The following is a 57,942-nucleotide window of genomic DNA, read 5'->3' as shown; positions in this document are numbered from 1 at the left end:
GGAGACAAATGCAAATTTCATTGGAAAATGTAAACTGCAGCCATTCTTACACTGTTAATGGCAGGGTTTTTAAACTTTGCACAGTTGGTTACTGGGTGACTGAGATTATTATGTAGAAAAGTGGGTGGAGCCTACAAAAGTGAATCAAACTTCACCTATTGCTTTTCAAGGGGAATATTTAATTGCTACCATTCTTGCACTTTTAATGGCACAGGTCTCAAATCTGGTACAGTTGGTCACTGGATAACTGGGCTTCAAATTCAGAAAAGGGGGTGGAGCCACAAACAGCCAATCAGATTTTTTTCATTTCAATGCAAATTCTTGATGCCAAAGACCGCAAAGCTCACAAACTTGGTCATTGAGTAATTGTGTGTTAGGGTTAGAAAAAGTATGCGGAGCCAACACCAGCCAAATACATACCCGGGCAACGCCGGGCAATCAGCTAGTTCCTTATAAAAGTGGCAATCACTTTAAGGGCTCTTTCACAGTGCGACGTTAAAGTCGCACGTTACAACAACATGTAACGCACAGTAACTTACAGGAATGAAAAATCAATGGGCTGTTCACAGTGCAGACGTCGCGTTGGTGTCTAACGCTGCACGTTAAATGAAAGTGCTGCATGCTATGCGTTATGCACGTTTTTAGCTGCGTTAGACTGTTTGCACATGCTCAGTAATGTTTTTGTTTTTTTTTACGCATGCGCCGTTTTCGTTCTATCACTGTGTGACGAAAACGGCGCACCAAAACGCAGGGCTACATAACGTCCAAGTTATAGTCTATCAATGCCTTGCGTTAGGGGCACGTTCTGCGACCTTAACGTTGCATCAAACACACTGTCCCACTGTCAGGGTCTTCCCCAATAACAAGCCCTGGTTCAACGACAAGCTCCGCCGGCTTCGGAAACGCAAGGAGGAAGCGCACAGGTCTGGCTCACCCGAGGAGTACAGGGAGGCCAGGTACACCCTGAAAAGAGAGCTGCGATCGGCAAAGAGGGCTTACTCCGAGAAGGTGGGGCTCTGCCTCCAGTCTAACAACACACGGGAGGTTTGGAAGGGCCTGAGGGCGGCCACGAACTTCAAACCCGTTCCTCAACCGGTGACCCCAAGTCTTCGTCTGGCAGAGGAGCTCAATGAGTTCTACTGCAGGTTCGAGCGCCAACCCACCCAGCTCGCGGACCGCACAGCCGCGGCCATGGTGACCCCCCCCTTGGGTGAATCCGGCACCCTGGCTCCTGCTGCCATCCACGAAACTGAGGTACTCCGGCTCCTCCGTAAGCTGAATCCCAGGAAGTCTTCTGGCCCCGATGGAGTGTCGTCGATCTGCCTGAGAACCTGTGCCGAGCAGTTAGCCCCTGTGCTCGCCTCCCTATTCAAGCGGTCTCTATCGGATGGCACAGTCCCCTCCTGTTTTAAGCGGTCTACAATTGTACCAGTTCCCAAAAAACCAGGCAGCACTGAGCAAAATAACTTCCGACCGGTGGCCCTAACCTCTAACATCATGAAGCTGCTGGAGCGACTGGTTCTTGCCCACCTGAAAAAATTCACGGACGCCCACCTTGACCCACTCCAATTTGCATATAGGGCAAACAGATCTGTGGAGGACGCCATCAATGCCAGCTTGGCATACGTCACGGAGCACCTAGACAACCCTGCCTCCTATGCTAGGCTACTGTTCCTGGATTTTAGCTCAGCGTTCAACACGATCTGCCCAGACATCCTGCTCACAAACCTGACACAGCTTGGGGTGGATCCCACCATCCGGGCATGGATCAAGCACTTCCTGACGAACAGAACTCAACAGGTGAGGCTGGGAAACTGCTACTCCAGCGTAAGAATCACCAACACTGGGGCTCCACAAGGCTGTGTACTTTCACCGCTATTGTTCTCCCTCTATACCAACCATTGCATATCATCCACGGACTCTGTGAAGGTTATCAAATTTGCAGACGATACCACTATCATTGGCCTTATTGGCAGCAATGGGGAGCACAAATACCGCAGTGAAGTCGAGAGAATCTGTAACTGGTGTGAAGACAACAACCTTGTACTCAACACAGCAAAGACGGTTGAACTAGTTGTAGATTTCAGAAGGAACCCTCCCCCCCTCCCACTTGTCCTCATTGGGGGAACTGAAGTCTCAAGGGTGTCATCGGTACGGTTCCTCGGCACAACTCTCACGAATGACCTGAAATGGGGGCAGAACACCACCAAAGTTCAGAAGAAGTCGCAGCAGAGGCTATTCTTCCTGCGCCAGCTAAAGCGCTTCGGCATGCCCCGGAAACTGCTAACAAGCTTCTACACTGCCACCATAGAATCCATCCTCTGCTCCTCAGTCATTGTCTGGTACAGGGGCACAACGGCCAGCGACAAGCACAAACTGCAGAGAGTCATAACTGATGCAGAGAAGATCATCGGGTCTCCTCTTCCACCCCTTGATCTCCTCCACTCTGCTAGGATGATGAAGAGAGCCACCCTGATCTCCCGAGACCCCTCCCACCCAGGCAGTCGCTACTTCGAACTCCTCCCGTTGGGCCGCCGCTACAGGTCCTTAACATCCAAAACCACCAGGCGGGACAACTCCTTCTTCCCCCAAGCGGTTCGTTTGCTTAACTCCAACCCTCCCCCGACAAGGCCCGCCCACTAGCTTGCCCTGGCGGGGTCGGTCAGCCTGCTCTCGCCCGTGCCTGCCTGGTCCCCACTGCCCGGGTCTCTGTCGCTGTTCTTATCACCACTGTAGCATCACTACCCATCCACTATCAGTAGCAGCTCTATTGGACTAACTGATGCCTCAGGACTGTTTTCACCTGAAACCCATATCTATATCACTAGTGCATTTCTGTACTTGTATCATTGTTAACTGTATGTGTTGCGAAATTGTCCTCTGTCCTCCTACACTATGTCTATGCCATGTGAACCACAATCAATTCCGAGTATAGCCCTGCTGTACTTGGCGAAATAAAGTGATTCTGATTCTGATTCTGAAAAAGGCCTAAAGGGAACCCAAGGTAAGAGGGATATGTAGGCTGCCATATTTATTTCCTTGTAAACAATTCCAGCTGCCTGGCAGCCCTGTCGATATTCTGGAATAAGCAGTGTCTGGGTCTAAACCCTTGAAATAGCATATACTGTAGCTAGTCCAGTTAAACCTGAGTCAGAGCACCTGATCTGCATATGCTTTTTCAGGGTCTGTGGCTAAAGGTGGCCATACACTGGTCGATTTGCCATCAGATTCGACCAACAGATAGAATCTGATCAGAGAGGGATCGTATGGCCACCTTACTGCAAACAGATTGTGAATCGATTTCAGCCTGAAACCGATCACAATCTGTGGAGCTGTCGCTGCTGTCGCCCCCTCCCCCGCATACATTACCTGTTCCAGCCGGCGCGAGTCCCCTGGTCCCAGCTGTCTTCTCCGCTCCGGGCTCCAGACTGTTCCTGCAGCTACTGAACTTCCTGTCCAGGGGAAGTTTAAACAGTAGAGGGTGCTCGACTGATTAAACTTCCTGCCGGGACAGGAAGTTCTGTGCAGCAGCAGCCGGTCCGGAACCCAGCGCGGAAAGAAGACAGCGGTGACCGCGGGGACTCGAGCCGGCCAGAATAGGTAATGTATACCCGCTGTATTGCGTCGGTCGTCGGGCATTCGAACACCGCTATCGACGCACTCGCCACCCGCCGGCGATCGAGATAAATCTTCCACACGGGAATCGACGGGAATGATTGATTTCAGACGGAAATCGATCGTTCTCTCAGCGGTGATCACTGTGATCGAATTGGCCGTATATCGATGGGAAAATCGTTAAGTGTATGGGCCCCTTAAAGGTGGCCATACACTTGTAGACTTGCAGCAGATTCCACCATCACATAGATTCCTGTTCAGGGGCATAACAATAGACCCTGCAAGGGATGCCTCCGCAGGGGGGCCCGGAAACCACAGAGGGCCCGTGGGGGGAAAAGTTTGAGAGACTGGCAGCTAAGGGAATGGAGATAAAAAACGTATACTGCTCTCGCACCATTGTTATATTGACTGCATGTGTCCACCACACAGATAAGGCCTCATACACACTCTGGAATTTGTACACTGTCCCTGCTCCCTAGGGTTTGTAAAAAAACATCTGTCTCTCATTGCTGCAAATCGTAGATGACTTCATGTACAACCTTACAAACAAAGGAGTCACATTTTGAAAAAAACGTTGCAGATGTTCCCTTTTTCACTCTGAAAGGACTCCTACATTCTTATCAGTGATCACGCAGGCTAATGACCTTATGCCCTCCGATTACTTTTACAACACAATGGAGTGGAGATTGATGTCTTTACTGTTGCTGCTTTATTGAGAGCTTGTTAATGAAGTCCAAGATCTTGTAATAACAGTATCAATCAGTGACGATCTGAATGTTTTGCCAAATGCTGGGTTTACACCATACAATTTTAGATTCTTCTGTTAGATTTTCTGTTAGAATGCATAATTAGATTATTTTCTGTAGAGAATGGTCATTATCTCTGGTGCATTGTCTTCTGGTTATCTCCTGCTGAGAAGAACACTGCCTAATTGCTCAGCAGATTTTCGTAAGATAGATACATTTCCAACATGTTGAACTTTATCTATCTGGCAGGTAAATCTAACAGAAAATTGTATGGTGTAAACCTAGCATTACAGTAAATTCTATATCTTATGTTCAGCATGCCATTGTTGTTCCTCCATATAGCATGTGCTCTCATGTAGTAAAATAATACGGCTGTGTGTGTATGTACTGTATGTACTGGGAGCAGAGCTGCAACGAGGGACTTGGCAGCTACAAGGGGCTGGAGGAAGCCCCGGGTAAGTATATCTGGGGGTAGCATAGATTGCCTGACGTTTCCTTTAAGTCTAAGTGTTTTATCTGCATGGGGAAAACACATTGTTCCTCAGTTTTCCTGTGCAGAAAGCGAGGGGGTGGGGGGGACATATCCAAAGTTTCGCAGGGGGGGCCCAGTGATGTCTAGTTATGCCCCTGTTATGCCTGTTAGGTCGAATCTGACAGGAATCTATCTGATGTGGGCCACACAGTAGGAACATATTTCCAATAGATTTCAGAATTAAATCTAATGAAAATCTATTGAAATGCATTATTGCACCATTCGATCCAATGCAACTCTATGGGCCATTTTCAGAAAATTACAATAATATATGCAACAACTTGGGATCATTTGCATCTCAATGATCTCAGCATTCAGCAGCTGAGGAGTGAGAGGGAGCTTCTTGATCCAGGGAAGGAGGAGAGGTTCAGGGTAAGTCATTCATGTGCCCACCCCCCCCCCCCCACCCCCCTTAGGTGGCCTTCATTTCCCCTCATTGGTGAACACTGGCCTTCCTCTCTGCCCCATCACCCAAGATGGCAGTACCAGGTGGCTGCTTCTCCCCCCACCCCATAGCAATATTAGGTGTCCTTTATTTCCCCTCACCTCCAAATTGCAGCATTTGATAACTATTGCCCCCCCCCCCCCCATATAGCAGCGTAGGGTGGCATTCAATCCCTATATAGCATTTGGTTGTGTTGTCTCATAGCATAACACCCCCCCCCCTCCCCACTTTTCCACAGACCCTGATCTTCTGCAGAATGCATGCAACAGATTACTCAAAAATTAAATAGACCCTGCAAGGGATGCAGCCGCAGGGGGCCCCAGAGGTCACAGGGGGGCCCGTACTTAGAGAGTGACAACTAAGGGTAAGGAGAAAAAAAGCTTTCTGCTCTCTGCACAATTGTTCTAATGACTGCATCTGCTGAGCCACTGATAATGAATCATACTAAGTTTTGTAGACAAAGATTTGTAGACAGTCCCTATTCGGTGTGCAGGGGGAGGGGGCCCCATCCAAACTTTTGCAGGGGGGCCCATTGATTTCCTGCTACTTAACCTTAATTTTGAAAACATACATAACAATTAATATTATTCTTGTTATTATTATTAGCTCATAATCTTCTGTGGTGCTGTACAAATTATGAAACAAACAAAGGGTAGTAAATTAGGTCAGCACCCCCATGTTATCACATAGCTGTTTTGCAGTAAAATTTAGCCCTTTATTTCATCACGTTAAAAAATAGGTATAGAAGACAAAGGACTGTGGTTCAGTGATTTCAGACAGTCAAGCCTTTCCTTAAGCTAACAACCCCTTTAATTAAGGCGTTTAAGGGGTTGTTAGCTTGAGTAACGGCTTGGCTGCCTAAAACAGTGTGCCGTCACTGAACCTCAGCCTCTTGTCTTTTATACCTAGGTGCCAACTAAATGTTCTACCTTTTGATGCTTGTGTCTGAGGGAAAATCAAGTGCAAAATCCAAATAGAAGAAAGACTTAGGGCCATATCCTATTCAAGGTGATAAGTAGCTTGCAGATGCGAGCAACTTATCACCTTGCCATCGCACGAGGATTACCGGCAAATACTATTGCCCATATCCTTCGCGCGATGGCCGATCGTTAGGGAGCATTACTCAGGCGAAAGCCTGAGCGATGCTCCCTTTTACTGAGCGATGGGGAGTGAGGTTTACGCTGTGGTGCTGTCCATCAGCACCACGGCCTCACTTCCCACACATGCGCACTCGCCCGCCGAACATCGGCGACATCTTCCGCCGCAGCATCTGGGGGTCTCCTTTAATAAGGAGACCCCCAGAGCTCCCCGTCAGGCCGCTGCACACTTTAGAAGCCCCCACGCAGCTCTGCTAAGGCTCCCCTGTCATTATAAATACCTCCACCGATCACCCGACGCCTCTCGCCACAAAATCCGTCACGTAATTACAGTGTATCTAACACTATAATTACTGTCCGCATAGGAGCCCGGGCAAAGCATCTTTGAATCTGCAGCCGGGGCTCCCCATCGGTCCGCTGCTGGAACCAATAAAATGGCTCAGACAGCGGACCAATGGGGAACCCGTCTGCAAAAGGAGACCCCCAGATGCTGCGGCGGCGACGTGCGTTTGTCAGAATTCTAGCGGTTTTATTTATGCAGGAAAATATGTCATATGGATAAGTGTTAAGTTTTAATGTTCTATGCAAAATTTCATTGTAAAGTGAAAAGTTGGAGTACTTTATATTGCTCTGTGACATAGCATATTCCAGGCTGTGAGGCCTAAGATTATTCTAGTTACAAAAAGTCAGAGCATTCTTGTTTATGCTAGTGCGTGGCCTTGATATTTAAAGAGGCTTCTGTGTGAAGACAGAAAAGCAAGTTAAACTTACATTACTGCAGTAATTATAAATGCACATAGTTATTACACACAGATATTATTAATCTAAATATTAATGATCAATACAGACCCTTTAAAGAAAGAAATAGTTATTGTTAAACCCTATATAATATAATCTATTACTTTAAAATATATTTAAAAGCTAGTGATGATTTGGGTCTGTGAAACCTTCTTGTGAGATTGTTTTAGTTTTAGAAGATGTTGACATGTTTCTTAGCTTGAAGGCCAAGGCCAGCAAGAAAATAAAAACATTTCCCAGACAGAGAAAGTCAAAACATGGAAGATATAAAATATAAAACAAGGGGTTTTCCCAATTAGTTAAAGATGACTCCATGATGCCACCTGGCGTCAACATTATTAATACTGTTTGTTATTTGTTATGAAAGGCTGACCTCTGCCGGTTGAAATTAGATATTTATTTCTTCATCAGAAAGACAAATATATGGAAAAGGATTTTATATTATCAAGATTTAATATGCAATTATATCTTATATGATTAATTGTTTTAAGAAGAATTATATAATAAGCTTTATATTTAAATGAGTATATTTGAAGCCTTGTATGTTTTAATAAGCCTTAAATTGCTGAAGGCTCTCACAGGTCTGGTTACAGTGTCAACCTGACCAATCTCATGTCTGGGGAAGTACCAAGACATTCCAACCTAATTAGCAGTGAACACTTTATGAGTAATGCGTCATGAATGAGATTGTTTAATGTTTTTGGAAGTCCATGTCTGGGTCAAACAAGTCATATCAGCAGACAAGATGGCTGGTGACGTCCATTTTTAATGAACCGCGTCAGAAATTACCTGATTAGAATGTATAAACATTGCAAATGACGTAAATTCCCACAAGATAAGGTAATTAAGAATTTATAAATAATAATATTATGACTTAGGTAATCAAAACATGATAAAGCATTGACGCACGCAGTTTTAGCCAATCAGAGTCTGGGATTCAGGGAAAGTCCAGATTAGGCAGCCATATTGCTTCCTACCCCTATAAAGGTAGGGGCTGAGAGCTCATAGTTTGCAGAAGCCCAACAATCTCCTGAGAAGACACATGAGGCAGAAGCTACCTTCCCACAAGTGGTTCTAGATGCTGAAGAGATGACAGAGAAGGGGTAATATGCTTAATATTCTGGTGATTTACTTTATTAATTTTTCAGCATTAAGTTTTATTAAGATGTTAGCAAGAAGTTTTTTAGAAGCTATTTTTTATGTTATTTCTTTAAGAAGATTACTACAAGTTTTACACAGCTACTAGATACACAGCTATTGATACAGATGAGACTATTTTTGATCTTATTCTACATAACACAACTGTTATATTTTTTTTTGAATGTACTTAGAAGATTGATGATCGCTTGACTATAAAGCCTTGATGAGATGGAATACTGTTAGAAGGAAACACTACTTGGAACTGTTCATATTTTGTATATATGCTGTATGATAAGCAAATACAATTTTTTATATAAAATTATACACTGAGTGCTCTGATTCATTTCAAGGTATACCGTCAATCTATAATTACTGTTATAGAGGGTTCAGACCCCACTATGCCGGATTTATATGATAGCAACGCTTTAAGGGCTGGTCCTTACTGAGTTAGCAATCATGAAAAAGGCAAAAACCGCTCAGGTGTTTGACACGTTAGCTGGTTTAGACCTGCTTTTTGCAGGTCTAAGCTAATGCTCATGTCTGCCGGGAAGCATCGCTTCCCGGAGACATGATAAGGGTAATTGGATTCCGTGTTAAGAACTCGCTGGGGGATTATATCGCCCAAGCGAGTTCTTTTCCACCTGGGGGGGGGGGGGTCTAAAGTTTAGTAAGATTAGGCGATGCCCCCATCGCCTAAGTTAAGAACTCGCCAGTGCTTAGCGCTGGCGAGTTCAGCAATAGAAAATGGCCCTTAGTCTCTACCTGCAATTATGCAAATTTTTTGAATTTATTAAAGTACCATAACCACTAAAAAACATAACATTTCGGGCAGAGGCCATTCTCAACACTTGAGAAAGGTCTCTGGCCCAAACATTGTGGTTTTTTTTGTGGTTATGGTACTTAAATAAATTTGCAAACTTTGCATAAATCCAGGTAGAGATCCAGTTTTTCTTCTGTTTGGACTTTGCTCTCACATACCCTTGGAGGATGCAGGTGTGGTCTGGTTGACTCCCTGGTGGACTGACTTTGCAGTTTGAGCAGCAAGACCACACTGTTTGTTTGGGTAATCAAAGGCAGTTAGGTCTGGGCACTCCGCAAATATTTTTCCTCAGTTTTTGCATGAGTGCTGATCTCCCACTACCAGAGGCGTAAATAGAATTCACTGGGCCCCCTGCAAAACTTTGGATGGCGGGCGTGAGGTGAGGGAGGGGGGAGTAGGACCCCTCCTCCCTGTGCTGCTGTGTGCCAACTGCCCCCCTCCAGAGCTCCAGGTCCTCCTCCTGCCCCTAAAAATGGCCCTAGGTGTGCCCCCAACCCCCACGAGCCCCCCTGCATCTGCATCCCTTGCAGGGGCGATTAATACACCCCTGCCCACTACCTATATTTAGAAACAAAGGTGCATTTTCAGTCTTGGTAGATAATATAAATGTCAGTGACTAATAAAATGTGTCTAACAAAGCAAACTGCAAATTAAGGTAAAAAAAAAAAAAAAAAGGCTCTGCTGCAATAAAGAGCCACCAGCCGTTCATGATTGGTCTTTGGACTAAACTCATATGTTGTTTTGAATGATTTCCAGAACGAGTTCCTCCACTAGTGTAGCACAATAATCAGCAGCTTTAAACCAGGGTGGAGAATGAGAAGGGCTGGAACCTTGCCAAGTTCAAAAAAATTCATTTGCGCAATATATTATCTGACAGGGAAATCCAGCAAGCCACATGGAGAACACAGAAGAGAAGGCCAGATCAGCTTGCAGCACATTCTCTGCTGTGCAGAACTGTAAGTAGGCTCAGAGTTTCTCGCAAAGCAATTGTTAGATTTACTCTGTGTGCTAGTTCGTTGTTTAATGTAATGCTGGGTATAATTTTGCCTTCTTAACACAGGAGGTATTTGCGATAATTCAGCTTTATCACGATGCATCATTCTTGAATATTCAAATCATTTTTATGCTCCTTAGAGGAAATCTAAAGGCCAAAATAAATAAGTTAATAAGTTTAACGTAGCTGGGGCTTCTTGCACCCCCCGGAGTCATCCAGTACCCGCGTCATCCTTCCGAGACCCTCTGGTTTGCAAGGGCAACGCCCGCAAAGCTAGCTGGCCTACTCGCTGCATCTATATTGCCTGGAGCATTCTGCGCATGCACAGTATGCGAAAATCGGTACTGCACATGAGCAGAGTGTTCCAGGCAATGGGAGCCTCGACACAAACAAGAAAATACTTAAAATAAGTTTTCTATTACTTCTTTACCTACCGTTTTGTACTCTTCCAATTGCAAGACATTAAAAAAGTGAGATGAAAATGTATCTCCTGAGTAGAAACTCTGGAGAAAAGTTAAATGAATGAGGCCCTTGGTTGTTACCTCTTTTGAAAAGGGTTTAGTCTACTAAAGAGTGATTCAATAAATCTTATAGGGACCCTGAGCAGAGGCGAAAACTGTAAAACTGGACTTACCTGGGGCTTCCTCCAGCCCCCGTAGCCCGCAAGATCCCCTGGCATCTTCTTGGCCCCTTCCATGCTCCCGCTGACAGCTCCGGTAATCCGATGACTTCGGCAGAAGTCACGCATGCACGCCCCCGGCACGCGCCCTTTGCATTATCATGCCGGTCGCCAAAGTCACCAGATTACCAGAGCCGTCAGTGGGACCATGGAAGGAACCAAGAGGATGCCAGGGGACCTTGCGGGCTATGGGGAGCTGCAGGAAGCCTCAGGTAAGTCCAGTTTTCAATTTTCGCCTCTGCTTAAGGTCCCTTTAAAAGGATTTGTTGTTTGTGACAGTCAACCGATAAAAAAATCCCATTTTATTTATATTTCAGTTTTTTACACTTTTCACTGTTTAAACATCAGTTTAACGAGTACAGGAACATTACCCAAACCGCAATGTTGTGTCACACAGTATTGAAGGACATGCGTTGACATAGTTTTAAAGTGTTTTTGTCTTTTTTTTTATTCCTTAATTTAGGCTTTATTGACGTCATGTTTACCTTTGACCCGGTGACGATCCTTGTGTCTATTGTCATCATTCTGTTACTGGCCATGCTTTACAGCAAGCAGAAGCACAAGAATTTCCCTCCTGGCCCCAGACCTCTACCCATCATTGGGAATTTGCATATCTTGGACTCAGCTGGTCCTCACAAGACAATTGTGGAGGTAACACAGCCATTATACTACAAAAACCCTTGTAGCTTGCTCCAGTGTAAAGCCTTCTGCGCACAAGTGTTGAGCAGACGTTCCAGTCTGTGGTTTTGTTGTTGATATGGATGTTTGCACATTCCACTGCCAAACTGTAACTAGGTCATTTTTTTCACTACAGAGGTGAGCAGTACAGGTGGGGTCCCAAGTACTTGCACCACCTGGGGCCACATGCTATGCCTTTATGTTTGCTCATAGGCTTTCCCTGCAGATCATTTCAACAGCCAGGTGCTGCCTGGGATTGGGACCGAGGGCTTCCCATTCTGTGGGTTTTGTATTTTTGTTGTTGGTCTCCCAGGTGGTGTTGATGGTTTCCCTGGTAATGAGGGCACTTGAGAGGCTGCCTGCACCCCCTTGGGGTGTAGCTAGAGGGTGGTGTTCTGAGGCGGCATGACTGCTCACCCCCATTTGACAGAAGAAGTAGATGAGTACCAGAATGAACTGGAATAAGCTCCTGCTCCGTTGGCATCTCAAGTACTGGACTTGTCTGTTCACTTGTCCTCCTTGCCGAATCAACACCATCTCCCCAGTATGCCTGACATTGGATGGTTAGAGACTGCTAGAGAAGAGGATTAGTGAAAAGCTTGTGGTGTTAAGTGGTTAGCCAGCATTGTTATTTATATTGCAGTCTTGATGTGAGATTGTTGTTTTAAATGCTTTGATGCCTCCAAATTACATCTCCTGCAGAGTTGGGATGACTCGGAGGGGGAATAGTATTTTACGCCACCGGGGATTTGATTGGCAATGGGTGAGCCGTCATTCGGCGCACCCTGCGTCCAGCTCACCTGCAGCGTACATATACGTACACCTGATGTGGGGTGTGGGTTGGGAGGGAGCTTTTGTGCAGTTCAGTAAAGATTTTTTTTAAATTTAGCCAAAGTTGAGTAACTTGTTTAAAGCTACCCCAACATTATTTAGTTGCAGTACGATTATCTTACCTTTGAGAACGCAGGTCGATCACAGAAAAAAAAATGGCAATGCAAATCGTGGATGTCATCCACAGGTCAATTGTGACACAACCGCAGGGCAGTGATTAACCACAATTTCTGCCCAATTAGATGTTTTTGTCTTATCTGACATCTAATTGGGCAAAAATATTGTTTAGCATATTGGTACACCTATACTATGGTGATGCACAGTTGGTCGCCATCATTTGGTTAAAGGGGCCAGGTGTAATTTATTTTTAATATTTCAAACATTTGCTGAGTTGACTATCTTCTGTAGCCATGTAGAATATGGGAAAATAGTTTCCCCAATTTTTGGGTTTGACATTTGGAACAAATATGTGAATATTTGTGAAAGCATATGGGCACAAGGAACACATTTTTACGCAATGCATTTAGCCATTTGCGTACCGGTAGTCTCTGACCCCTTAAGGACCAGAGACTGCTGGTACCCCTTAAAGAGAGTCTGAAGCGAGAATAGATCTCGCTTCAGACCTCATATATAGCAGGGGCACGTGTTCCACTGCTAAAACGCCGCTATCCTGTGGCTTAACGGGGTCCCTGTCCCCCCAAATCCCCTCCGTAATGCGGGGGAGCGCTTCCGCATTGGGGCAGGGCTAACTGCCGCAGCCCTGCCCCACGCGCATCTGTCAGCGCGTATCTCCGCCTCTCCCCCGCCCCTCTCAGTCTTCCTTCACTGAGAGGGGCAGGGGAGAGGCGGCGATGCGCGTCTGATAGACGCGCTGGGAGGCAGGGCTGCAGCCATTAGCCCTTGCTTCCAGGAAGCAAAATCAACGACCAAGTCTGCGACCAAGGTTTGCGGGGGGTGGGTTGGGGGGTCAGGGACCCTCGTTCAGCCGCGGGATAGCGGCGTTTTAGCAGGGGCACACATGCCCCTGCTATATATGAGAGCTGAAGCGAGATTTAGTCTCGCTTCAGTGTCTCTTTAAAGAGAAACTCCGACCAAGAATTGAACTTTATCCCAATCAGTAGCTGATACCCACTTTTACATGAAAAATATAATGATTTTCACAAACAGACCATCAGGGGGCACTGTATGACTGATTTTGTGCTGAAACCCCTCCCACAAGAGGCTCTGGTACCGTACGGTACTCTGGGCAAACTGCCACAATGTAACAATGACACACACAGGAAATGGCTGTTTATAGCTGTCTGTTAAAGCCAGAACAGCTACATAATCTGCCCACAGTAACAATGTCACCATGTAATACATGTCAGAATGTGAATCTGGGAGAGGAAAGATTTTACAATGAGCAAACTCTGACTAAATCATGTATACATAATTATTGTAAAAATTAAGCACCTTTTTATATTAAATTATTTTCACTGGAGTTCCTCTTTAAGGACCAGAGACTGCTGGTACCAAAAAAGAGGGCCTAACGACATTTCACTGCACAGACCTGCCGCTCTCACCATTCACACCGCACACTAGTCACTGCAGGCTTCTCGCTCTGCCATCGCTATGATGGCAGAGCTCTGTGAGCTAGTCAGGAGCTGATTTCATTGGCTCCTGACCCTGTGATCTCTGTGAGCCAATGAGATTGAGCAGCCATAAACAGGGCATAGGTTTCAGTTGCCACGATCTGGAAGTGGTTAAGTTAATGAGCAGGAGAAAATGTATTCACTCTAATTTAGAGAAAAGGTGTGTATCTCATAAAAATTCATTGCATTTTCTTGAGGTCAAACCATAGGAAGTTATCACTCACAGTCTACACTTTTCGATAAAAACAAACTCGGGGCTGGGGTATAACAATAACCCCTGCGACCCTCATCCTGTGGCAAGGTGAGCCAAGCAGTGGGAGCATCATATATTACCTTCATCCAGCAAAACAACATGTCCTCCTCAATTCTCTCCTCACTGTAGCCACTCTACAGTGTATCTCCTTGCGGCTCTTGATGCATGACACATAACATGCCCAAAGGGGAGCCACAAGGAGTTAGCCGCTGTACAGTCTACAGTGAATAGAGGAGTGAGGAGTACATGTTGCTCCACTGGATAAAAGTGATGTGTGATGCTGTTAGACTTATCGACAGTATTACTTACCTACCACAGGTTTTTTTCCCCTTCAAAACCAAAGTAATATTCATTCACCAATAACTTTATCGCTATTTATCACACTGAAATTATCCATATATTATTTTATGTAGGACAAACTAGGCTTTCTTTGTGCAGTACTTTTTGCTAAGAATTATTTTATTTTATATACATTTTGCAGGGAAGTAGAAGAAATAAAAAACGGAAAAAAATCACCAAATCTCAGCATTCAGCCATTGTAGTTTAAAAATAAAATGTGCTGTTGTTGATAGGACAGACAGATTTTATTTGCCCAATTGTCTTGGTTATTACAATGTTTAAATTGTGTCCCTAGTACGATGTCTGGTGATAATATTTTATTTGGATATAAAGGTGTATTTTTTTCCATTTAGTGTTTTTTTTATATATATACTATAACAATAATTTCAAACCTTTATTTACAAATGCAACAGTAATATACCCTCATGACATACATATTAAAAAAGTCCCGAAGGTAACTTTCTATCTATTTTTTTTTATGATGTATTTTTTTAAAACAAATAAAAAAAATCTATTTAATTTTTCTATGTGAAAATGTATTCTGTTGTATTTGGGTTTAGTTTTACTTTTTGGCCACAATATGGTGGTGCTATACTAACTTCTGTGTCCAAAAAATACAAGACAGAACTACGTGTTACAGTTGTTGTTTACAGTCGGGTGCTTTTTGAATCAGAGGCTGTGATTCATGTCAGGTACAGAGATGGGGTTTGAGAACAGCTGTTTCTCATTTCCCAATCACGGAGGGACAGGATTGCGGCGCATACGAATGGGAGACACACGACGATCGTGAGCGGTGTCGGTGGTAAGTAAACAGAGACTCTTATCTACGTCCCTGCAGGACGTAGATATGCATGGCAAGGACAGGGAAGTGGTTAAACAGCAGTATATTAAAGCAACCACAAGATGTCACTGTAATGTGCTGTGATGATTACTATGGTATTATGATTTCCTGTATTCATTCTGTTTTCCTCATTACCTGACGTTTGTGTATGATTTATCTCTGCACGGTTTTCTTGAGTAAAAAGTTCTAACTTGATATACAGGTTGCCTAGCACTCTTCTTCATCAGATGCTACTGCTGCTCTGCATGTCTCAGCCCCCGCCTTTATTCTGCAATGGAGAGGGGGAGAAGAAATGATGAACAAGCAAAATTGTAATGAATTTGGAGGGGGAAAACAGATATTTCCTCAGCAGTTCAAAGCATCTGGATGGTCCAGAGGCTTTCAGGTCCTCATAATTTCAGTGCAGGATCACTGTTCATCTTGTAGCCATTCCCCTGGCTGTTGATCGTGATCATTGCATCAGGAAGCCAGTTCTGTGCCCAGTGCATGTGTGAGAAAGGTCCATGCATGACCAGTAGAATGAAGTCATGTTTGCAGATATTTTTATTGCATAGATCTTCCTCACCTTTGCCCAGTCCAGGTCTGCTCATCCATGGCCAGGAGCACTGCCAGATGAGCACATTCAACAAGCTTTTCACATGTTCAAAATATATCAGTTGAAGATTTTGCAAAGAAAAGTTCTAATTTTTTTTTTTCGCACTGGCATCTGCACCTTTCATACTGATTGTAGGATTTTAATTGTATGTCTTCCTGTTCCTGTTCACAGCTGTCTAAGAAGTATGGCCCAGTGGTGACGATACACATGGGACTCACAAAGGTTGTCTTCCTGTGTGGATATGACACTATAAAAGATGCGCTTCTCAACCACGGGGATGAATTTGCCAACAGACCTAAGCTGCCAATATTTTCCAAAACAACCAAGGACAACGGTAACCACTTTATTTAAAGAGTAACTGTCGGGCATAAAATAAAAAATCAATTCTTTATTTTTGTCTAGTAAACAAGTAATAAGGATGCTAACCAGACAATCCAAAAGTTAATATCACAATTATTTTCCTTGTTGATAAATTATCATTCCCCAGTTTACATGACTCTTATTTGGTACACAGAAAATTTGGTACACAAGTGAGAAGTTTCAGGGCATGCTGGGTTGTCTTTTTTTGCTTCTCTACTTCCCCTCAGACTTAACTAATGCAGCCTGATTGGCTGAAACCTCTTTCCCTCCTGTTTTCCCCTTCCACACCTCTGTTCCTCTCTGATTGGTCAAAATGTCTCAGGCTGAAACAATGCACTTTGTATAGGAAAGGGCGGGCAAATCAGGCAGAGGAGACTAAGGGCGGATATTGCATCACGACTGGTTTCAAAATAGCCACAGTAAATATGGAAACTGTCTAGAATAGGATTCTCTACTTTTCCTTTATAAAATTCACAGGAATCATAACGTGGACAGTGCAATACATATGTTATGTAAGTAGAGCAAGTATTTATCTACTTATATATTTGTTTTGTTTTTTCCTGAGATAGTATGGCTGACAGCTCCTCTTTAACCAAATGCGGACTGACGCAATACAAATCTACATCCAGCAGGTGGTGCTGCCGCTCTTACTGGACGTACATTCAACGTCCTCATAAACAAATTTCCCGCCGCGATCGTGCACACCAGAGAGGGGAGATTAAACTGTCACATGAAAGCTGACATCTCCCCTTAATGATCAGGAGTGTGAGAGAACGCGGAAAAGCCGTCGCGTGTGCTACTGAGGAGGCGGCTGATTCCGTGTCCAATGCAGTGGTTTTCACGCGGAAGCATGTGTCTGGTAGCAGGGCAGAACGCGGAAAAGCCACCGCCTGCAACAACAGTAAGGCGGCTGGTTCTGCGTCCAGTGCGGTGGTTTGCGCGTGGCAGCGTGTGTCTGGTGTGGCTGAGTCTGTTAGTGCACACAGGCTTAGGAATACGCACGCGCGCACTGAGAGGCAGAATTCTTATACTGGGCAGAGAGAGTCAGCTGATCACGCCGATCAGCTGACTCCAGAGCAGGATACTATTGGTTGATCAATTAGGGGTGGTGCTGGAGAGCACTACTCCATATATAGTTACTGCTGGCCAGTCTCAAGTTGTCTGCCGTTGCGAACACTACGTGGAAGCACTCAGACCCTAGTCAGATCTAACAGTGTGTTTGAACCAGGTGGACCTGGGAATTCACACTGAGCCAGATTACTTGAACTGTTATTCTGTTTATGCTTAAGCTAGTTCCAGGGTGCTGAGACCACGGACCTCGCACCCAGACTAGGGAACTGTATTATCATTTGTGTTGTACATCAGACTAGTTCCAGGGTGGGGAGACCACGGACCTCACACCCAGACTAGGCATTGTTTGATATCTGTTATGACTTATTGCTTTCTTGACTACTCTTCTGTCCTCTGATTTGGTACCTCGCATATCTGATACTCCGTTGCCAGACCCTGCTTGCCTTGGATACCGAATCAGCCTTCTGTCTTTGTACTTTATCTGTCCCTGTGTTACCGACCAGGCGTGTCCGACCTCGAGAGCTATCTCTCATCTTAAGAGATAGTCTCCAGACCAGATAGTGACATCCACCTTCAGGTGTCACTCACTCTCTGGCCCTTCCCGTCTCCAGCCTGACCCCACCCCTTGGATAGTCTCAGGCTGCTGGAAGGTTCCTGTACTCTCAGAGCAGTGTTCCTTCACTGCCTAATATCACCTGCCCAGCAGGTGCATTACTCAAAGTACTACTGTTACACGAAACACTTACATACCTATAGGTGTCCAGAGGTTAGCAATATATCTGTATTATCAGTGATTCTGCAGATCATCAATAATCAGGTATATATCTGCATTCTTGGTGATACTGCACATCACCAATAATCAGATTCTCTCTGCGTGCCGACACCAATCGTTACAAGGAGCCATCACGATTGGCTCCTGATCACGTGATCAATACGATCACCGGTGGATCGTTGTGATCACTATTAGAGCAGCGGTGGTCTGAGGGAAAGAAGAGGTCCCACTCAGGGGCGTAACAATAGACCCTGCAAGGGATGCCTCTGAAGGGGGGCCCAGAAGCCACAGGGGGCCAGTGGGGGGAAAAGTTTGAGAGACTGACAGCTAAGGGCATGGAGAAAAAAAAAACGTATTCTGCTCTCACACCATTGTTATATTGACTGCATGTGTTCAGCACACAGATAAAGAATCACATACACTTTGGAATTTGTACACTGTCCCTGCTCCCTAGGGTTTGTAAACAACATCTGTCTCTCACTGCTGCAAAGTTCTGATGACTTGATGTACAACCTTAGAAACAAAGGAGTCACATTTTGAAAAAGAAGTTGTAGACTTTACCTTTTTAGCAAAAGGATTCCTAGATTTTTATCACACGGGCTAATGACTTTATGGCCTCTGAATACTTTTACAACACAATGGAGTGGAGATTGATGTCTTATGCTGGGCATACACGGGCTGATGGGCCGCTAATGGCTCAATGTCACGACTCCTGCTAGCATGGTATTTGCTGATCACATTTAGTAGCATATACAAAAGGTCAGGACACAGATATGCAATGAATTAGTGTTTAATATGAACAGTGCTATATACATATATACAAATATAACAATCGCAGTACATAATCATCAAGCAGAATCGACATCAAACACAGTCCAGGGTCAATACACGCTAGAATCAGAAACTCCAATGGTTTACACACACACATACACAGAGCTGCAAATAAGCTAGCCTATGTATGTTTAAACAGGAATACACCCTAGCTGATCTGGGACACAGAGGAGCAATAGAGCAGGGCAGAACAGGTTGCAAGCAGAAAGGCTCACACAGGCAGACAGACAGAATCACAGAGCAAGGCAAGATAGGTTGTAAGCCAAAGACTTACACAGGCAGTCAGACAAAGGGGAAATGCAGAGCAAGAGAGTGGACCAACAAGCAGTAGTCACACTGACAGGAGGATGTGCGAAGTGTGAAGGGAGTGGCCAGCTTAAATAGGAGCTGGCAGCCTGCCCGGACCCCTGTGGAATAGAGACATGTGTAACCCATGATACTCTATCTAGTGGTGAGCCTGTTAACTGCAGGCAACCATGAAAAGCAAACAGAGCCACCTGCTGGTGACTTATGATGGCACCAGCAGGTGAAACAGGAAGCAACAGTGTTTCTGACACTCAATTGATAATTTCTGACAGGTCCGATGACCCGCCGGATCGATACCCCGCTCAATACCCAACAATAGCGGAGAATCGAGTGGAAGATAAGGAGCGCCCACGGGGGGATAATCTATGCCGTGTATGCCCAGCATTACTGTTCCTGCTTCATTGAGAGCTTTTTGTCTCATACTGAGTCCAAGTTCTTGTAATAACAGTATCAATCAGTGACATTCTGAATGTTTTGCCAAAGTTACAGTAAATACTATATCTTATGTTCAGCATGTCATTGTTGTTCCTCCATATAGCATGTGCTCTCATGTAGTAAAATAATATGGCTGTGTGTGTATGTATGCACTGGGAACAGAGCTGCAATGAGGGACTTGTCGGCTGCAAGGGGCTGGAGGAAGCCCCGAGTAAGTAGATCTGGGTGTAGCATAGATTGCCTGATGTTTCCTTTAAGTCTAAGTGTTTTTATCTGCATGGGGAAAACACATTGGTCCTCAGTTTTCCTGTGCTGCCAGAAAGCGAGGGGGGTGGTGGGGCCCATCCAAAGTTTCATAGGGGGGCCCAGTGATGTCTAGTTATGCCCCTGGTTCTACTCATCTTCCTGACGCTCCCCCGATGATTGTCGCTCTCCTCCACTCTAGCCGACACCCCTGCTCGGTCTGACTCTAATGTCGGGTACCGGCTTGATGATGTCATCATCAAGCCGCGACCCGGAACTTAGAGTCAGTGCAAGCAGAGATGCCGGAACAAAGTGGAGGGGGCTAGAGCTGCTCATTGCTGGAGCCTGGGAGGTGAGTAAAACCTACTGGCTGTACTGGGGACACCTGGCTAAACTGGTGACACAAATGCCTGACTAACTATACTAGGGATCTGGCTGCCTGACCCCCCAAATGCGCCCCCCCCCTTTCAAAGGTATCATTATACCTTCAGGGGGACGCATTTGGGAGGTAAGGCCTGGTCCTAAAGGGGGGCTAGGCTGCCGGTCCCCAAAAGGTTACATAAAGTGCAGTCTTGAAGAAAATCTAGTTGTATCTTTGCATATTTAACCACTTAAGCCTAACTGGACGAAAATTTTCGTCCAGTTAGGCTGCGCGCACTCCCGTGGGCCGCTAGCCCACCGATCAGTGAAAGGGATTATAAATCCCTTTCGCTGAGCGGACCCCCCGGAGAAAAGCCGACAGCGTCTCTTCAGACGCTGCAGCTTTTCTGAGCTCTGGTCTCCTTTCTTCTGCCTGGGAGCGAGATCGATCGCTCCCGGGACTTTTTGATTGTGGCCATCTTGTGGCCAAATAGCTAAGTACACCAAAAACACTTAACACTGAATAAAAAACATTTAAAAACATTTACAATTCCCTGTTTACCTCCCACACCAAAAAATACCCACATACAAGTTTAAATAAAAAAAAAAAAAATTACAATAATAAAAAAAAAACACATACACAGTTACTTAAGGGTCTGAACTTTTTAAATATGCATGTCAAAGGAGTATATCAATATGATTTAATAAATTATGGGGTTCTAAATAGTGATGGACGCAAATTGAAAAAATGCACCTTTATTTCCAAATAAAATATTGTCGCCATACATTGTGATAGGGACATAATTTTAACGGTGTAATACCCGGGGTATATGGGCAAATACAATACGTGAGTTTTAATTATGGAGGCATGTATTATTTTAAAACTATAATGGCTGAAAACTGAGAAATAATTATTTTTTTCCGTTTTTTCTTATTCTTCCTGTTAAAATGCATTTACAGCAAAGTGGCTCTTAGCAAAATGTACTACCCACAGAAAGCCTAATTGGTGGCGGAAAAAACAAGATATAGATCAATTCATTGTGATGAGTAGTGATAAAGTTTTTGGCAAATGAATGGGAGGTAAAAGTTGCTTGGATGTAAAAAAAATGTCAACCCTTCGGGCTTAAGTGGTTAAAAAGGAACTTCAGCCTAAACAAACATACTGTCATTAAGTTACATTAGTTATGTTAATTAAAATATATAGGTAATATAATCTCTTACCCACCCTGTTTTAAAAGAACAGGCAAATGTTTGATTTCATGATGGCAGCCATCTTTTTGGTTGAAAGGAGGTGACAGGGAGCGTTAGACACAGTTCCAACTGTCCTGTGTCCTGAGCACATCTCCCAGTTGCTAGGCAACATGAATAACAACATAGGAAATCCCATCATGCTCTGCACAGCATCAGGGAAAAAAGCCTGGGCTTTTTTTCTTTGATGGGTGGAGCTTAGCTAAAAATGCAGCTAAAAATGATGCTTTGGTAAGAAATACAAAGTTCTGATGCTGTGAAACTGTTAAAGAAACACTAAGCCTTTTCAGTTCTGCTGAGTAGATTTTTAGTCCGGAGGTTCACTTTAAGTGTGATTTAACTCTATAGATGATGAACTAAGAAAGTAAAGATCCTTTCACACTGCATCTGTTCTGTTGCAATGGACAATATCATCATATATCTCAATGCAATGCAATTATATTTCTATAATACGTAGGGTGCGGTGCGGCGGGTCCCGCTGGAGTAACACATAGCACACTGTGCATCTACCAGACACCATTTGCATTTACAGTGGCAGTAAAGCAGACTTTCAATGATACTGTATGCTTCACTGTATGGTCACATGGCACTTCTTACGAGCAAAGCAATCTTATTGCAATACAACCTGCATAGAGTGTAAGAGCCCTAACTGGTGATTATAAAGATGTGATCCGTTTCATCAACTCTTTATAAATATGCAGATCATAACATTTGCGGCAATGTTAAAGTGCCAATTTCTTAAGAAGATATTTACATCAACTTGTAATAATTTTTATCTAATCTGCCATTGACTATCAACTGAACCACATCAGAATACAGAAAGGATCAGAGTCGGACTGGGAGCTAGAGATGGCCTGAACGGTTCGCCGGCAGGTAGTTTACATGGATATCAGCCTCCCACGCCCGTGGCATCATTGGGATAAACTTTGACCCTCTACATCACAGTCAGCAGACACATAAAAACACTGCAGCGTTGGCCATGTTCTCAGTCTGCTGATCTTGCTATAGTGAAAGGAAGGGAGAGACATTTAGAGATAGGGAAAGGGTTAGTTAGGCTGTCATTAGATTGCTCTTCGCTCAGTGTTGTTGCTGAAAGCACCCCACAAAAAGCTCTTTGGAGAGCGAATATTCTTCTGATCTGTTTTTAGTTTTTGTATGTGACCACAGGTATAGATACAGCCCTGTCGCAGCTGGGTCTAGTTGCTGAACTGTTCCAGGCCCACATTCTGTATTACCATTGCATATCTTTTCTCGGTATTTTTGATTTAACTTACTACAGCATAGCTGTCTTTGTGGGTGACACTGCATAGATAAAGCTCACAGACTGTTGCCAGTCAGGCCAGCTGGGATGTGTAGTCCCACCACTAGCAGCACACTGTATTACCATACCATTGCTTATCTTTTCACTGTATTTGTGATTTAACTTACTAAAGCATATGTAAGGATTCCTCCTGTGACGTGTTCTGTCCGTTGTGGTGGAGCTGCAAACGGACAGTTCTGGCTTGTCTGCTTGCATTCAGTTGTGCATTCCCAATGAGTCACATTGTCATTTGCAATTGCTCTGCAGTTCTGGGCAACTCAGGATGCTGTCATCATTCCACCAATTGCTTACTACAACTGAGTTGCGGCCAGATAGCCCTGGATTTCCTGCAGGCATGTTGTTACATAATACTGCATGTATTTCCTATGGGAGTCCTTTGCATTCACAACCAGCTAGCAAATGGTAATCAAGCCAGCTCAGGATTGAATGATTACCATTCAGCTGTGTGGAGATTTGCATGCTTGCATCCACTGGTCGATGCCGGCATAAAAGTCTGTCTCCCCTTTTAGACCTCGCCCACCATAGCGGTCACTATGCTCGTCTGCTGGGCACTGTGCTACTCTGTATAGTTCTGTTATTGTAGTTCAGTGTGACCTTATTACTTGTGCTTTAGTTAGTTCTTGATAAATATATATGCAGACTTGCTAATATATATTTAGCCATTAGTTGAGCCGGTTATTATTTTTCTGTATTATTGTTTATTGCCTAGTTTCCATGCCTGATGGACGCAGTGCCACAGGCTGATTGTCTTCATTGCATTCGTGGTGGGTCAGTGAAGTCCATTATCTTGATAGCTTGGATTCTGCCATCACCACGTTGGTGACTGGTAGTATTCCAATCCAGCTACTCTAGTTCTGGGAACATAACTATAGGCTGTGGTTGCTATTAGTCATGTTCTTTCCTGTAGTTTCGTCTGTGTGGATGCTTGCTGGTGACTGTTGTTAACCTGCTTGCTCTGCTTCTGTGGACGTGACTGTGAGCTGCAGTTGCTACTAGTTACGCTCCAAACTAGTCCTGTCTTGTCCGAATGCTTGCTATCGCTAAGGCAGCGCAACATCACACTGTGTTGCCATTGTGTCTTACTTGTCTAGTTACACTGCAATCTACAGTCCTGTCTTGTACCTGTCTGAATGCTTGCTATCGCAAGGGCAGCGCAACATCGCACTGTGCTGCCATTGCGTCTTATTTGTAGCTATATCAGAAGCCCAGAGCTGCAGTTGTTTTGGACAGCCTGTGTAGCCTGTGTAGCCTCTTTCATTAATCAGCTACCAGTCTTGCTCCTCTGGGTGTTCAAAGTTTAACCCCCAAGCATTACACCTGTGATTTGTAAACAGACAGTATTGCTTATGCACACAAGCATTACAGCATAGCTGTCTTTGTGGGTGACACTGCATAGATAGAGCCCACAGACAGTTGCCAGCCAGGCCATCTGGGATTTGTAGTACCACCACTGGCAGCACACTGTATTACCATACAATTGTATATCTTTTCACTGTATTTGTGATTTAACTTACTAAAGCATAGCTGTCTTTGTGGGTGACACTGCATACATAGAGCCCACAGACAGTTGCCAGCCAGGCCAGCTGGGATTTGTAGTCCCACCACTGGCAGCAAACTCTATTATACCAGTGCATGACTTTCCTCTGTACCTGTGTGACAGCACACTGTACAGGATCTTCTAAAAAGCATATTTCATCCGACCAATAAATGAAAAGTGTTTTAAAACAAAAAAAGTCAACCTTCAAATAATTATGCTCAGTTATGCACTCAATACTTGGTTGGGAATCCTTTTGCAGAAATGACTGCTTCAGTGCGGCGTGGCATGGAGACAATCAGCCTGTGGCACTGCTCAGGTGTTATGGAGACGCAGGATGTTTCGATAGCGGCCTTAAGCTCATCCAGAGTGTTGGGTCTTGCGTCTCTCAACTTTATCTTCACAATATCCCACAGATTCTCTATGGGGTTCAGGTCAGGAGAGTTGGCAGGCCAATTGAGCACAGTAATACCATGGTCAGTAAACCATTTACCAGTGGTTTTGGCACTGTGAGCAGGTGCCAGGTCGTGCTGAAAAATGAAATCTTCATCTCCATAAAGCTTTTCAGCAGATGGAAACATGAACCCACTTTTGAACCAGAAACAGTGGCAGAAGCGTCTGACCTGGGCTATATAGAAGCAGCACTGGACTGTTGCTCAGTGTTCCAAAGTACTTTTTGCGGATTAAAGCAACTTTTACATGTCATTCGGAAATCAAGGTGCCAGAGTCTGGAGGAAGTTGAGAGATGCAAGACCCAACACTCTGGATGAGCTTAAGGCCGCTATTGAAGCATCCTGGTCCTCCATAACACCTGAGCAGTGCCACAGGCTGATTGTCTCCATGCCACGCCGCATTGAAGCAGTCATTTCTGCAAAAGGATTCCCGACCAAGTATTGAGTGCATAACTGAACATAATCATTTGAAGGTTGACTTTTTTTGTTTTAAAAACACTTTTCATTTATTGGTCGGATGAAATATGCTAATTTTTTGAGATAGGAAATTTGAGTTTTCATGAGCTTTATGCCAAAATCATCAATATTAAAACAATAAAAGGCTTGAACTACTTCAGTTGTGTGTATTTGAATCTAAAATATATGAAAGTCTAATGTTTATCAGTACATTACAGAAAATAATGAACTTTATCACAATATGCTAATTTTTTTAGAAGATCCTGTATTATACTAGTGCATACCCTTCCACTGTATCTGTGATTGAACGTACTATACCATCGCTCTCTTAGTCGGTGACACTGCATACAGCCCAGAGAGACAGGGACAATTAGCTGGGCTGTTCTTTATTGCTGAAACCACCCCAAAACACAAACCCTTTTGAGGGCTCATATTTTTCTATTCTTTGTGTGTGTGTGTGTGTGGTGTGTGTGTGTGTGTGTGTGTATGGTGTGTGTGTGTGTGTGTGTGTGTGTGTGGTGTGTGTGTGTGTGTGTGTATGGTGTGTGTGTATGTGTGTGTGTGTGTGTGTGTGTGTGTGTGTGTGTGTGTGTGTGTGTGTGTGTGTGTGTGTGTGTGTGTGTGGTGTGTGTGTGGTGTGTGTGTGTAGTGTGTGTGTGTGTGTGTGTGTGTGTGCAGTGTGTGTGTGTGTGTGTGGTGTGTGTGTGTGTGTGTGTATGGTGTGTGTGTATGGTGTGTGTGTGTGTAGTGTGTGTGTGTAGTGTGTGTGTGTGTGTGTGTGTATGGTGTGTGTGTGTGTAGTGTGTGTGTGTGTGTGTGTGTGTGTGTGTGTGTGTGTGTGTGTGTGTGTGTGTGGTGTGTGTGTGGTGTGTGTGTGTAGTGTGTGTAGTGTGTGTAGTGTGTGTGTGTGTGTATGGTGTGTGTGTGTGTAGTGTGTGTGTGTGTAGTGTGTGTGTGTGTGTGTGTGTATGGTGTGTGTGTGTGTAGTGTGTGTGTGTGTGTGTGTGTGTGTGTGTAGTGTGTGTGTGTGTGTGGTGTGTGTGTGGTGTGTGTGTGTAGTGTGTGTAGTGTGTGTAGTGTGTGTGTGTGTGTGTGTGTGTGTGTGTGTGTGTGTGTGTGTGTGTGTGTGTTGTGTGTGTGTGTGTGTATGGTGTGTGTGTGTAGTGTGTGTAGTGTGTGTGTGTGTGTGTGTGGTGTGTAGTGTGTGTAGTGTGTGTAGTGTGTGTGTGTGTGTGTGTGTGTGTGTGTGTGTGTGTGTGTGTGTGTGTGTGTGTGTGTGTGTGTGTGTGTGTGTGTGTGTGTGTGTGTGTGTGTTGTGTGTGTGTGTACAGTGTGTCTCTGTGTGTGTGTGTGTGTGTGGTGTGTGTGTGTGTGTGTGTATGGTGTGCGTGTGTGTGTGTGTGAGACAGACACTGCATACAGGACAGGCCACAGTCATTGCTGGGCCTTGCAGTTCTATTATCCTCTTCTATCTATTACAAACCAACACACTGTCTATTATCATAAGCTGTGCTTAGCTTCCAACTATATATGTCATTGATATCTGTGTGGGTTACACACTGCATACAGGCCACAGTCAGTTGCTGAAGTTACAAGGACTGACTACACAGTCAGTCCTTGTAGTTCTACTATACTTAGGTACTGCAGGTATTTTCAAGGTCATGCTTGTGTGATTTTGTGCGGCCCTCAACCAAAGTAGAGTATTCAGAAGGCACGTACCCGCCTCAACCCCCACAATTCTGAGGACGTGGTTGACTGGCTTAAACAGCGCACCACATCTTCTACAGCTTCCGCTCAGAACCTTTGTGACGCACCGTCCTCCTCCTGCTCAGCTTCTGGTTTCAAACAAAAACTTAACATTACTACCACTAGCAACCCAGCTGCTCCACTTGATGTGTCAGAAGAGTTATTCACACTTGATGCATTTAGTGATACACTTGGGGTCATCCAGCCAACACACCCTTCACCGCCTGCTGTTGCCACCACCTGAATGCCGACATTCCAAAGCTCCCCAGTGTGGCATTTTTTTTGTTTGCGAGCCTCTGATACCAGCAATGCCATCTGCAACCTCTGCCAAAAGAAACTGAGTCGTAGGAAGCCCAACACCCAACTAGGGACAACTGCTTTACGAAGGCACCTGATCGCAAAACACAAACACCAATGGCATGCACACATTAACGAAAGCAGCACACAAATATAAAAAAACTATTCGTAGCAAAGTTATTTTGTGGGCGATAGGCAAAAAAACGATGCCTGTTGTTGCCAACACTTAAAGGAATACTATCGATGTATGCATTTATTTTTAAATGCTGTATGTTGTAGCACACATTAGGGCAAGTACTAGGAGCAATTTGATTCCTCACACAGCTGTTCCTCTCAGCTGTAAAATCCTCCGTCAGTTTTGGCGTCAGTGTTTGATACAAAATGTATCTAATACTGAGCTCCCAGAGGCCTAGACCATGTCTCTGCAAAGGGGAGATGCTATAAACTCCTCAGTTTATAGTTTAATTATCACCTTGCTGAAAGAATCTTGTTGATATGGTGGTAAGGGGTTAAAGATTCTAGCAATGTGTGTTTATTATCTGTGCTTCTCTTTACTGATAAAGATACTAATAATGCTAATTGTAGACAGTGGTCTGCCCCTCTCAGCAGCTTGTAAAGTGGATGCAGCCTGGAGTGAATCGCCTCAAGCAGGCAGCCAGTCTGAGTGTAAACACAGACTCCTGGTATAGCTAGTTATATTCCAGCAATATTACAGCTCATTTAGTTACCTGTTACCACCTCAGATCAGCCTATTTCTCCTCATGTCTGCTGCATGCTGTGAGTGACACAGTGAAATATATTTGTGAGCTGTGTGACAGAATAACCAAGCAGCTCAGGGTGACCCAAACTACTATGAGCTGTGTGAGAAATGAATTTTTAAGCAGAAATAGTGAGAGAGAGACCTGGGTGAATAAATAAAATGCCCCTAGCACTAGTGGTAATGTGTACACTAATATAGAGTATTAAAAAAAAAAGTCGTTTTAATCGATAGTACTCCTTTAAAGAAAGATGAGCTTATCACACAGCTGAATAGAAGGCTCAATGTGAAGGAATTACCCGGACAGAAAAGCCAGCTTGTGGTGGGCATATTTGCAGGGTGCTGGCACTCAGATGGCCCCAGGAATTATTTATTACCTTTATTTTTTTAATTTTTTTTAATAAATTTAACCACTTCAGGACCACAGTCTTTTCGCCCCTTAAGGACCAGAGCCTTTTTCTCCATTCAGACCACTGCAGCTTTCACGGTTTAATGCTCGGTCATACAACCTACCACCTAAATGAATTTTACCTCCTTTTCTTGTCACTAATACAGCTTTCTTTTGATGCTATTTGATTGCTGCTGCGAGTTTTACTTTTTATTATATTCATCAAAAAAGACATGAATTTTGTCAAAAAAATGACTTTTTTAACTTTCTGTGCTGACATTTTTCAAATAAAGTAAAATTTCCTATACATTTGAGCGCGAAAGTTATTCTGCTACATGTCTTTGATAAAAAAAAAACCATTCAGTGTATATTTATTGGATTGGGTAAAAGTTATAGCGTTTACAAACTATGGTGCCAAAAGTGAATTTTCCCATTTTCAAGCATCTCTGACTTTTCTGCGCACCTGTCAGGTTTCATGAGGGGCTAAAATTCCAGGATAGTCCAAATACCCCCCAAATGACCCCATTTTGGAAAGAAGACATCCCAAAGTATTCAGTGAGAGGCATGGTGAGTTCATAGAAGATTTTATTTTTTGTCACAAGTTAGAGGAAAATGACACTTTGTGACAACAACAACAAAAAAAAAAGTTTCCATTTCTTCTAACTTGCGACAAAAAAAAAAATGAAATCTGCCACGGACTCACTATGCTCCTCTCTGAATACCTTGAAGTGTCTACTTTCCAAAATGGGGTCATTTGTGGGGTGTGTTCACTGTCCTGGCATTTTGGGGGGTGCCTAATTGTAAGCACCCCTGTAAAGCCTAAAGATGCTCATTGGACTTTGGGCCCCTTAGCGCAGTTAGGCTGCAAAAAAGTGCCACACATGTGGTATTGCCGTACTCAGGAAAAGTAGTATAATGTGTTTTGGGGTGTATTTTTACACATACCCATGCTGGGTGGGAGAAATATCTCCGTAAATGACAATTTTTTTATTTTTTTTACACACAATTGTCTATTTATAGAGATATTTCTCCCACTCAGCATGGGTATGTGGAAAAATACACCCCAAAACACATTATACTACTTCTCCTGAGTAAGGCAATACCACATGTGTGGCACTTTTTGGCACCCTAACTGCGCTAAGGGGCCCAAAGTCCAATGAGTACCTTTAGGATTTCACAGGTCATTTTGAGAAATTTCGTTTCAAGACTACTCCTCACGGTTTAGGGCCCCTAAAATGCCAGGACAGTATAGGAACCCCACAAATTACCCCATTTTAGAAAGAAGACACCCCAAGGTATTCCATTAGGAGTATGGTGAGTTCATAGAAGATTTTTTTTTTTGTCACAAGTTAGCGGAAATTGATGTTAATTGTTTTTTTTTCACAAAGTGTCATTTTCCGCTAACTTGTGACAAAAAATAAAATCTTCTATGAACTCACCATACTCCTAACGGAATACCTTGGGGTGTCTTCTTTCTAAAATGGGGTCATTTGTGGGGTTCCTATACTGCCCTGGCATTTTAGGGGCCCTAAACCGTGAGGAGTAGTCTTGAAACCAAATGTCGCAAAATGACCTGTGAAATCCTAAAGGTACTCATTGGACTTTGGGCCCCTTAGCGCACTTAGGGTGCAAAAAAGTGCCACACATGTGGTACCGCCGTACTCAGGAGAAGTAGTATAATGTGTTTTGGGGTGTATTTTTACACATACAGATGCTGGGTGGGAGAAATATCTCTGTAAATGACAATTATTTGATTTTTTTTACACACAATTGTCCATTTACAGAGAGATTTCTCCCACCCAGCATGGGTATGTATAAAAATACACCGCAAAACACATTATACTACTTCTTCTGAGTACGGCGATACCACATGTGTGACACTTTTTTGCAACCTAGGTGCGCTAAGGGGCCTAACGTCCTATTCACAGGTCATTTTGAGGCATTTGGATTCTAGACTACTCCTCACGGTTTAGGGCCCCTAAAATGCCAGGGCAGTATAGGAACCCCACAAGTGACCCCATTTTAGAAAGAAGACACCCCAAGGTATTCCGTTAGGGGTATGGTGAGTTCATAGAAGATTTTATTTTTTGTCACAAGTTAGTGAAAAATGACACTTTGTGAAAAAAACAATACAAATCCAATTTCCTCTAACTTTTGACAAAAAATAAAATATTCTATGAACTCATCATACACCTAACAGAATACCTTGGGGTGTCTTCTTTCTAAAATGGGGTCACTTGTGGGGTTCCTATACTGCCCTGGCATTTTACGGGCCCAAAACTGTGAGTAGTCTGGAAACCAAATTTCTCAAAATGACTGTTCAGGGGTATAAGCATCTGCAAATTTTGATGACAGGTGGTCTATGAGGGGGCAAATTTTGTGGAAGCGGTCATAAGCAGGGTGGCCTCTTAGATGACAGGATGTATTGGGCCTGATCTGATGGATAGGAGTGCTAGGGGGGTGACAGGAGGTGATTGATGGGTGTCTCAGGGGGCGGTTAGAGGGGAAAATAGATGCAATAAATGCACTGGGGACGTGATCGGAAGGGGGTCTGAGGGGGATCTGAGGGTTTGGCCGAGTGATCAGGAGCCCACACGGGGCAAATTAGGGCCTGATCTGATGGGTAGGTGTGCTAGGGGGTGCCAGGAGGTGATTGATGGGTGTCTCAAGGTGTGATTAGAGGGGGGAAATAGATGCAAGCAATGCACTGGCGAGGTGATCAGGGCTGGGGTCTGAGGGCGTTCTGAGGTGTGGGCGGGTGATTGGGTGCCCACAAGGGGCAGATTAGGGTCTAATCTGATGGGTAACAGTGACAGGTGGTGATAGGGGGTGATTGATGGGTAATTAGTGGGTGTTTAGAGGAGAGAAGATCTGCGGGCGATCTATTGGTGTGGGTGGGTGATCAGATTGCCCGCAAGGGGCAGGTTAGGGGCTGTTTGATGGGTGGCAGTGACAGGGGGTGATTGATGGGTGGCAGTGACAGGGGGTGATTGATGGGTGATTGACAGGTGATCAGTGGGTTATTACAGGGAATAACAGATGTAAATATTGCACGGGCGAATTGATAAGGGGGGGTCTGAGGGCAATCTGAGCGTGTGGGCGGGTGATTGGGTGCCCGCAAGGGGCAGATTAGGGTCTAATCTGATGGGTAACAGTGACAGGTGGTGATAGGGGGTGATTGATGGGTAATTAGTGGGTGTTTAGAGGAGATAAGAGATGTAAACAATGGATTTGGGAGGTGATCTGATGTCGGATCTGCGGGCGATCTATTGGTGTGGGTGGGTGATCAGATTGCCCGCAAGGGGCAGGTTAGGGGCTGATTGATGGGTGGCAGTGACAGGGGGTGATTGATGGGTGGCAGTGACAGGGGGTGATTGATGGGTGATTGACAGGTGATCAGTGGGTTATTACAGGGAATAACAGATGTAAATATTGCACGGGCGAATTGATAAGGGGGGGTCTGAGGGCAATCTGAGCGTGTGGGCGGGTGATTGGGTGCCCGCAAGGGGCAGATTAGGGTCTAATCTGATGGGTAACAGTGACAGGTGGTGATAGGGGGTGATTGATGGGTAATTAGTGGGTGTTTAGAGGAGATAAGAGATGTAAACAATGGATTTGGGAGGTGATCTGATGTCGGATCTGCGGGCGATCTATTGGTGTGGGTGGGTGATCAGATTGCCCGCAAGGGGCAGGTTAGGGGCTGATTGATGGGTGGCAGTGACAGGGGGTGATTGACGGGTGATTGACGGGTGATTGACAGGTGATTGACAGGTGATTGACAGGTGATCAGGGGGGATAGATGCATACAGTACACGGGGGGGGGTCTGGGGGGGGGGTCTGGGGAGAATCTGAGGGGTGGGGGGGTGATCAGGAGGGAGTAGGGGGCAGATTAGGGACTTAAAAATAAAATAGCGTTGACAGATAGTGACAGGGAGTGATTGATGGGTGATTAGGGGGGTGACTGGGTGCAAACAGTGGTCTGGGGGGTGGGCAGGGGGGGGTCTGAGGGGTGCTGTGGGCGATCAGGGGGCAGGGGAGGGGGAAATCAGTGTGCTTGGGTGCAGACTAGGGTGGCTGCAGCCTGCCCTGGTGGTTCCTCGGACACTGGGACCACCAGGGCAGGAGGCAGCCAGTATAATAGGCTTTGTATACATTACAAAGCCTATTATACTTGTTACATGCGGCGATCCGGGTGCTAGTAACCCGCCGGCGCTTCCGAACGGCCGGCGGGTTACAACGAACGGTGGGCGGAGCCAGTCCCCGGCGGCTGATCGCGTCACGAATGACGCGATCGCCGCACAGACACTCCCGCAGCCGCCCCCGCCGATGGGCGTATTGCGGTCGTTTGGGCCCGGTCTTTGCCGCCGCCCATCGGCTGGGGGCGGTCCTCAAGTGGTTAATAAATACATTTATTTGTATTTCTTACTTTGTTATAAATAACACAAACATGTGGAACAATTTAACAGTCACCCTTTGTAGATGGTCAGGGCTGAGGTGATGTTTGTTGTGTTCTTTACACATATGTAGTAAATGGGAATGCCACTTCCTTGCCTGAGACGGTGGGAGAGCAGAAAAAATATCATTGAAACTATAATTATTTTATAACTTTTATTTATTTTAATTTTTTTTTATAAATTTGTATTTCTTACTTTGTTATAAATAACAAATCTATCCATAACCATAAATAACTTTCAAAATATTTTTTTCTTCCAATAACCTACCTTTCTCTGAAACGTATTAAAACAGATACTACACTTGATCTCAGCCAAAAGAAAGCCGAGAAACGTTCCATTGCTTGCAAGTCTCCCCTGCGTGGCTCTGCATTGGAGTTGGGTGACACCACCCCCACCACGAATGGCAAGCAGGCCTGCTGCTGCCCGTCTGACACCTGCTGACTTTGTTTAATTTTTTTTTGAAAATGATCAATTAGAATTATTTTATTACCTTGGCATTTTTTATTTTTTATAAATAAATTTTTTATTTATTACTTTGTTATAAATAACAAATCTATCTCAAATAACGTTCACATTTTTGTCTTCAATAACCTACCTTTCCCTGAAACTGATCAAAACAGATACTACAACCTGAGAAGGCATAGGTGTTTGTACACAGTTCTTTATGGCACCGTACAGGTCAGCTCTCGTCGGCAGGTATTAGCTCTGGAATTACCACAGTTATCAAAGTGACATATTAGGAAACAGAAAAACAGCATAGATTTCAATAAATAACTGTTCAATTTTCAATTAATGAAAAAAAAACAAAACGTATTTTTCAACTTTCATCTTCATGGCCTGCACTCTCGCCAACGTGCGCACAAGCACGGCCATCATTCACTACACAAACATTGCCCCTTAGAGCACTGACATTTTATGTCCTAGGAGTGTCAACTAATGACAACCCTTTGTGACTGTTTGCGATGGTGGGTTAAACCGTGAGGTTGGTCTGTCAGTGTGAAGAAGTACACACTTACACTACCTGCTGTATACACACGCAAGATGTTTTTAAGCACTTTATGCCTCCAATTTAGGAATGCAATGTGATTTCTGCCCTTTAAAGAGTAACTGTTAGCCCCAAAACTGAAAATTAAATCTCTCTTGCAATCTTTTATTTACTATTTAAATGAGCCAAAAAGGCATTGTAGAAGTTAAAAATCAATATAATTTTTTTACTATGTACCCTTTTAACCAAGCTCCGGACGCAAAGCCGCATATCAGATACTGCTGAGCATGCATAGCATGCCTAGCTCTGCCCGACCCCCCTCTCCCCCCCAGGACCAGGTGCCGATATATGCTCACTCCAAACAGCTGACCGCTCTGACACGGAGAGAGAGCGGGAGCACTTCCAGCGCCGCCACCGCAGAGCACGTGCATCTCTCACATGTGACTCGGTGGCGGCTGCTCTGCGGTGGCGGCGCTGGAAGTGCTCCCGCTCTCTCTCCGTGTCAGAGCGGTCAGCTGTTTGGAGTGAGCATATATCGGCACCTGGTCCTGGGGGGGAGAGGGGGGTCGGGCAGAGCTAGGCATGCTATGCATGCTCAGCAGTATCTGATATGCGGCTTTGCGTCCGGAGCTTGGTTAAAAGGATACATAGTAAAAAAATTATATTGATTTTTAACTTCTACAATGCCTTTTTGGCTCATTTAAATAGTAAATAAAAGATTGCAAGAGAGATTTAATTTTCAGTTTTGGGGCTAACAGTTACTCTTTAAGAATTATAACCCTACTCTGTGTCAAATACGTAATTTTCCCAGGGACTTCGGGCATCCCACTCCGCCATGCCCTCCTCCAGGTGTTAGACCCCTTGAAACTACTTTTCCATCACTTTTGTGGCCAGATAAAGACTTTGTAGGTTTTAAAGTTCACCTGCCCTTTGAAGTCTATGGCGGTCCACCCGGTTCGCGCGAACTCGGACTTTTGCTGAAGTTTGCCCAAAATCTGAGGTTTGAGCCTTCTCTACTGGAAGCTGGAAAAGCTAAGGAAATTGCCCTTGCTGGCCAAGCAGCAGTAATCAGGTGTTGCTGCTCACAGTGAAGACTTGCTGCAGGTTTTTATTGAGAGTGATAACACAGGGTTTCTGCTCCTTGGCCAGCAGGTTACTTTTCTTAGTTTTTCCACCTCCCAGTCCGACACTGAAAAGGATCACCAAATGTTAATAAAGTAGCATGCAGTAACCACAGGAAAAAATGTGTTGTCAGTACAATTAAAGGCATCCAAATTTACTAATAAAAACAACATCAACAAAATCTCCAATGGGTCTGTGCAGTAACACAACTATTTATTTACTGGCCATTCACCAACCCCATTATATTTTGGTATGGCCCAGGTGAGGGTGGCAAATGTTTTTCACCTAATTGCAAACAATATGTAACGAAAAGTCCAGTCCAAGTTTGTTGGATCACTTGTTCTCCATTGTTTCTCTAAATTTATTAGATCAACCACATAGCGAGAGTTGCCCAAACTATAACATTTCTTGTGTTCAGGTGTCATCTTTTCCAATGGCGAGAGCTGGAAGGCAATGAGAAGGTTCACTCTCTCAACTCTACGAGATTACGGGATGGGGAGAAAAGACATAGAAGACAAGATTAACGAGGAAGCCAAGTTCTTAGTCAAGGCAATAAGAGATTGTAAAGGTGAGTCTTTTTTTTGCAAACTTTTTTTTTTACTGTTTGTGTGACCTCATGTTTTGTCTTTTTTCCCTGAAAAATGATCAGATTTTTAACTCTTTCCAGTCCTGTGTAGAAGTCCTTGCATTCCATTCATCAATTGATGGTTGTTCTAAACCTAAATTTCTTACGTCCTTCCTGTAATTTTGTGTTAAGAGCTGAATACCAGAATACCATTCTTCAGATTTGGCCCCACAAAGAGGTTTATAGAGAAGCAGTAAAAGTACAAAAAGTAATAGTACATTAGTGTCTTATGCATTATTTCTAATTTGATGCATCCCAAAGTATTAGGCCCCTTTTACACTGGCAGGTTAAACCTATGGACGACACAGTGAGTGCGGTGCGTTGCGGCGAACTTTCTGCTCACCAGAGCATGTTTATTAACTCTTTGTAAAACTTTGTATGGCAACTTTGTGTCATAGAAAAGACTAGACACTTAGCTAATGAATACTTGCCCAATGCCCAATAACATCTCGATGAAGGGTTTATTTATAGCTTTTTTTAAAAAAAGTATCATCAATTGACTATAACAATGAAAAGTAAGGTGTATGCACATGGCTGAGGTTACACAACTGAGGTTGAGTGTGCAAATGTGAAATTTGTGAAATATTAAAAAAAAATGAAAATGTGAAAAATGCACAACCGTCATCTTTGTGTTTACTATTTACCTGCATCAGTATTTTACTGGAAAAATGCCTGAAGATTGGGACTAGACCCAGAAAGCTTGCACAATTTAACTCTATCAGTTAGCTATTAAAAGGTATTACTTTTTACAAAACGTTTTTTCTACCTATATCAAATGTGTTTGCACAGAATGCGGCAGTGGGAGTTAACTCACCTTAGTCCCCACCTCAGTATTCTATTGAGGCTTCCCTCTGTGCTCCGATGTACCCCTCCGCATCAGGGCAGTGCACTTCTCCTGTTACAAGCATGGCCACACAGTAGCATGCGCAGCAGCATGGAGCCGCTTGTACACTTGCTCACGCGTCTACTGTGCGGCCTCGCTGATAGAAGAGGAGGCGCGTAGCCCTGATATGATTGGCAACAATACTTTGTTGCCAATCTTCCGGGGGTGTGTGCTCAGCGAGGAAGGGGGGGGGGGGGAAATCAGAGCACCGAGGGAAACCTCAATAGGAACCTGAGGCTTTGCTCTCTTTAGGTAGATTTCCAATTTTGTACCTGAGCTTTAGTTCAGGTGCACTTTAAATTTATGTTGTCTAATGTCCTCTAATGTTCTACCAGCAGGAAAGAGCTCTGGATCAAATTCGGATAAAATCAGAATGAGTTTCATTCGGATTTCATCCTCCTAATTAGTGCAGCTGAGCGGGTGGGTGGGGTTAAACTTATCCAGTAGCCGTCTTCTTTAACCCGTCCCACGCTGCGTTCCAAGCCACATCATGTGACTACTACGCTTTCTCCTTCAACCCAGAAGGAGGAAGTGTTTGTAGTCACGTGACCGCAGCCTGAAACACAGCATGGGACACGCCGTGGGACGGGTTAAAGAAGAAGGCTGCTGGGTAAGTTTAACCCCCCCCCCCCCCGCACCCACCCGCTCAGCTGCACTAATTAGGAGGATGAAATCCAAATGAAACTCATTTGGATGTCTTCCGAATCTGATCTGGAGCTCATCCCTCTCTACCAGTGTTCTCTTCAGACCAGGAGAACATTAGTAAATCAGGTCCAATGTAACACTTTCTGTAATACGCTTTCTTTGTTACACATAGATACTTTCCTAATCTATTATTTCCTTCTCTTGTGTAAGTTTATATTTTCGTTATTTTCGTCCCAAAGGGCAACCGTTCGATAATCTGACGCTCATTAATGCTGCCGTGGCCAATATCATCATATCCATAGTTCTTGGTCATCGATTCAATTATGATGAACCCACCATTCTGAATCTGATGAATCTGATCAATGAGAACATAAGACTCATGGGTTCTCCTTTAGTTCAAGTAAGTTATTACCAAACGTGTCATCTATGCCACCTCGAGATGGAACACTTATCAGAGGTTTTAGCTGCTCCACAAACAGAATCATAACTCAAAATCATGAAGCCCCAATAACATCCTGCAAGAAGGGAGGAGTAAGATAGCCATTGTCATCTCTGATAATGGATTTTTAAAATGTGTATCTCCCTTATTCTATAGCCTTTTGCTAAGAAGATGAATAACAGGCTAGATCAGGGATGGTCGTAGTCAGCCAACCTTGCTACACGTAGTTTTATGCAATTACGCTTTGCCAAACTACGGCTTCAAAATCAAATATTCGCTTCATATGCATTTCGTAGAATACGCGTTAAAATACGCAATTAAGCATAGTGTGAAGCATCGTTTATGCGGATGCTTATGCCCGTATGCAGAAAATTTTACGCATTAATTCCTCTTTAATGCTTATACCGGGAACTCCTCTATGCGTACATTCCCCTTTCCAATGCGTACATTTGTAAGCATCCAATCGCATGCGGAAAATTAGACGCGAGTAACGCATTCGTAGTTCACTACGCAATACACATGTTAACTACGCATAGTGGGCGTAAGCTACGCGTAACAGTACTCCGCTACGCAGAAATTTGTAACCGTAGTTTTGAAACTTCACCTACAAACTACGATGCGTAGATGCGAACTACGATGCGTAAATTCGCACTGGCGTAGTTTCTGCTCATCCCTGGGCTAGATGTTCCTCCATCCACAGGCCTCTGCACATGAGGGATGGGTACAGGGGGATAACTACAGGGGAGTAGCCCCTGTGATCTCAGGGGTGCCCAGAGCTGTGGGAAGCCCCAACTACTAACCTTCCCTTTTTCTGATACTGGGGACTATACTTCAGGTGAATTTTTTGGGCTGCACTTGTTATGGGTGTGAAGATCATGATGACCACACTTGTTTTATGACCCTTGTGAGATGGGCCCCAAGTTTGTGAAGGGAATCAATGGGAGGCAAGAGAAGGGGTGTGAACATGAGGGGGGGGGGGGCATCAGAGTTTTGCTGGGAGGCCCCATGAATAGTAGTTTTGTCACTGGATGGGTATGTAGCTCCTCACACTCACTCACATGGGGCTCGATTCACAAAGCGGTGCTAACCCAGTTAGAGACTTTAGGCGTGATAACCATTGCACCACGCTGGTGAAAAGCCAGTTTAGGTGTGATAAGTTTAGGTGTGATAAGTTTAGGCGTGATAAGTTTAGATAAGTGTAGATAGCGTGCAAAGTCCCGCACGCAAAGCAGCACCATTAAACTCTATGCGAAGTGCACCAGACTTTGCTAGCACAAAACTTTTGATCAGCTGTGCACTGCGGTGCTAACGCAGTTGGTGCTTAAACTTATCATGCCTAAACTTATCACACCTAAACTTATCACACCTAAACTTATCATACCTAAACGTATCACACCTAAACTTATCACACCTAAACTTATCATGCCTAAACTGAGTTTAGGCGTGATAAAGGGCTTTTCACCAGGGTGCTAACTGTTAGCACCATTTTGTGAATCAGGCCCATGGTGCCCTTTTAGAGACATTGGAGCAAATTCATTAAGCAACATTAAAATTGCTTTTTAATGTATTTATTTATGCTTTTGGAGGAGAAGGGATTATGTTCAACTGATGTGGAGGGAAACTGGAATGGATGGCCAAAATAAGACCTCCTGATTGTACTTTTACTTTTGCCTTTTTCAGCTGTACAACATATTTCCGACCTTGATAGACCTTCTTCCTGGACCTCACCGCAAAGTTTTTGAAAACGCAAAAAAAATGCTGGATTTCATAACAAAAACTTTTATGAAGAAGAAGAAAGATCTGGATGTAAATGATATGAGGAATCTTATTGATGCCTACCTGGTGAAGCAGCAAGAGGTGAGGATCACTTTTGATACTATGGTATCTGAAATACTGAACTTCTTCAGTGCCTTTAATGCCTCTTTTATCTAAAAATGTTTAGGGTTAAAAAGGTTTATATGTGCAAAAATTGGTATTTACCCATTATTCATGACAGCTTTTCCATCTTCTTTCATGCCTGACTCGTAGAGTAAAGTCTGGTAGACACAATAATTAGCTCTCTTCTGAGACAACTCGTCGGAGCTTCTTCTGCCAAGAATCTAACATGAGAGAGAGAGATCCCCCATTTTGGTTGAATGCCTCTTTATCCCTATCATTCCATGCTGTTCAGTTGTGTACCACATCTTCACCCCTCCATAGCAACAGAACATATCAATAGCCTCTAGGCTAGCAAAGCTTCTGTACAGAGCTTAGCCCCAAACTGTTGCCCGAGGGACTGAGTTCATGAGGGGCGTGTTAGCATTTTGTGCTGGACAGATGCCCCCCATGGGGTCACATCTGATGTCCACACCATACTCAGATGGAACATGTTGGCAGTTGTCTGCCACCGAGTAATGATACTGACATGCATGGTGTTACAACCACTGCCATTCGGCTGCATTTAAATTGCACTCGAATGGCACTCATGGGCTTCAGACAGAATGCTAAACTGCTCTGCAAGAGCGCAGTTCAGCCATCCACCTGAAAGAAGCCTCCAATTTTCCAGTCAGTGTTAGTATATAAATGTTTGAAAAATTTAAAGTGATGTATATACTTTTATATACGCCGACCCATGTATAAGCCGAGGTACATACGTTTCCCTCAGAAACCAGGAAAAAGTGATTGACTCACATATAAGCCCCCTCTGCAAAACAGCCCTCTCCATAGTTCCAGCAGTACAATTCAGCCCCCCTCCCCATAGCCGGATGTGCCCCAAGGATGATACAGCTGTGTCTCAAAACCCCACTAGATGGTGTCATAGATATGAGACACAGCCATTGCCACACAGGAAGCATCCCCGATCATTGCACCTCTGACACGTTGCTTGCATGTTCCGCTCCACAAGCCAGGGGACACAGGTAGTCTTGAGCAGTTCACTCTGCACACCATGTTGCGGGGATGGGGGGCACAGCAGGGAGCCAGCTGGCAAGAGCAGGATCACTAGTGCACAATACTTATGCTCTTCTGCCAGTAACAAAACCTGCTCCACCATCTGTTTTATTCCACTGACTCGCATATGAGCCAAGGGGTTAACTTTTCAGAAAATTTTTTATGCTGAAAAATTAGGCTTATACGCGAGTATATACAGTAGTAAATAGAGTAGGCATACTTTCAAAATAAGCTAGATACCGTGGATTAGCATTTATAGTTGTTTTAAAAAAATGTATATTTTGCTATATTATTTTGTAGGGGAAATCGGAAGCCAACCAATATTTCCACAATGAGAACTTGACAGCTCTGGTGGCTGATCTTTTTGTGGCTGGAATGGAGACAACTACCACCACTCTGAGATGGGGAATGCTGCTAATGATTAAACATCCAGAAATCCAAAGTAAGGAATGTACCTGCTCTGAGCAATGTGTTCTGGGTTATTGGTAAAAGAACCATCTTTGTAATCCATGTTGTGGGTCTTATACATGGTACACGTCGAGGCCTCTATTGGCCCCCCATGGAAGGTAAAATCTGGGCTCTCCCTCCTCGGGCTCTGTAGCAGTGCACTACCTGTACCCCCTGATGGACAGTCCTGGTTAAAGGAAATATGTATGGAGGGAAATAGGGAGACTATGGCCTCAATTCACTAAACTTATCTCCTGTCTTTAATAACTCTTCTAGAGTTGTTACCATGGTGATAAGGCATGTAGCATTCAGGAAACATTTTACCTCAGGCAAGCCTAAAGTTAACTCTTCTGTCTTTAAATTAACTCTCCAATCCTTAAAATAACTCCAGAGTTAAAGACAGGCTGTTAATTAGCTGCATGTGAAAATAACCACAGAGGAGGTAAATTAACTACAGAGGAGGTAAATTAACTACAGGAGAGGTAACTTAAGGAATGAAGAGGTAAGATAACTCTCACACGTGTGGAGGTAAGTTTTCTATTGCCTTATTATCTCTAGCATGATCTTAGTGAATTGAGGCCTATGGCCTCAATTCACTAAGATCATGCTGGAGATAATAAGGCAAGAGAAAACGTACCTCCACGCAGTGAGAGAGTTGTCTTATCTTTTCATTCCTTAATTTACCTCCTCTGTAGTTAATTTACCTCCTCTGTAGTTAATTTACCTCCTCTGTAGTTATTTTCACACGCAGTTCATAAACAGCCTGTCTTTAACTCTGGAGTTATTTTAAGGATTGAAGAGTTAACTTAAAGACAGAAGAGTTAACTTTAGGTTTGCCTGAGGTAAAATGTTTCCTAAATACGACATGCCTCATCACCATGGTGACCACTATAGAAATGTTATTTAAGACAGGAGATAAGCTTAGTGAATTGAGGCCTATGTCTATTCCATTTAAAGAATGCTGCTTACCTGGTTATTGTACAGACACCTTTCTATTATTCTAGTGACCCATATCAATGAATAGAAGTTTTTGGGGGCCAACACAAATACTGAATTTCCCTCTAAGTGATCTTATTTGCATTTCACTACTAGGAACTCATTGAAAGCCTTGTGGGAAATTGAAATACCCATCAGAATTCCTGATCAGCAATGATCAGTATTGCAGTGGGTAGAGGCAGACAAGGACAGCACATTGCGATTTTCCCATCATTCTTTTGGACCACATGCAGTTGTGTAACTTGGTGGGTGGGGCCACAGTTTTTCTGGGCTATACCAAGATACATGAAGGACAATGGGTTTAAATTAGATGCTGGGGGGGCACACTCATTATCATCGACAGTACGTTATATACTTTAACAAAGTGTGCATTTTCTTTCTAAATCACACTTTTTGATACACTGTGCATGCTCACAGGAACACATATACCCAGTGCTGTAAAGTGTCATCACTCCCAGGGCCGGATTTGTTCTCTTTACCACCCAAGGCCACTGTCACCAGCTGCCCCCTTCAGTGTAGGTAATCAGATGACCCCTCCCCTTTCCCTCTAGTATAGGTAGCCTGATGACCCCTCCCCCTCAAGTATAGGTAGCCTGATGACCCCTCCCCCCTTCCCTCTAGTATAGGTAGCCTGATGACCCCTTCCCCTCCAGTATAGGTAGCCCAGATGACTCCCTTAAGCCCTCCCTTTCCCACTCCCGCCTTTCAGTATAGGTAGCCAGCTTGCCTCCACACCGCAGTAGCCATCGGTGTCACCTCTCCGCTCATCTCCATTGCAGAAGCTTTCTCTTCCCCTCTGTCTCCATCAGCCACTGCTGTACATCTGTCCCTCCAACTAGTGTTGGGCGAACAGTGTTCGCCACTGTTCGGGTTTGCAGAACATCACCCTGTTCGGGTGATGTTCGAGTTCGGCCGAACACCTAAAGGTGTTCGGCCAAACTGTTCGGGTTCGCCCGAACTGCTCAATGGCCGGCCGAACAGGGCCCCTGTTCGGCCGAACAGGGCCCTGTTCGGCCGAATAAGGCCCCCCTATGGGGTCGCAGGAATAAGGGGGGAGCATGCCCCGATCGCGGGGGGGGGGGTCGGAAATTCCCCCCACCCCCTCCGCTAGCGCTCCCCCCTCTGCCCGCTTCCCGATAAAAAAAGTTTAATGCAAGTTAAATAGTACCGGTGGCTGGCAGTGGAGTGAGGAGGAGGAGTCCGAGTAGGAGAGTGACGCGTTGAGGCCGGGCAGCGTGCGGTTCAGCGGTAGTACCCTTGTGGTACTTCCGCCCTTTCTCTGACCTCACGTCCTCTACGTGATGACGCATACGAGGGTACGCGTGACGCGTACCCTTGTATGCAGAGGACGTGAGGTCAGAGAAAGGGCGGAAGTACCACAAGGGTACTACTGCTGAACCACCTGCTGCCTGCCCTCAACGCGTCACTCTCCTACTCGGACTCCTCCTCCTCACTCCACTGCCAGCCACCGGTACTATTTAACTTGCATTAAACTTTTTTTATGGGGAAGCGGGCAGAGGGGGGAGCGCTAGCGGAGGGGGTGGGGGGAATTTCCGACCCCCCCCCCCCCCCCGCGATTGGGGCATGCTCCCCCCTTATGCCTGCGACCCCATAGGGCCCCCAAAATGGGCATGTTCGGGGGTCCCATTGACTTCCATTGAGTTCGAGGTTCGGGCCGAACATGCCGAACATCGGGCCCATGTTCGGCCTGTTCGGCCCGAACCCGAACATCCAGGTGTTCGCCCAACACTGCCTCCAACCAGCATCTCTCACTTTTGACTTGCCGTCATTTTACCAGTGAGTCAGACGGGAAGAGGAAGCTTCTATGTTGGAGACGAGTGGAGATGTGAGCGACTGGCAGCTGCTATTCCACATCCTCTGCTTGTGACTCTGCAATGCTGCCCAAGTCCATAGCCGCTGGTCACAACGCCAACATGCAGACAGAGCAGGGCAGCTGCTGCACAGGGGGTTGGCAGCAGAGTACCGCGGTGAGGCACTCGCCTCATCTCCCTGCAAAGCAGCATTTGCATACTTGCAAATGCTGCACCAGTCTAGCCTGCTGCATTGGTGCCCTTGCTCCTGTGGTGCCCTAAGCTATGGCCTAGATGGCCTTGGCCTAAAGCCGGGCCTGATCACTCCCTGAGCTGTGCACATTTATTTCATAAATGTGTAGGCAGACCCACGTACAGCCATTGCAATGAGCAACACTGTATAGGGAATTTCAATGGAACCATGCATGGCTGCCGTAGCAGTTTGCCTTGGCTCCAGAAGTACAACAGCTCACACTACTGGTTAGGTGATCACAGCAGAACTAATAGCTTGGTTAGATCCTACATTTGGGATGCTAATTCGGATTCCATGGAATTTAAATTTCTGCATTTGTGTGGAAATACTGCATTACCGCAACTCTGTAATGTTAACCCAATCACAGAACTCCGATGCTACCGAGTATTCCTGAGTCTTTTTATCGGCCTAAAATTTCTGTGACAGTCCAAATACGGCGGTAAAATTCTGCATTCTCTGATTGGTCCAATACTTGCGAGTCAACTCATAAGTATTTGGCCAATCAGAGAAAACAAAAAAAAAATTCCCCAAAAAAAGACTCCTTGAAATCAGTGATTGGCATTGGCAGAAATCGTAATTTCTGCAGAATTGGAAATCGGCACATACTGGGGTTGATTCACTATAACAAATAGCGTGCCTTATCAGAGTTAACATGCTTTATCAGAGTAGCATAGCGAGCGCTACTAACTTATGCCTGCTAATTGGCAATGACGAGAGCTCCACTCCTCTTGCCCTGAGCCCCTGCGGGTCCAATCACTTTAAAGGACATTATCCCCGTACTTTGATTGGCCCAATAGGCTGCCTGTCACTTGACAGGAAACTTGACAGGCAGCCTATTGGGCCAATCAAAGTGCGGGGATAATGTCTTTTAAAGGTGAGAGCTCTCGCCATTGCCAATTAGCAGGCATAAGTTCATAGCGCTTGCTATGCTACTCTGATAAGGCACACTAACTCTGCTAAGGCATGTTAACTCTGATAAGGCACGCTATTTGTTATAGTGAATCAACCCCACAGTGTTAGTAAATGTAAGCCAGAATGTTCAAAGGCAGTTCATAAATATATCAGGATGCAGGGTTGAAATTCTTAAGTGAAATAATTGAGCCCAGGGCAGGATTTCTGGAACAGCTACACCGGTGTGTGACCAGGGCAATTGCTGCCCAAGAAGGAATGTGAATGAGGGAGAGGGATTTTCAACATGGAAAAAACTGCAAACAGCAAAGCAGGGACGGATCTAGGGGGGGGCAAGCGGGTCTCTTGCCCTAGGCGCAATTTGTTGAATTCTTAAAAAGGCGGGAAAATTTGGATGGGGAATGGCAGTTTAAGCGCCAAAACCTGACCTTGCCCCAGGCGCAACTTGAGGCAACTTGGTCTAGATCCGTCCCTGCAGCAAAGGGAGGCTACAAAAGTGGAGCAGCACATTAACCCATTCGCGTTCCGTCGTTTTCACTTGAGAAATGTTTACCTCCCATTCATTAGCCTATAACTTTATCACTACTTATCACAATGAACTGATCTATATCTTGTTTTTTCCGCCACCAATTAGGCTTTCTTTGGGGGGTACATTTTGCTAAGAGCCACTTTACTGTAAATGCATTTTAACAGGAAGAATAAGAAAAAAAACGGAAAAAATTGATTATTTCTCAGTTTTCAGCCATTATAGTTTAAAAATAATACATGCCTCCATAATTAAAACTCACGTATTGTATTTGCCAATATGTCCCGGTTATTGGTTATTACACCGTTAAAATTATGTCCCTATCACAATGTATGGCGACAATATTTTATTTGGAAATAAAGGTGCATTTTTTCCGTTTTGCATCTATCACTATTTACAAGTTTAAAATAAAAAAAAAATATAGAAATATTTCATATTTACATTGATATTTAAAAAGTTTAGACCCTTAGGTAAATATTTACATTTTTTTTATTGTAATGTTTTTTTTTTTATATTAAACATTTTATTTGGATAGTTTTGGGAGGGTGGGAGGTAAACAATAGGTTTATAATGTAAATGTGTGTTGATTTTCATTGTTTTTACTTTTAGTTGTAGTTTTACTTTTTGGCCACAAGATGGCGGCCATGAGTTTGTTTACATGACGTCACTCTAAGCGTAACACACGTTTAGAGCGACGCATGGGGGAGGTAACAGCCAGAAAAGCTGCAGCTTCCGAGAGAAGCTGTCGCTTTTTCAGCGGGGGAGAGGAATCAGTGATCGGGCACCATAGCCCGATTCACTGATTGCCTGGCTAACGAACCGCGGGCCGGGAGCGCGCGTGCACGCGCGCGATCGGCCGCGGGAGTGCGCGGTAGCGTGCATGGTTCCTGGACGTAGTTTCTACGTCCAGGAACCAAAATAGGTTAAAGAGACTCTGTAACAAAATTTTCATCCTTATTTCTTCTATCCTATAAGTTCCTATGCCTGTTCTAATGTGGTCTGGCTTACTGCAGCCTTTACTACGTGGCTGTATTATCTCTGTTATATGATCTAATCTTCTCTCCTCTGTTGGCTCTGTCGGGCTGAGGCACTCAGACTGGAATGTGCAGGGCTGCTTGTGATTGGATAGAAGCTATACACACCCTCTCCAGGCCCCCTGCAGGCTCTGTATGACTCACACACTCTGCTTATGTGAGCCTATCACAAGCTGGTTAGTTTGTTTGTAAACACTGCTTAAAACTGGCAATTACACGCCAGGTTTGCAGCAGAGAGTGGCAGAAACAGCACAGAGGGGAGAACATAATGAACTTTTTGGTATGCTTTTTGTTGTAAGAATTTTAGAGTACAGATTCTCTTTAACCTCCTTAGCGGTAACCCCGTGCTGGACACGGGGTAAGCCGCCGGAGGGTGCCGTTCAGGCCCTGCTGGGCCGATTTTCATAATTTTTTTTTGCTGGAAGCAGCTAGCACTTTGCTAGCTGCGCCAGCACTCTGATCGCCGCCGGCCCCCGCCCGATCGCCGCTATCTGTTGCGGCGCGCGCCCCCCCCCCCCCCCCGACCCCGTGCGCTGCCTGGCCAATCAGTGCCATGGCGACGGGGGAAGCCCTCCAGGAAATCCCGTTCTTTGAACGGGATTTCCTGATCGGAGATCGCCGAAGTCAATCAAAGCGGGCGGGGGGATGCCGCTGAGCAGCGGCTATCATGTAGCAAGCCCTGGGCTCGCTACATGATTTAAAAAAATAAAAAAAACTGCTGCGCTGCCCCCTGGCGGAATTTTTCATACCGCCAGGGGGGTTAGGAGGGAAACTTCTGCAAAGGAGAGCTGTACATGGTCATAAAATCCAAGAAGAAAAGTTGACTGTGACAGCAGAAAATGTTTTGTTCTATGAGATTAGTAAAATGTAGAATAGGGTTTCATCAAATAGAGTTATAGCAGATAAATCACACATTTTCAAAAGACTAGGGACTTTTTTTTAATATATAAAAGGGAACACTACCTACATTTTATAAAAGGGAAAACTACCTACATTTTTATTAACAAACTACAGAAAGTTAATCCAAGGAATTTTTCCTGATTGCTCTCTAGGGCCAGGGAAAGTTTGATTTTTAACCTAATCTTAAGGCCAACTGTCACTTCACCTTTACTTTAATCAACTGGGGTTTTCCAGAAGCAGAAAATAAAAATGTTTATTAGTATTTTGCTTTATTGTCCCAGCTTGATAGAGATATGTTTTTTTCAGTCTGACTATATTGCATATCTTCTGGCAGAGAAAGTTCAAAAAGAGATTGAGCGTGTTATCGGCACAGCTCAGCCACAAGCAGAGCACAGGAAGGAGATGCCGTATACCGACGCCGTCATCCATGAGATACAGCGGGTTGGGGACATCGTACCTGAAGGTGCTCCACACGAAACTACTCGAGATATCACCTTCAAGGGACATTTCATTCCAAAGGTCTTGCAAATTTTATTTTTGATATCTAAAAAGCTATCAAGTGTATGTGACATTTGGTCCAAAGGCTGTTATAAATTTAGATCAATTTGGTTCAATTGCAGTTTTGGCACTGTTTGAGGAACCAAATGGTTTCTGATGCCTAGATCACCTAGTGGTGGTGGTGGTGGGTGGTGGTGGGGGGGGGGGGGGCGTGTTACTTGGGTAGTTAAAAAAAAGAATTTGGTAGAGACCTACTGCTAAATGATTTTGATCTACTAGTAGACCACTAGTAGGGATGGCAATGCTTAGTAGCAGGGCAGGGACAAGGTTCTCCAGCACCCAAGGCTGAGACACCAAAGTGTGCCCCTTCATCCCTCCCACCCCAGCTGTCACACACTGATTGCTATTAGACTAAGAGGGCCACAGGGCCCACAACCTCCCTAACACCTTAATATCTAGTTATCTGGCTTGCAGTCACTGCTATGTATCCCCTTTTCTTATTTCTTTCTGCTTCATACACAATTAGGAATGACAGCTGAATGAATTGTGCGCCCCCTGCTACACTGCGCCCTGAGGCTTGAGCCTCTCCAGCCTATGCCTCGGCCTGGCCCTGCTTAGTAGTACTCATGGAGAAGCATGTGATCAGTTTGATCAGCTGATAGATTTGTAAGGTTCTGATTTGCTGTGATGACTTCCTGGTTTAACACAGAATCATGACCAGCAAATCAGAACCTTATAATTCTATCAGCTGATTAAATGGATCACATGCTTCTCCAGGAGTTTCTTAGTCACTAACAAGTATAGTCACTAATTAGTGACACTGATTAGTCATTAATTAGTAAAGGTCGTTTGTTATGTCACATGTCACACACACACCAAAAAAAAGTGAAAATGTGAAGACAACTACAGGATCACCGCTGCACCAATCTCACAAAAAAATCTTCCTTGTGTTGGATATAACTCAGGCACCTGTAGGGCAATTTTTAATTAATTCAAACCAAATTTGCTGACTTACCTTAGTTTTTGACTACTCTCCAGTGATATCCACTTCTGTTAAAGATGAGCTGTTAGCCATACTATCTCAGAAAAAAACAAAATTTTTATTTCAGTGAGTTTTATATAGTAAATAAAGAGAATTCTGTGTCTGTCAGTTTCCATCTTAGAATCCCTGTGTCTGAAGCCAATCCTGATGTAATTTCCTCCCTTACTCTGTTTTCTCTCCTTTGCCTAATTGTGTATGCATTGCCCGCCCTCCTCTCAGTTGTCAGTCACTCCCACACAGCTCTGCAGCTGCGTGCATCCTCACAAATCATTGTGTGACTATGCAGACATGGTTCAATTCATCTGTACTGATCGGATTTCAGCTGAGTCACTTTCTCAGCTTCTCAGCACAAGAAATATTGGCCAATCAGAGAGGAACAGAGGTGTGGGATGGGGAAACCGGGTGTGAAAGAAACTTTAGCCAATCTGGCTGCATTACCAGTAGTCATGTATGAGGAGAACAGGGGAAGAAAAAAAAACAACCAGCATGCACTGCAACTAGTCTTTTGCGGCAGATGTACCAAATAAGAGTCAGGGGACCTGGTAAATGATATTCTATTAAGAAGAAAATTAAGAGAGATTTTTAACTTTTGGATTGCCTGATTAGCATCCTTACTATTTGTTTACCATATAAAAATAGAGAATTTTTATTTTATTTTATGCCTAACAGGTACTCTTTAACCTTTTGCCCACTGCGTCACGCCGACAGGACTGCCTAACGCCGATCCTTGGGGCCTGTTTTGCAGGAGATTGCGTGCGCTGATGCACACGCATCTCCGCTTGGTAAGAGGAGCTCTGCTCTGCCTTCAGCCTTCCAGCGCTGATCGCCGCTAGGAGACTGTTTGAGTACGGTTTCACCGTCTAATCACCCCGCACATCGCTGCAATCTAAGGCATTGCTGTACTGGGGACAGCCGTGTGATACGGCTGTCCCCTCCAGTGGCTTAGGGTTGATCGGCTGTCATAGGCTGAAGCCTAGGACAGCCGATCACAGTAATTGGCTGGTGGGGGGAGGGAGGGGGGGACTAGTAGAAAAAAAAAGGAAATTTACTAGTAAAAAATAGAAATAAATATTTACAAAAAATAAACATTTGGGGGGATCACTTGTGTGCTGACATATGCGGCCCTGCAGTGAACCCTTAAAGCTGCAGTGGCCAATTTATTGTAAAATGGCCTAGTCTTTAAGGGGGGTTTAAAACTGTGGTCCTCAAATGATTAAACATTTGTAGTTCAGGCCCTATTTGTGCTGTTCATCTGCAATTTAATGCATTCTTTTCTCTTCTAGGGCACAGCTGTGTTCCCATTGCTGTACTCTGCACTGACAGATGAAGCTTACTTTGAAAAGCCTCATGAGTTCTACCCAGAACACTTTCTTGATGCACAAGGACATTTTAAAAAGGTTGAGGCCTTCATTCCATTCTCTATAGGTAAATAAGAATAATGTTTAATGGGGTTTTCAGTGGCCAAACAACATAAAGCAAAGTCCCCATTATCCAAAACACAGGCAACCTAAAGTTTCAACCAAATGGCATGCCTAGGAGGATAATGGGGACTTTGTTTGGGGGGTTGGCAGGCATTAAAATACTCACTGAGCCTCCCACGACATCCTGTAGCTACTAGTGGGCTCCTGGCAGATTCAGGCATCTGTGCAGGGCTCCCAGTGTGCCATGTGACCCAGTGGCGTATCTAGGCAAGACAGCACCCATGGCAAATACTAAAGTGCAGAGAGTGTCATAAATAAAAGTAAGTAAACAGCACACTGAGATAAGGCTAAGGAATGTGTGAATGACAGAGCTGAATGGATGTGAGATCTTGTAACCTCCAGACCAGGAGCATCTGCTGCTATCTCCGGGGACTGAGACATGGTAGGGAGTGAGGGAAAACTTCGGAGCTCACCTCTCAATAGCTTGTAATGTAGATATAAGACAAAGGCTGAGACGGGCAGGCTACTGGATGAGTGTTACTCCCTTAGACTCTGGAATGCTGTCAGCAGCACTGCGCCCCCCTGATGATTGAAGAGGGAGGTCGCCTGGGGCACGTGTCATGCCTGCATCCCTCCAGATACGCATCTGATGTGACCCAATGCTGGTCAGGTGACACACTGAAAGCCATCAGGAGCCCAGGAGCGGTGAGAAATGTATGCAACCTTTGGCCAGATTAGTAGACTGATTCTCAGGTGAAATCCCTAGATTGGGTTGATTGGTGGTGGATAGAGAGTGTGTCACTAGAGGCATTTGATTTGGTGCCTGAAAAGAAGAGTACTCCCACCTATTTGCCACATGTCCCTGTCTCTGGGCCAGGTCACTGCTGGTCCCGGTGTCTTTTTCACTTCCTGTCTCCGGGCACCTGTGTGATGTAATGCAGGGGACAGACACTAGGGGCCTCTAGTGGTCACAGCACCCCTAGTGTCTCTCCCCTACATTACACTACACAGGCGCAGAGAACAGGAAGTGAAGAAGAATAGTCGGCAGGGAGAAGACCAGCACCAGCAGACACTGGGACTACAGGGGCGTGGTGAACAGGTGAAAACTATGGGGGCTATTGGGACCCTGGCAGGCACACAGGTTTTCAAAGATTTCATGCTGAAATTGGTTAAAAAATCTGTGGGCAGGGTGTGGAGGCAATCAAGAAGATTCTCTCTCTGATCAGAAAATGATTGAAGAGAGATCTATCTGCTGGCCATATCGAGCAGTGCATAGCCACGTTAACCACTTCAGCCTTCAGTCGTTTTTCACCTTATGCATCAGGGCAATTTTCACCTCCCATTCATTTGCCAATAACTTAATCACTAATTATCACAATGAATTGATCTATATCTTGTATTTCCTGCCACCAATTAGGCTTTCTTTGGGTGGTACATTTTGCTAAGAATTATTTTTTTTCTAAATGCATTTTAACAGGAATATTAAGAAACAAATGGAAAAAAATTATTATTTCTCAGTTTTCGGCCATTATAGTTTTAAAATAATACATGCTATGATAATTAAAACCTATGTATTTTATTTGCCCATTTATCTCAGTTATTACACTAGTTAGATTATGTCCCTATCACAATGTATGGCGCCAATATTTTATTTGGAAATAAAGGTGCATTTTTTTAGTTTTGCATCCATCACTATTTACAAGCTTATAATTAAAAAAAATATTAGTTGTATACCCTCTTCATATGCATATTAACCTCCTTGCCGGTTTTCCCGACCTGAGCTCGGGGTAGAAAAAACAAGCTATTAGCGGTGATCCCGAGCTCAGGTCGGGGTATGCATTGCAGAGCCTTACTTGTGGTTGTGGAGTCCCGCGCGCGATCTCGCTGCACAGCGGGACTCCAGCCTCTCTCCCCGGCAGTGTGGGGTCTTTCCCTGGCCGCCGGGATCCCCCATGTCCCCGCTATTCTTCCGGGGACCCGGCAGCCAGTTGGAGCAGCGCAGCCGTGGTGGTGGCAGCAGAGCGGTGGTGGCAGCGTGACGTCATCGGGGGGCGGGGCTAATATTGAAAACGAACTTCTTTATATTAGAGAAATATAGAGAAGTTCGTTTATATGTATATTAGCGCCATCTTGTGGACAAAGAGAAAACTGCAGCACAGGAGCCCAGGAAGGTGATTTTTTTTTTATTTTGCTGCAGATCTCACTGCCAGAATGATTTTTTTCAGGTTTTAGGGTCTGAAAGAGTGAAAAAAAAATTGCACCGCTTTTAGACCCTAAAATCTGGAAAGAATCAGACCGCCAAGGAGGTTAAAAAGTTCAGACCCTTAGGTAACAATTTTTTTTTTTTTAATTGTAATTTTTTGTATTTTTTTTTTTTTTAAGTTAAAAATGTTATTTGGGTATTTTTTGGGTGTGGGAGGTAAACAGTTCATTTTAAATGTAATTTATTGTGTTTTTTTTGTGATAAAATGTATGTGCATGTAGTTTTACTATTTCACCACAAGATGGCCACAATGATGTTTTTGTTTTTCTATCCTGTGAGCGAGCACGTTTGCTTACAGGAACTATAAGGAGGACGTGATTATTTTATTTTTTTTCCAGAAAGACCGCAGCCTCTGATGAGAGGCTGTCGGTTTTTCTACTGAGGACTTAGATCAATGAATGGAAACTATGTTCCCATTCATTAATCTCCGGGCTAACGGGGGGCAGCACGGGGGCGCACATGCATGCACGCGGGAGCACGCAGCACTGCAGCAGCAGCCTTTTGGACGTGAAAGTCACGTCCAAAAGGCTAAAATGGTTAAGATCAGTAGTTAAATGGGGGTTTGGGAACCATGGCAGTTAATCGTGGATTACAAATGTTACATGGAGTACCTGACAGATGATTTTGCTGATGAAACTCTGTAATAAACTAATGCCTAATACACACAATGAGATTTTCTGGCAGATTTACTGCCAGATCAATTATTTCCAACATGTCTGATCTGATGTCCGACCGATTTTCAGATTGGACATGTTGGAATTAATTAATCTAGCAGTAAATCTGCCAGAAAATCTCATTGTGTGTACCTAGCATTACATGAGAATGCCTGATGAACACTATTCTATTATTTGCAGTCTAATTGTAAAACGCCAACAAATATTAGGGCAGATGAAATGTGTCTCTACCTAATTATTTTAACAGTTGTCTATTAAGCTTTTGAAAAACGCCTATTGACCACTCATGAATGACTGTCAGTGGTTTCACACGTTTTAATTACACCAGAGAGGAAATGTGTGCATCAACCAAGTGAACCTGACAAATCTGGCTTTGCAAATTTGGCCTATTGGCTAATCACGAGACATTGCTCATGCAAATATGCATTTGCTTTCGCATGGCTAAATATGCAGGGTCAAAAACCAAAACCGCAAAACAATCGTCCTGCGGGAATTAGTTCATGCTACATAGCACTATCCAGGGGCGCCACGAGGAGGCTCCCCATTGCCCCCATACAACCGGGGGGCCACGGGGGTCCCAGGCTCTCTCACCGCCTGGAACCCACACAGCGGCACCCCGGAGGGGGAGGCTGGGGGGTGCAGGCGATCTCCCCAGCGTGGCCAGCACCGGGAAGAGCCGCCCACATACATAGTGCTATGTTGCATGAACTAATTCCCGCAGGGCGATTGTTTTGCGGTTTTTGGTTTTTGACCCTGCATATTTAGGCATGCGAAAGCAAATGCATATTTGCATGAGCAATGTCTCGTGATTAGCCAATAGTAGTGTTGGGCGAACACCTGGATGTTCGGGTTCGGGAAAGTTCGCCGAACATGGCCGCGATGTTCGGCATGTTCGGGCCGAACCCCGAACTCCCCGAACATCCCACTTTTGGGGGCCCTATGGGGTCGCAGGCATAAGGGGGGAGCATGCCCCGATTGCGGGGGGGTCGGAAATTCCCCCCACCCCCTCCGCTAGCGCTCCCCCCTCTGCCCGCTTCCCCATACAAAAGTTTAATGAAGTAAAACAGTACCGGTCCGGTGCGGTGGTAGTGGCTGGGTGGCTGGCAGTGGGCGGTACCGTACTACTGCTGAACCGCCCGCTGCCCGGCCTCCCTCAACGCGTCACTCTCCGGACTCCTCCTCCTCAGTCACTCACTAAACAGTGCCGCCCACTGCCAGCCACCCAGCCACTACCACCGCACCGGACCGGTACTGTTTTACTTCATTAAACTTTTGTATGGGGAAGCGGGCAGAGGGGGGAGCGCTAGCGGAGGGGGTGGGGGGAATTTCCGACCCCCCCCCCCCCCCCCCCCGCGATCGGGGCATGCTCCCCCCTTATGCCTGCGACCCCATAGGGGGGCAGTATTCGGCCGAACAGGGCCCTGTTCGGCCGAACAGGGGCCCTGTTCGGCCCTGTTCGCGGCCATTTAGTAGTTCGGGGCGAACCCGAACTTAAAAGGCCGAACACCATCAGGTGTTCGGCCGAACTCGAACATCACCCGAACAGGGTGATGTTCTGCAGAACCCGAACAGTGGCGAACACTGTTCGCCCAACACTAGCCAATAGGCCAAATTTGCAAAGCCAGATTTGTCAGGTTCACTTGGTTGATGCACACATTTTCTCTCTGGTGTAATTAGCAGCATTGCATTTTCTTTTCTTTGGAGGCAAGTGGTGAGTGGCTTGTTTTAGGAGGTGAGAGCCCTGGAGCAGGCTGTTTGCGCCTGTCCTCCCCTTATGTGTCGCGCCCAGGTCATGCGCATATAGCAGAATGGCAATAGATATCAGAAAAAAAGGGATTGTTGCGTGCACCTTCCGTCCAGTGAATGATTTTATTATCATCAACAGCGACAGCTGATGCTTGAGGATACAGACATCCAAAAACACTGTATGTGTAGCAAAACAGTTCAACCTGATATAAACCAATTCTTACATATCTTCGGTGCAGGTTCAGTGGTACGGGAGGTGGATGCAGGCACTGAAAGGTGGGGCGACGGCCGTTTCGCGTCTGTCTGACGCTTGGTCACGCGTGACCAAGCATCAGACAGACGCGAAACGGCCGTCGCCCCACCTTTCAGTGCCTGCATCCACCTCCCGTACCACTGAACCTGCACCGAAGATATGTAAGAATTGGTTTATATCAGGTTGAACTGTTTTGCTACACATACAGTGTTTTTGGATGTCTGTATCCTCAAGCATCAGCTGTCGCTGTTGATGATAATAAAATCATTCACTGGACGGAAGGTGCACGCAACAATCCCTTTTTTTCTGATATCTATTGCCATATGGTTGTCTTTTCCTCATTTAAGCGGAGCACACGTCTCAGCGACAGAGTCAAACAGACTCCATATCGGTGCAAGCCAGTGTGTTTCAAATTGTTTTTGTGCTGTGTTGACACGCTTACACTCACGCTGTAAGTAAGGGAGTGCCACACTTCATCTTTTCCTTTCCCTGATCATTGCATATAGCAGAATGCAATGGATGTTAAGGTAAGTGCCTGTTTTTAATCTTGGGAGGCGTGTGCGGGCAGCTCTTCCCGGCGCTGGCCACGCTGGGGAGATCGCCTGCATCCCCCAGCCTCCACTTCCGGGGTGCCGCTGTGTGGGTTCCAGGCGGTGAGAGAGCCTGGGACCCCCGCGGTTGTATGGGGGCAATGGGAAGCCTCCTCGTGGCGCCCCTGGATAGTGCTATGTAGCATGAACTAATTCCCGCAGGGCGATTGTTTTGCGGTTTTTGGTTTTTGACCCTGCATATTTAGGCATGCGAAAGCAAATGCATATTTGCATGAGCAATGTCTCGTGATTAACCAATAGGCCAAATTTGCAAAGCCAGATTTGTCAGGTTCACTTGGTTGATGCACACATTTTCTCTCTGTTGTAATTAGGTTTCACACGTTTTGTTCGGGGTTGTCAGCAGCTCAAAAGAGGTTGTCGGAAATCAGATACTAACACATTCTCCAAACTACCATCTGAGCTATCCCTACAAAATAATTTTGCTTTACTCTTTAACCTGTTGTACCCTTTTCCAGGTAAAAGAAGTTGCGCTGGTGAAACCTTGGCCAAGATGGAACTATTCCTGTTCTTCACCTCCTTACTGCAGAACTTCACCTTCCAGGCTCCTCTTGGCACAGAAGTAGACCTTACTCCTGCCCGTTCCAGCACCCATGGACCAAAGCCTCATATGATTTGTGCCATATCTCGCAGCTAATGTGCTCATTCAACCAAAATAATCTTAAAATGGCTCTAAACAAAATACAAAGAAGCAGGCCCGGATTCACATCACAAGAGCCAATAGGCACAGATGTCCTGACACCCTAGACTTTGCCTTCCATGAACCTACTCACCCCCACCAGATTACACCACAAGTGTGTTGGCTGGCCTAGCTGTCATTTCTCCCTTACTTGCCTTGCCCCATCATAGGTTGCTACAGGTGGCCCTTAGTATTACGTAGCCAGAGGTACCCTCAGTATTAAGTAGCTAGAGGTGCCCCCAACTGAAGGGAGATCTCTTCAGCGGAATGCCGAGATCTAGGTAAACTCTGCCTAGAACTCTGCATAGGGAAGGAGGGAATGAGGCACTCAGGTGGAGTGAGCCCCCCTTCCATCATCAGGCGCATGTAGGCATGAGCCTACAGAGCCTTATGGTAAATCCAGCCCTATAAAGAAGATCTCGGAAGAGCAGAGATTGTATGACTTCATGTGTGAGGGCTGGTTCACACTCGGGAGATTCTTCAGCTCTTTGCTGATCCCTGGCGATCAACATAGCGCTGCTACAATGTATGTATCTATGGATATGTTCACACTGCAGCGGTTGCGATTTCAATTAATCGCAAACGTGCTGCATGCAGCAATTTGGGGGCGATTGCTCTGTGATTCTCGTTTTATTTAACAGGAATCACAAGCACAAATTGCGCAGAATCACTATATTTTAGTTAAAATTGTGATTGCGTAGCTGAACGCGATCGCAGGCTAGCGACGCTCTAAGTGCCGAGTGTGAACTAGGCCTGACTGTATTACCTCTACCTTCTTCATGACTTATCAATGACTCTTATCAGGTGTTCCACGAGACTACAGTTTAATTATTTCCACTGACTACTGTGCATATGTAAACAAGGCAGGACATGGACAAAGTTCACTTGCTTTAGAAGATGAACTATGGTAAAATGGGCAGCCTTTAGGCTTAGTTGATTATAGTGGGATAAAACGCTGACAAAACATTCAATAAAAAATGTGTGTACCTACTTTGTATTACCCATTCAGTTACCATATTTGCTTTTGTGCACAAGTAATGTTGTCAGTCAACAAATTACAAATTCACATTCACAGTACAGTTTATTTGCTCTGAAAGCTGCCATTGAATTTTACTGCATAGTTGCTATATTTATACATCAATATATATTCAGTGATCACTTCATAGCTCTCTCTGGTTCTACAATGTGTG

At 44.8% G+C, this 57,942-nt stretch overlaps 1 protein-coding gene across 1 annotated transcript; it reads left to right on the top strand.

The window, feature by feature from the left end:
* The first annotated feature begins 10,069 nt into the window (after positions 1–10,069).
* On the top strand, positions 10,070–57,742 carry LOC137571189 (cytochrome P450 2B4-like). The gene is made up of 10 exons (XM_068280009.1): positions 10,070–10,149; positions 11,330–11,517; positions 16,206–16,368; positions 35,591–35,740; positions 37,565–37,725; positions 39,445–39,621; positions 40,993–41,134; positions 47,903–48,087; positions 50,392–50,533; positions 56,532–57,742. The coding sequence occupies exons 1-10, from the start codon at positions 10,089–10,091 to the stop codon at positions 56,708–56,710; spliced, it is 1,548 nt and encodes a 515-aa protein (XP_068136110.1). The 5' UTR covers positions 10,070–10,088; the 3' UTR covers positions 56,711–57,742.
* Positions 57,743–57,942: the final 200 nt, after the last annotated feature.

The sequence above is a fragment of the Hyperolius riggenbachi genome, chromosome 4, assembly GCF_040937935.1.
Source record: "Hyperolius riggenbachi isolate aHypRig1 chromosome 4, aHypRig1.pri, whole genome shotgun sequence".
Lineage (NCBI taxonomy): Eukaryota > Metazoa > Chordata > Amphibia > Anura > Hyperoliidae > Hyperolius > Hyperolius riggenbachi.
The sequence above is the reverse complement of the archived record's forward strand: the minus strand, read 5'-3'. Positions and strand labels throughout refer to the sequence as shown.

Coding starts and splice junctions, on each gene's coding strand:
- LOC137571189 (XM_068280009.1), top strand. CDS start 10,089: ATGGAGAACACAGAAGAGAAGGCCAGATCAGCTTGCAGCACATTCTCT. Junction 35,741..37,564: donor GGCAATAAGAGATTGTAAAG/GTGAGTCTTTTT, acceptor TTCGTCCCAAAG/GGCAACCGTTCGATAATCTG. Junction 48,088..50,391: donor AGGGACATTTCATTCCAAAG/GTCTTGCAAATT, acceptor TTTCTCTTCTAG/GGCACAGCTGTGTTCCCATT.